Genomic DNA, 72,089 nt, shown 5'->3' with positions numbered 1-72,089 from the left:
TTTTGTTTTTGCTTGGAGCAGCCAAAAAGCCAAAGCCAGCCCTGGCCTCATGGAAGGGATGGAGTGGGGGCGGGGCCAAGGGCGGTGGGGTGGAGGTGTCAGTAAATGCGGCCCTCGGGCCAATGTACTAGTCCTCATGTGGCCCTCGTGGTCATTTGAGTTTGAGCCCCCTGGATTAGAAGATCTAGTGGTCTCCTTTAGCATTAAACAGTATGAAACTATGAATTGTCATGCTGGTAAACATATAGATAAATGATCCGGAAAAAGGCAAAGCTTGCAGACGATACAAAGCTGCTCACATAGTTAAGTCCAAAATAGACTGGAAAGAGTTACAAGGCTGGGTGACTGGGCAACACGTTGGAGATGAAATTCAATGTCGGTAAATGCAAAGTACTGCATTCTGGAAAATATAATCCCAACTACACATACAAAATGATGAGATCTAAATTATCTGTTCATATTTTACTATTCAAGAAAAGTCTTGCAGTCATCATGGAAGTTCTCTGCTGCTGCACATTGAGCGGATGTATTCAATCAAAAAGCTAACAATATTAGGAACCATTAGGAAAGGGATAGCTAAAAAGAGAGTAAAGATCATAATGCCACTATATAAATATATGGTATACCCATACCTATTGTGTGCAGCTATGGTCACCACATTTCAAAAAAAGATATATTGGAAATGGAAAGGTACAGAGAATAGTAACACAAATTTTAGGGGTATGGAACAGCTTCCATATGAGGAGAAATTAAAAAGACTGGGACTATTCAGTTTGGGAAAGAGGGAGGATATGGGAGAGGTCCATAGAATCATGAATGGTGATGAGAAAGTGAATAAGGAAATGTTATTTATCCCTTCACATAACACAAGAACCAGGGATCACCCAATGAAATTAATAGGCAGCAGATTTAAAACAAGCATAAGAGAGTAGGTTTTCACACAACGCTCTGTCAACCTGTGGAACGCCTTGTCAGGAGATGATGTGGATTATAAATGGACTAAAAAAAGAATTATAGTTCATGGAAGATAAGTCTCTCAATGGATACTAGCCAAAATGGTCAGGTATGCAACCCCATGCTCTGGGTATCCCAAGTCTCTGACTGGCAGATGCTGCAACTGGATGACAGGGGCTGAATCACTTGAGAATTGCCTTGTTCTTTTCATTTCCTCTGAAGCATCTAGCATTGGCCACTGTTGGAAGACAGGATACTGGGCTAAATGAACCATTAGTCTGATCCAGTATGGCCATTTTTTTATGTTATTATGTTAGTCTGCTATTTTGTTACTGACAGTTTCACATGCTTTAGCAGAAGTAACTAGAAATCCTGCAGTAGGCAGCTAACCCAAATTCATACAAAAAGAGAATGCAGTAACAGTGATTCTGTATGCCTTTGCTGAGCCAGTAAACCACAGTGCCTACAAATACCTAGGAAGAATGTCCTCATTACTTGTAAAGAATGTGGGCATTATCTGCATTTTAATCTTATGTGTGTTGTCTCTGGGGGTTAGGGTTACTGTGTGCCTAGGAATTAAATCCAGTCTAAGCTCTTCCCAGCTCTCCAGGAACCCAGCAGTGGCTTTAATTCAACTGCCTAGTGCTCAAATGGACAATATTGTGAATCATCTACTGAGAGACTATAGCTGCCTCTTCCCCACCCTGAGAAATGTACACACCAGTTTGGACCAAGCACAGAGTCCCAAGTATTGCTGGTTGAAAATTTTCCAAGGGAACAGTTTTCCATCAGAAAACACGCTGCTACTCAATCAAAATATTCCACAGGAGTGTCTTAATTTTGATTAACTTGTGTTTACCAAAATAAATAAATAAATAAATAAAGAGAGAGAGAGAGAGAGAAATCTAAATGATTAATTTTCAGAGGGTTGAAATATTTCATTTAGACTCCTTCATTTCAAAATGCCTTTTATGTTTTGACTTTTATTTTATTATATAAATTAGTATAGACAGGGATGGTAGTGCCACTTCTTATTGAAGACAACATAATATAATGTAACATGAAAGTCAAAATCAACACAAAACATTTCAATTTGATTGAAACAAAATGTTTCGATTGAGCCAAAACAAAATGTTTCAGAACGCACATTTTGAAATAACAGAATTTCATGCAGGATGGAAACTTTGGACTTCACTCAGGTCTAGCCCCAAATCAGAGAAAGGAATTTTGAAATCTTAAAGGGTCTTTGGAATGGACAAAAGGCAGCGTATGAGCTATGTGGGGCAGACACTATTAGAGGGAATCAAATTGAAGGGTAAAGGCTACTGGGATGCAGTCTGACTCATCTATCCCAATGCTGTCAGCCTAGCTAAAACATGCAAGGAAAGGCCAAGGTTTGGGTAAGATAATATGCATTAAGTTTTTTTTTTAATTATTTCAACCCATGTCACTCTCCTATTCCTATATTACAAAATCAAAGGGGACCACTGTCATCATCCAGTCTGACCTCTTCTGCCACACAGGCCATAGAACTTAACAAAAATAATTCCTTTTGAACTAGATTATATCTTCTAGAAAAACATCTGATCTTGATTTTAAAATAGCCAGTGATGTTGCCATGGCCCTTAGTAACTTTGTTCCAATGGTTAAATTTCCCTCCTGTTAAAATGCATACCTTATTTCCAGTCTGAATTTATCTAGCTTCAACTTCCACCCATTGAATCTTGGTATACCTTTTGTCCGCTAGATTGAAGAGCTCATTTTCACATTTTTGTTCCCCCCATGTAGATATTCATAGACTGTGATAGTCATCCCTTAACCTTCTCTTGGTTAAGCTAAACAGATTGAGCAACTTGTGATGTTCCTGGGGATGAATAAAACATAATTGTTTTGCAAAAGCTGTTGCCAAGTCATTATACCTTCATACTGGTCACAAGCTCCCACTGTGAATTCTACAGTAGGGGTCAAACCCAGGGACCTGCTAAAGGTAATACAGTTGGTAAAACGGGGTACTGTAAACCCGGTGGTCCAGTCTAAAAGTGGGGTAACCCACTGGGTTTCACCCTAAGTGAAGCGCATGCATGGTCTGTGGCTTGGAAAGGGTGCCCATGGGAGGGACTGAGAGTGGGTCCAGGTACCACACGAACCATAGCACAACCATGTTGTAAAAGTGTAAACTAGAATGAAAGCGAGAATAAAGCAATTAAAAAGTAACTAATAGAAATGAAATACCATTGTAAAATGACAAGTAAGAGTGATGTATGTTGCTAAGCATTATGGCCCTGATTTTTTAGACACCTAAACTTTGCATCCAATTTCAGCACAGGAGAAAAAATATACCAGTTCTCAGATTATTTTATTGCATAATTTTCTGCCTCATCAACCCGTATCTCAACATTTTGTACGTCAACTGTGAAAATGATAGGTGGAAAGTGTATTTTATGAGCTACTCCTGTGATACAGAGACATGGAACATGGTAATATTGTCATCTATACTGTTAATGTTTTCAATGTTAGTATCTTCTATTAATGTAATAGTTTTAAATAATTTTTCTCACTGTGATGCATGAGTTTCTATTTTTACTTATGCAAATGCTATTTCTATGAGTTTCGATTATTGCTTTGTGAGTTATGTATTATTATTTTGCTGATATATGGAAAGGTTCATAGGCATATCTGAGTAGTGTCATTTGAACTATTATTTAAGAGTTGCTCAGCGTTTCTACTTTCAAAAATGTAATTTTAGGAATGGGCAAACTAAGTGAGATAAGATAAAATAAGAATCTTTTGTCCCAGTTAACTTTCTTGGTGGGATTGTGTGGATGGATGCGTGGGAGTGCACCTCTTTGTCCAGAAGCAGAAGTGCAGGGGAAGAGACTATTTTTGTACCATAATTAACATGTCCGGAATTAGGTAGTCTCTTGTGACATATCCTAATTTCAGACATCAACTGTGATAGGTTAAAGAAAGTGTCTCTCACACTGAGATTTCACAACTCTACAGGGTATTTCAAGATAAGGCACATATCAAGAGTTTGATTAAAATTTGCAGATCTGCATTCCTAAATTTATCAGATTTTATTGTTGGTATCCAATTTTCACAATGACAGGTTAAATATTTTGCATTCTTACAAGAGAAATAATTTGGCATTGTGTGGCCATCTCTGTTAGGGGGAACCTGTTAACCAGGAAAGGTTATCGAATGAGGTAGGTACTATAGTCCCTCACTCTTGAGGGGAGGGACTAATGCCACATTCTCATTCTCATTTTTTAGTGATACATCAGGTTTCAGCAAAATCCAGCCACACCTTGGACTGCCAACAAGAACTAGAAGTACTGAAACACCAGACAAGAGTCTGTGCTCACATTATTTCTGAATCAAATTTTGATGACCAAAGAGGTTCATATATTTTGGAAGAGATTCATATCAATATGTCTAATTACAGCTAATTACCAAAATTAAACCTTCTGAGAGTTTTGCACTTCCAACCGGAGATGAAGTTCTATCTCATTCACGCATCTGTTCTTATGGCTATCATGAGCTCCCTTTGCTGAAACTGTGATCTATCTCCCTTTATTACTGTGGCTAATATAAGATCTCTTCTGGCCAATGTTAGCCCTGGTTTTGGAGGATCTCTGTGTGTGAGTGTAGAAAATGTCACATTAGAATGTTAAAATAATTCCCAAAGCAAATTGTGATGCTATTTCCCATCATCCATGATTCACAACTAATAAAAGCAATGGATTCTATTTTTAGTCCCTATGAATGCAGCTGCTCCTCTGAAATATCTTTTCTCAGTTCCATCAGCAAATGTCCACATAATGTACTGCCATTTTTGCCAATTTCTCTTCCCACCACCATTTTTGGGATACCTGGTTACTTCTCATAAGAGAGGGAGAAAGTTCCAGTAAATGGTGGGCAGCTGTGAGGCCATCCTCTGTGAATATACATATTTGTGACTATGGATGAAAATAATTTGACTTAAAGAGAGATTGATTTAAGCATTACACAAACACCTGCATTTGGGTGACCTTTTCGTCTGCTAGCTTTCCATCCCTTTTCACTGAAGCAATATGGCATTTGGCATAAATTGGTATTGGGTTTAAGGTAAGTCTACTGCAGAGGGAGAGGCAATTTAAGTAGTTGGGCATGGAAGCAAGGTCCCGGGCACTTCTGGAATCTCAGTTTTTCACTAAATAAAATGTTGAGCTCCTTTGGTGGCCAAGAGAGCTGTCAGAGTATAAACAGACACACTGCTGCTTTGATGGAGACTTTAGGAAAACAGGCTGTGGCTACAATACAAAAAGATGAGTGAACTTTCCTCAGTCACCTTCCTAGGGTCTTAACTTTGAAAACTAATTACAGTTATTTAGATTGGTGGTTCTCAAACTGTGGTCCATTCACCACTGGTGGTTTATGGAGAGGTGTCTAGTCACATAGTCACTCTCCTCCTTCGTTACCGCTACTAAAATACATTAACAGATAGGGAAGTATTTAATACATTTTTGCTAACATTACTTTGTAAGCAATTACTGTGATCATGAATGGTGGAGAGACAGTCCATGTGATTGAGTGGAATAGGAGGTTGTCTGCAGGCTTGACAATGGGGTTGGGACAATTTCTTTGTTTAGATGTGGTTGACGCTATGGAAAAGTTTGAGGGCCCCCAACTTAGATGCCAGCACTGTTAAATCAGCTAACCTATCACTGCTAAGTGACCAAGCAGATGTATTTAGCAAATATGCTTGTCCATTGTGGATGGATGCATCTGATTGACTAACATTCAGTCAGAAACTGCTGCTGGGAGACGTGCACATTCAAACAAAGGCAATTTTTTAAAAAGTGAAGACATCTGGACCCAGTTTTTGTTTGGGAAAAATATAACTTGCTAAAGATGACTAGTTTCAGTTCAGTGAACACAACTAGACAAAGCACCATCTCAGCTTTTTATTTTTTAGGTCAAAGAGACATATTATTAAAATTAATGTGCAATTTAGCCAGTTTGTATTACATGAACAACTTTTAGAAGAAGGAGAATTTTTTTCTAGAGGACAGAATTATGTATTTGTCTATATGTTAACCCTTTTGTAGCAGTTTTGGATGACTTGTACAGTTTGTCCAGAACACAAGCGATATGATGATGTGCATTAATGTCAATTTTTAAAAAAGTAGCGCTAATTGTATTTTTAGCCACAGAATTATTTGAGAAAGGTGGCTAGTAGATACTAAAGTAATGTACAGTGGTTGGTCAAATATTTCAGCTGTTTCCTAGTGCGCATTCTCCATAAATATTCCTTCAAATACAGTTATAAGGGAGCTTATTTAGTAATATTATTGTTTTAATTTAATATTTGTGTTAAGGTAGTGAGTAAGGGCTGCAACCAAGATTAGGGCCAACCTATCCATATAGTAAGAGACAATCATGGCTCCTAAAAGCTTGTTAAAAATGCGGTACTACTGCTTTTCAGAACTCTGCAGGTTGAAAGAAAACAACCATGGGTTTTGCCAATGTTTTCTGCTGAAGTTTTTTATTATTATTATTTTTAGTCACATTATATTTAGAATGTTTTTCTTTCTGTTGCCTTAAATTAATACATGTGTTTTAGATGGCTGTATCTCAGTGTTTTACAAATATATTAACAGTAGTGCTAACCAGAACTGAAAACCAATAGGAAAATCCTTGCAGATATAACATCAAAAAATTCTTTCCTCAACTACACTGGTGCAACCCAACTGAAATCTATGGCATTGTACCAGTTTCACTGAGAGTAGAATGTGGTTCATTATAAATAAAAGCTACAGAGATTTTGGCAGATCTGTGGGGGAGCAAATTCCCTGTGGATTTTTACTGTTCATAGTCAGGAGTTATATGATACTGCTCAGTATAGTCCATAACAGTTACAAAATACCCCACAGTGATTGTTTTAAATAATATCATATACTTTTACTAACAAAATGAATATCTCACAGGGTAACAGAAATAAAATAACAGTTCAGTTGTAGTTGAGACCAGCATTCTGCTTTCTTAATCACATCTGCTTTTTACAGGATAAATCAAGCAGTAAGACTAGTTAATCATCCAATAAACTGAGTACATGAAGCTATATCACAAAATCCTGAATTAGGCACTTTAACCAGGCACCCCAGGCTCTACAATAAGAAATTTGCCAAGATTCTAATTAAATTAGTTATCCACAGGCACAAAAAAAGATATTTGCATAAGAAATATCTACATCTATATATACTTATACCTATAAAATACTCAGAAAGGTTGACTCTATCTATTCTATAATAATGAAATCATGCCTCATGCTCCTCATCTGTTGTCAGGAGGATAGCACAATAGATAAGATGACAGCAACACAAATCTTATCAGAGGGTAAAATTTACTCAGAAGGAAACATTTGAAATAGTCACAAACCACAGAAGAAGTATTAATGACCAGATAGTGCCTGTTTCTTGCATTGGGAAAGGAGAAGATACAAAGAAACTTCTCTCACACCCCTTGTAAGTATCAATCTCTGTGTCTTCCTGAGCACAGGGCTGCACTCTTCTAGCACTCAGTGGGGTGCAACCTGTTCTTACAGGAGACAAGGAAGATAAAAATAATTCTAGCTCTCCTCAGCACAGTTGCCAACTTTCAGGCGGTAAATAAGCACCCCGACTTTCACAAAAAGCCAAAAATCAAGCGAATCCCATTTCAAAAGAAGGCCAAAACAAGCCAATCCCTAAAAACCCCAACATGCCATGTGACTAGATCCCCCTGGAGTGCAGTCTTGGACTATGGTGGGCCTGCTGTGCACTCTGACTTTCTCCCCCCTGCTTGCCCCTCCCTTGCCCCTGCTTGCCGGGAGCTGATCGAAAAAAAGAAACAATGAGCTACAAGCCAAAAACTAGCCAACAAGCAACTCACAAGCCAATTAAGCCAAAAACAAGCCCAATTTCTTTCTTTCTTTCCTGCAGGTTTGGCATGTCTGCTTCTCAGCTGTACAACTCAGTGTTTCACAAAGGTGCTCGTTATCTTTATCCCATTTTTACAGATGGGGAAGCTGAGGATCAGAGAGGGGAAATGGAATAGCCCACAGTTACCTAGAACACCATTAGCAGAGCTGGGACTAGATCCTCAGTTACAGTTCTGCATGCTGTCCACTAAGCTATACTGCTCCCTTATCTTTTATTTGAGATATGTTCAAATACTATGATAACAGGTGCCAATACAAATTTCTCAGAAAGACAGATAGGGAGCAGCAACCAAAAGAGGGGAGCATACCCTGGGGGCACAGCAGGGCTATTCACCTTTGTGTGCTGGGAAGCTCCAGAGGTAACTATGCCTCATTAGGTTAATCGGACTTGATCCTTCTTTCTGTTACAATGTTTTTACATTAGTATAACTCCATTTACTTCAGTGTAGTTATTTACATGTACACTGGTGTAAAGGAGAGGAAAATCAAGCCCATTGTGTCTCTGGAGCTCTCCCTGGAATGGTACAGCTCCAAACTGTCCCCAGGGTTGGGCTGTGCATTACTAGTACTGGCTTTGAACTTGAATCTCATTTTATTTCTAGTGGTTGAAGGCTTCTGTGAAGTGAATGAACACAGGGTTTAAATATGGGAAATTGATGGAACAAATTCCTTGGAGGTGTCAGAGTTGTACTAACCCCCCAAATTGCAAGGAGCATGTGTAAAAGACATGTACTAGTGTTAAAACTGTTGTGATAAGGCTCAATACTATTCTTTTAAAAACAGTTGGAGTTTTGCTGTTGATTTCAATGGGGCAAAAGAATCAGAATGTGTGTATGAATAGTGGCTCAGTAGGCGCTTTGTTGTTGTTGTAAAAATACCATGGCAACTGGCAGCCTGACTTCAACTTGTGGTCTAATGGCACACATCAGCATCTCAAATTCTGCTTGAACAGCAAATATTAGGGAATATGTGACGTGTGACCACGAGGGTTGAAAGTTTGTGCACATAGCAGGTTTTTCATGCTGCTTTTATTTCATAGTCTCTTAGATCTTAAGGAAAAATCAAGAATTTGCTACTGTATTTCAGTCTACCACACAATGAAAGAACTTGTACTATCTCAAGTGGAGAAATAAATATAGAAAAGCCAAGGAGAAGATCTCAGGTTTCCATTTTAAATCTCCAAAGCATTTTTCATAATGGTGGGTGCACAATTGTGCTCACTGTAGTTATATTTGCAGTAAAGTTTCTGAGATCATCTTCTGCTAGCTCATGCTCAGATTTTTCCAAAACAATCATCTTTTTGACTTAAATTTTTCATGCTTGGTTTTTGAAGAAAGGCAATACAGCCACCTGTATGCCTCTGGCTGAATTCTTGACTCGCTACATTTACTCCTATGGTCCAGGGGTTGCAATTTGCTCTATTTGGTGCTCCCAAAACACAAAGCCCAATGTCTTTTACTCACTTTTTAGTCTGTTTCTACTCTTATAGAAGTGACTGTCTGAGTGGCCATTACCACATTAGGTAGTGATTGTTAATGTGTTGGTTTGTTGGACAGCAACATTTTCTTTAGCTTCTGTCACTAGAACGTTATGGACTGGAAACTTTCCTTCATCTTATGGTTCACTCATTCTCTTTTGGTTTCTCCACTTTCCCCCTTACTTCTCAGTACGTTTTCTCTTTGCTTTGATTTGGTGAGGTCATATGGAAATTACTGCATGTGGGATTTTGTGGGTTGACTTTTTCTCTTGGTTTTGTATAATGGTGTTGGTTTAAGCCCCTAACCTAACTCCTGACCTCTCTCTCTCTGAGATTGTAGATATAGAAGTGCTAGTCAGTCCAGTCTGCTTTCCTGTGGATATAATTGCATATTAGTTACTTATTTATATTGGGTTTTCTAAGCTACACAAGCAAAACACTTTTCTCTTTAACAGCTCACATAAGTGGCATCGGTCTGATAGAATTCCATGTTATATTGTAGAGTATTTGGCTGAATGAGCAATATAGTGCCCTTCCCAAATTTACAATGCTGTGGATGATGAGGGAGAAGAGGATTTTGTATTTAATGTTGTCTCAGTGGAATCTTATGGCACATGTATCCACTAACCAGAGGCCAAAAAAGCAGTTGATGTTGATCACAGCCAGATCAGCTCTTTCATTTGTCTGTTGAAGATAGAATGTTCAGCATACAAACACACTTGAGGCAGCTGTTACTACTGCTGCAGTGTCTTTGGTGGATGGTTAGTTTAAAACACTGAAAAAGGACCCACATATATTAGAAACTTGAGACGGAACCAAAGAAAAGTAAATGTAATGAATATTCATTGCCATTCTTGATCTGTTGTCATTTTGGCAGGTCTCATAGTTGTGGAAGGGAGCCATCAATAAAAGTATTTTAATGAAAACTGGAAAATAGTTTATTTTTTATTTAATAGTCAATTAAAGGATCTCTGACATGCATGAATAGAGATTATAAGGGAGGTTCTCTCTTTATTATATAGTGCACATCTTATAGGGGACTCAAACAGGGAAAGTTAAACTGATATCCCCCTCTCAACCATTCTTAGAACCTTCATCTTTGATGTGTTTTTGCATAAGAGTCTAGTACAGGAAGTTAAGAAAATATAGTTCTGAAGTACCATTTCTTTGATCTGGTATGGCAATATCCATGTTCCTAACTTAACTGAACCATAACATTTCTGAGAGTCGGGAAAGTTTTTTTTTTTTTTTTAATTTGCTTTTTTTCACCTGAGACAGGAAATGGAAATAGTGGAATATAATATATAGTGTATATCTCAGCTGGCCAGCACTGGGGAGCAATGGAAATCTTACAAGAAATCTCTTGTGGCATGTCTAGGCTAATATTTATTGTCACTTCAGAAACAAAAAGGCAGAGAGCCAGAAGAAACTCTAAATCCCAGTGAAGTATTAGACAGCCCTTGAGTTGGCTCTGTGCATGGGCTGAATTTCATCCTAGGTGCAGGGGTAAGCTACTGCATTAAGCAATCTGAGAATTCATCTTTAGTGGCCCCAGAGACATGTTTATACAAAGTGGAGGCAAAGCAGCAGCCTGCCCATGAAGATGGTGACTGTAGCTTGGCTTCCATCCACAAAGGAATGCCAAATTGTTTCATGAGGTCAAATTTTAATTGTCCCACTCACACAAATGGTCCCACTAGCTTCTCTCTCTAGGGAGCTGATAAAACAAGACTCATCCAAAGTTTTCAAATTTTAAATTTAGACATAACTCTGGAGGGGAGGGGGGATTAACGGAAGTCTGACATTTGAATCATTAAAAGGTTCAATGACTAAAATAACAATGGAATCAGCACTGAGTTGTTTAACAGCATGTGCCAGCCAACTCAAACCGTATCCCACAGGTAAACTGTATGGAGAAGAGTAAATATCAAACTTCTTCCAAGAACTGTGAATAAACTGTGTGTACAGCTACTGCATGTTTGAGAACTACTTTCAACAAACCAAACAACCCACAGCGTTGTCTTTATTCCTATCAAGTGTTTCTGAAGTGGTTTGAAATATATGTGGAAAGGGCAGCTAAACAACTTTAACCTTTGCCCAGCCAGTAATGTAAAAATGTGCCAGATACTAACTGACGTGAAGATGAATGGGTTACAAAAACTGACCTGATTAGGTATTGCCCCCTGGAGTCTGATAAACAGAAATGTAACTTGACTACCACAAAATCCAATGTAATTGCATGCCTAAGGTACCGTAATGATCAGCTAGTTACATCAATACTAATTTGATGCAGATATTTTACTAATAAAATGCAAGCAGCTTTCTTAAATATTTAATATACACTTAAATCATAGCAAAAGCAGAATTTAAATTATGAAAAGTATGGCATTATTTTAACTTTAAGTATGTAAAGGCTTCCTAGTCCACAGTGCTTAAAAGAAAAAAATGGGTCTGTTTATTTTGACTGTTGCTGCCAAAATCAGAAACATATATGGATCTGTTTAATTATACTTTCACTGAAACAAATGAAAAGATCTCTGGAAAAATGATTCAAACTGCCTGCAATTCTCAAATTATTCTACACTTAGGCTTGGTCTACACTAAACCCCCAAATCGAACTAAGGTACGCAACTTCAGCTACGTGAATAACGTAGCTGAAGTCGACGTACCTTAGTTCGAACTTACCGCCGTCCAGACCCAGCAGGCAGGCTCCCCCGTCGACTCCGCGTACTCCTCGCGGCGAGCAGGATTACCGGAGTCGACGGGGAGCACTTCTGAGTTCGATTTATCCGTCCAGACTAGACGCGATAAATCGAACCCAGAAGTTCGATTGCCTGCCACCGAACCAGCGCGGTAAGTATAGACAAGCCCTTAGGTAAACTCTCCAAAATGGATCTATTTCTACTGAAAAATGTTTAAATAATCACAAACCTGATTTCAAGGGATTTAAATTCAAAACATTAATTTTCCAAGTGTTCTACAAGGCTCTGGATTAATGTCTCGCATTAGAGTAAAAAATGACCACAGCTAAAATTCCACATAGCATTTTAAGAACAGAGGGAAATATTGCAACTGTGGTCACTCAGCTCAGTGGATCCTCACCCCTGCCATATGACCTGGTATCAACCTTTTGTAACCATAATCCATGTCATATGACTGGGGCCAGGGAATACAGATCATTCTATTCCAAGCACTCATGTGTGTCACAGCCTTCTAGAAAAATAAATATCCCACTGGCAGATACATCTTCAAATTGGTCTTCAAAGTGGTTCACTCAAATAGGTGCATGCTTAAATCCTGCAATGACAAGCACCAGTTGGATGTTTAGATTTGCAAGTACCTGCATTGCATGCCTAAATACAGGTTAGCCTTTGTTAAATGCTGGCTATATTAATTCTGACTGTACAAGTTTAGATGCCTGTTAGAAATTAGCCCAAAATTATCCAAATTCACATTGTTCGGCTATACGGAAAGAAGGACAGGGACTGGAGACATTTCATATAGATTTAATCAGGCCGCAACTTTATTATTAGATGTCTGGAACTACCCAACAGATAAAAATGTACAGTGCAGGTAACCCCATGTTGATTCCATAATTACCCTGGGGACTTCTGCCAGCTCTCCCTCTTTTTCCATTCAGGTCCCCCCAGCCATCTATTGCTTGGACCTTACCATCCACCTTCCCTTGTAGGATAGTCAAGGTGGGCTATAAGAAAGGGGGGTTGACTCCCTGCTGTACCAATCACAGGAGTCCTCAACCTCCCCCTCCCCTTGTTCCATTCCTTTAACAAACACCTCCTTTTTAAGTTTATTTCCAATCCATTTATCTGGTCACTCTTACTTCAGGGGGGATTCTGCTTGACTGCGCACCTGCAGAAAACATGCCCTCTCCCACAGAATTCCTGTGCTTCCATGCAGAAAATGGCAGGGAAGCAAAGGGAAGTTATGCATGGGGAGTGATGACCATGGGTTCAGTTTTGAGGGAGGGATTGCTTGCCCCCAAACAGAGGTGAGGCATGGGGGGCACATGGGGTTACGTGCCACTGCCCCCCTCATTTCTACAAGTGCAGAGCTGCCCAGCTGAAGGAGGCTGCATCTGGCTCTGCTGATTCTGCAGCTGAACGCCACTTCCTGGGTCCTAGTGCCAGTTGGGCTCCCCTTGTGTGTGCTGGGAGCCTTCCTGTTTTCTGTGCAACAGTGAGTGTCCACAGTGGGGTTGAGTAAGGGGAATTGGGGGGAAGAGGCAGTGGGGAAGGAAGCGGCAGTGGAATAGGGGAGGGGGAGGAAAATGTGGGGGTGAGGGAGAGGGATGGAAAAGAAAAGGGGATAGAGGAATCGCGGTGGAAAGCTGGAACCTGGCATGCAGCATCCCCGTGGCAACAGCTGGGGCTCCCCCATTAACAGGGCCATTGAACCCTCACCCTGACAAGCCCTATCCCCCTACACCTGCCCCCCCGATAAGCCCCACCCCACTGATCCCCAACCAGCTGCATCTGGACCCCTTCCAGAGTCCCATTGCCCCTGCACCCAGACCCCCCTAACAAGCCCCTGTGCATCCAGATCTCCCACTGAGCTGCCTGCACCCAGATGCCCCCCCCCAGAAACCTTTCACCCTACACCTGGATCCCCACACTAAGCCCCTCCACACCTGGATCCTGCTGGGCTGAGCCTGAAGTGCACACCCATACAGTTGCACTGTGTCAGGTAAAGCCTCACTGCTGAGTCCCTGTACCAGGGGAGGTGGGGGCTTCAGGGTGATCTCCCACCTCAATGCAGCCAGTGGCCTGTGCTCCCCACTGCCAGGCTGGAGCCACATTTAGTTGACAAAATTTGCAGAATTCCCTCAGTAGTATCACTCCATACCTCCCCTATGGAGTACCTGCACCAGACATCCACCACATGCTTACATAATGAGTTGCAACTAGGGTGACCAGATCACCCAAGTCAAATATCGGGACGCAGGGGGAGGGGGGGAGGGTGACGCGGGGGGGAGAGGGGCGTGGCGGGGGGACGTGGCAAAAAAAAAAAACCACCCTTCCTCCACAAGCGCTGGAGGGAGGCCCGGGAGACGCAGGGGAAGCGCGGCGCCAGGGTGAGTAAGAGTCCGGCCTGGCCCCGAGCAGGCAGGACTCAGCTGGGCGGTAGGGAGAGTAGGGGGGCGGCCCGCGGGGCCAGGCGGTGGCTGTTCCCCCCCCCCATGGGCAGCGGGACTCGGGAGCAGCCGCTGCTGCAGCTCCCACTGCTGCGGGGGTAGGAAGCGGCCGATGGCCTAGCTCAGCAGCTGCGGCTCTGGCACCCGCGAACCCCCCGAGCCCGGGCCTGCTGCGGGGACCCAGCAGCGCGCACGCTGCGCCCAGCCCCTGGCCAGTCATGTCTGGGCTGCTGCCCAGCTGGTGCTATCCCGCGGCGGCCCCGGAGTGGGGGGCAGCAGGCCCCAGCCCCCACGTCCCGCTCGGGTCCCGCAGGGGAACGAACGGGGCTGGGCTGCCGATGCCTCCGCCCCGTGGCCGCCGCGGGATTGCACCAGCTGGGCAGCAGCCCAGACGCGACTGGCAAGGGGCTGGGCGCAGCGTGTGCGCTGCTGGGTCCCCGCAGCAGGCCCCGGCTCAGGGGGTTCGGGGGCGCCAGAGCCACAGCCGCCAAGCACCATGGCCGCTTCCTCCCCCCGCGGCAGTGGGAGCTGCAGCAGTGGCTGCTCCCGAGTCCCGCTGCCCAGGGGGGGGGAACAGCTGCTGCCTGGCCCCGCGGGCCGCCCCCCTCCTCTCCCTACTACCCAACTGAGTCCTGCCTGCTCGGGGCCAGGCTGGACTCTTACTCACCCCCGCCCCGCGCTTCCTCTGAGTCTCCTGGGCCTCCCTCCAGTGCTTGCGGAGGGAGGAGGAATGGTGAGCCTGGGGAAGAGGCGGGGATTCGGGGAGGGAGCCAATCGGGGGAGGAGGGGGTGGAGTCGGGGCGGGGGGGGGGGGATGCGAGCACTTCCGGGCTCCAGGCTCCAGGGCATTTCCTTGTTTGTCCAGTGTCCCGACCGCACGTCAGTGGGGAAGCGGGACAAACAAGGAAATATCGGGACAGTCCCGATAAAATTGGGACGTCTGGTCACCCTAGTTGCAACATACAGCCTATTGCCCTTCATGTCATGCATGAACAGAGCCCTTGATGAAGCCACTGTGGGGAAGGCAAAAAAAAAAAAAAAAAAAACAGCTTCACCTAGGCCAATCTGGTGGCAAGAGAAAAATTCCTGCCCAGCCCCCCAGTCCCCTGGCCCCAAACAAGGGGTGACTAGCGCAATGCCCACAGCAGGTATTGACCAAACCTGGTATTTCACCACCTAAAGGGGACAGAGGGTGGGTGCTGCCTCAGCGTGCTCTATGTAAAAGGGGGCTTCACACACAGAGCGCCCCTTTTAAGTCCTTCCGCCCATCCGGTTCCCTGGGGATGAGTCAGTGCTGCCCGGCTGACCCCCTTGTCCCCTTTTGCAGCAGTTTTCCTCTCTCCCTGCCCCTAGCCAAAAAACGTTGTTTCCATTATTTGACCAGCAAGACAAATTCCCCCCCACTTAAAGGTGTGGTGCGGTCAGTCTGTGAGAGTAGTCCACAGGCTTTTTACTTCAGCATTTCATATGTTTGGCCCCAAGAAGGGGAAAGAAGCAGTGGGTAAGAGACATGGATTTTAATTTGGAATACTCTCTCTGCACATGTGCAGAGTACAGGTCAGGGCAATTCAATGGGAAGGACTCAAATATCCAGAAAGTAGAGAGTGGTAGTTATTAGACATGCTCAGAAAATGGGAATTTTTCATTGTGGGTCAGGCATCTTGCAAGTCCCGCACGTATTCCCCAGTTAAGAACTGATCCAAACAGAACTCTCACAGGTTTGGTGAGGAAGTTTATAAATACAGGACTTAAATATAGCTCTGTGGTCTCAATGGTTGATTGACATAGACCAAGAGATGGGACTGCTATGAGGGGTACCTCTTTGGCTACAGGCAAGGGTTAGGCCAGCTATACTTATTAGAGAAGCCTTTCCAATTAGGATAACATCTGGTCCATCCCAGTGCGTTTTATGGACCTAGAGGGAGATATGGAAGTGGAACATCTTTCACCCTTAGAGGCTACACTTTACATTTACATTTAGCTATTAGCTATCTGCTTTAAACTAGGATTTTATCTCAGTTAAAGAGAGACCAAGGGCAGAGCTGAATGAAGTTCAGGGTTTGTACATTCTTAACTGATTTAGCTGGGTTTATGCTGTGGGGATATATAGTGCCTGTAGCATGAGATTCTTATGGATCCATGGAATGTATATTTTTATATGTTGATCCCAGTACCTGTATCACTTTCGATACAGGCTACAGCTTTCTGTTGCACCGGCAACTAAGGAGACCATGTTTCATTTCAGAAACATTATGTGATTGTATTTCCAAATTGAATTATTTTGGAATTACCAGTTTGCAGGTGATTTTGGAAAAGTTTCAGCCAGCTCTACAAGGGCTACCAGATTTTCTGCCCAACTGCTCTTGTTTAAAAGTTATTCACAGTGTTACAAATACTATTTACAAAGTTGTATACTATGTACAAAGCATTTGTGTGCTTTCTGTATTTGTTTATTAAACTGTATGGTTTTCTCTCTTTCTCTCTGAAGTTGACTGGGAACTATTAGCACCTAGTGAGGTTTAATATTGTGTAATGCTTTCTGAAAAGTCCTGAAAAGACAGAACTCTGGCCCATGCTTTGGCAAACAGTTGATCTGAGGTGCAGGAAGAAGGGAGTGTAATATAATTATATATAATATTGCTGTGATGTTATTGACATGAACTGTGACCGTATAGATCATTGTTGCAACTAAGGTCCTAGAGTTGCACCAAATCTTATACAAAGGAGGTCAAGTAAAATGTCTATGGAAAGGTTGTAATTTGCTAGTTATGATTATGCTGTCTGTATGTGTGTATCATTTTTGTATTTGAAGTTATGAATATTGGCTATGTACTTATATCTCAATGTGTTTAATTCTAAGTAACATCACTGAAGCATTTGTTCAGCTTCTTGAGAAAGGACTATTCTGAATAAGTGCCCAATCAAGAAACACTTAACTGACAATGGACTTTTGGCAACGCCAATCCACATCTGAGATTTCCTGTGAACTAATGTGAACAATGGTGTTGGCGTGCAAAAAGCTGAATCATTCATGGACATGTGACTTGCCCAGGTGGCTGCAAACTCCATCTTGTTGCTGTGATTTTGCACAGAGGAATAAAGGGGTTTCTGCCCACAAGAGAGAATATAAAAGGCCTCTCCATTTTGTCTTCAGCTGGCTCAAGAGATGGCCTCTCCACCCCAAAGAGATGCCTGAAAGAAACTGGAACAAAGGACTGTAACTACGGGGGTGTGAGTGATTGCTGGACCCAGGCCATAAGCCACAACGTTGGTCTGAAAAGGATTGGACCCAGACTAGGAAGGAGTCTAGTCTGTGAAAGAAGCTTATTGGGACATCTCTGAGGGTGAGATTTCATCTGTATTCAGTTTCCTACTGTATTAGGCTTAGACGTGCGTGTTTTGTTTTATTTTGCTTGATAACTTACCTTGTTCTGTCTGTTATTACTTGGAACCACTTAAATCCTACTTTTGATATTTAATAAAATCACTTTTGCTTATTAATTAACTCAGAGTAAGTAATTAATATCTTGGGGGAGCAAACAGCTGTGCATAGAGGGCAGACAATTTATGAGTTTACACTGTATAAGCTTTATACAGAGTAAAATGGATTTATTTGGGGTTTAGGCTCCTAGAAAGACTGAATACTGGGTGCTGGCAAAGTCCCTGTTAACTGAGAAACCCATGGGCTAAGTGACTCTTAGTTTCTATGCACTGCAGGGGGGCGTGGCCCAACCTCTTGGTCTGTGCTGTAGCTGACTGGAGCGTCCAACTCAGCAAGACGGGAGTGGAGGGAAGCCACTGGCAGGGGAGTTTGCTCTCAATGGTGTCGCAGCACATCTAGTGATAGTCTTAAGGGAGTTTCTGTGACCCAACCCATCACAATTTCCTCACCATTCCCCCTTACAGTAGCAGGCTGATGATATCACAGCCAAGTTAAATCCCCCATAGAACATGAATATGTCATAACCAGCCTCCATCTCAGATCACCCCACTGATATTTTTATAATAGTAATAAGCTACATCAGGGTAAACATTCTTGGACCACTGGCACACTTCTTGGGTGGTTGACGACTGTGGGCAGCATAACTAATGTGTGGCCAGGAATTCATACCCTAATGTAGATTGATTAATTTTTCTGCTTCAATTTGATTTTGCTTTGCCACAGATATAGGTATTATGGATATTCATGCATTGTCTCTTCAATGGCAGGTATAAAGTAAGCAAATTCATTAAAAATAGTTCCCTGTGGAAGATATGTGTATTGATCTTTATATCAGGAAGTCAGGCAGAAGGGAATAGGGAAGCTACTAGGCAGAATATCTTTAGACAAATGGAGCGTGACTTTATTAATACTGTTTTCTTTATCAAATATATTTTTTTTATTCACTGTTTGATGAAAAGACATTTCTGTGATCTTCACCATTGTCACAGGAGAGCGCCTGCATGGTCCATCCATATTTACCTCCTGAGAAGCCCCTAACACACCACAATTGTTGAAGAGCCTTCTGGTTTGCCATAGTTTCCCTGCCAGCTGTCCTTTATGCTGGGAGCTGTTTCGGAGTTCCCTATTGATTGTCCTGCCACTTGCTGGTGACATGCCTCAACTATTCACCCCTGCTGCCTCTTCTGCAGCAGAATCCCACAGCAAGACGAGATGGGGCAAGCCTCCCATGCAGGTCAGGAGAAAAGGGTTGGGGCCTAGCAAAGAGGACAGGGGTTTAAACATCATTTGCTCCATCTAGCAATACAAACCTGACCTTTCCTTCACTGTACAGTTGCCCCTTTATTCCCCACCAGTGTCTCTGAAAATTTGCCTGTCCTGAAGGTGTAAAATACCTTATGACTGTTACATTATGAGTTAAAGCCTTTAAAAAGACTTTTAAAAGAACAGCTGCTGTTATGAAAAATTGATATTCAAACTTTGTACCCAATCAATCTCATCAACATCTCAGTCACAGTAAGCCAGTTCCTCAGAGCCATCTTCTTTGGGAGGTAGCAGAGCCAGCTAGACTGAAAGCTTTTGCCCATAACTTTCATGTCAGGAGTCTGGGTGATCTGAGCAGAGATTAGAGGAAACAGTAAAAAGTCTGTTCTCCACTCTGTTAAACAGTTTTACACCTTATGGCACCATACATGTTAATGGAATTAAGCTGGTATAAAATTGGAGTACTGCCATGGACAATCAAGCTATTTAACTTTAGTATACTGCCTAATTTTGGTCCAAATGAAGTGTAAAGTATATCACAGCAGCATTTACCACCTGTAGGGTCTATACACTGGAATGTGTGAGCTTCACCTTGATCTGGCAATGGCTGAGGAGGAAGGATACCAACCAAGGAGCAGAGAAACCTGACCTACTGTTTAAATAGAACATCTTCTTAAGATCAACAAACAAAAAATGTAGGGTGTATTATTCTCTTGACATGAAGAAGTTAACATTATTGATATTAATGGGAGCTATATGCATTCTCTGAAGTGAAATTAGATCCCTTATTTCCAGTGGATTTTTTCCAAAAATAGTAATGAAAATATGTTTTGTTACTTCTCCTCTTAGTTGAGAGCAACTTCAGCATAAAATTTAAGGATTAAGATAATTGTCTTCAGTCATTAGAAAAACATATTTTTCTTGCATAATGCTGAGTTTAAATTCTGCCTGTTCCATCAATCCCATGCCTTCTAGAAAATACCAAGGATTAAAAATAATGGTTAAACTACATCCTCAAATGTGTTGATTTTTAGTTAGTCATTTTAATGCTAAAGTAAAGGTAGTTTCAGCACAGACTTCAGACTGGGTGTCGACTGATTACTGAATGAGTCTGGAAGACTCCCTATGCTTTCCACACTCTGCCTGATTCAAAACCCATTGAAGTGCACAGAAAGCCTCCCATTGACTCCAGCATCCATATGGGTCAGATCCATATGATATTGCAGAAAGGGGACTGAAGTGACAGAAATTACCTCTTTCTGAAGAATCAGATATTGGCGACTATAGAAATAGGATAGCAAGGTTGATGGACAAGTGACTGATACAGCAAGTCCTCTGATCCTATGACATTTTTTATATCTATATTTTATAGATAGAATAACCTAGAGTGTGTGATTGTTGTGAGATAATCAATGAGGCCTTTTAGGCGCTTGGAGGCTCTGCACCTTTGATCTCATTGTACAGCTGACTGCATGCCAAAGACATGCAGCTCTCTCTCAGCAACTGCTTCTCCTGCCAAATGTTATTCCTCAACTATATGGTATAATCAAGGAGGCGGAGGGGAAAAAAGCCAGAAATTGTTGCTCTTATCCCCTGAGATTTACAGATATGAACAGGAATTGAAAAAGCTGCTCTTTGATTTGTAGCAATTGGTAACGCATACTTGAACTAAAAACTCAAAAAACATATTGCTTAAGTGAGAGCAAATGTATCTGAGGTTACAAGGGGGGAAAGCTTTTAGTTGCAAGCTACTCCTTTGCAAATAACTTTCTGGTCATTAAAGCTGCAGGGAATATGTACAGTCTGCCATATGAGTCATGACAAGAAATTTCTTAACTGAAATGATAGAAAAAGTACTGCTTCCCAAAGAGTAAATGTGAAACTTTGACTAATTTCCATCAGTTAGAATAAGCAGAATAAGGTATAAAGTAACCTACAGCTGTCTGGAATTGAACAAATCCCATTAGAGATCTTTTTATGTATCTTTAGGGCTCTAACCCTGAAATGTATTAATCTCTGCATCTTTCTAATAGGCGTTTCAATTATTTTCTGCACATTTAATGTGTAAACTTACTTCAAGTATTTCAGATTGCTCACTAGATCTGAGTCACACAATTCTGTTCTTCTTAGAATATAACTTCTCATTAATTGGCAGTGTGATTCACTGTTATTTCAGCTCAGATTAGTGGCCTTCATACAGTTCTATGTAAGGCCATTCTTTAAGATGTAATATCAGAGACATACTTAAGAGAATTATCATGTTGTATTGATAACCTGTCCATAAAGCAATGGAATGTCTTTCTGGTTATAAGGAAAGTGTCCAAAAGGGCCTTTTTTAAAATCAATTTTTAAAGTTTCAACTTCAGATTTATCAATTTCAAAGCAGAGGTTAGGACTTTGAAATTGGTTAGAAATATTTCTAGTATTCTTTCTTAGCATTTTAGTTTAGGTACTCTGTACATCTGTATTGCTATACAATTCATATATTGTTAAGCATGTGCATAATTGCCTTTACCATAGCAGTAAACAAAGAATATTCATTATTCTTTCTAACACTGCATAGGATATATGTACCCTTACACAAGTCTTGCACAGCCTGCTCCCTGCTCTTTTCCTGGTTTAAAGCTTGTCTTTCCAGGCAGCCTTGATCCCAGAAGTTTTCGTACCCCAGGTGCTCAGTGGAGTTCATCAGTTGAGAAGAGTCCTCTTTCCATGAATGCCTCCCAATGGTTGAACATACAAAACTTTCCTGGTAGCACCAATCCTTGAGTAATCTGTTGATTTTCATTATCTTGTTAGGCCTTCACTCTCCTTCTCTATGGAATGGAAGAATTCCACTCGAGCCTCCACTTCTTTAAGCATCTTCCGCAGCCTGGTGCAATCATCTGTGAACTGTGCCAGCAGGAAACTAGCAATGTTATTTGTCCTGACATGAAGAACCATCAGTGGATTTTTTCCCCAAATCCCATCAGGATCCTTTTCAGCCTCAGGTCCACACCTTGTAACCTTCCTACTAGCAGACAACCCATGGCTCAGTTTTCTGGATCCATTCTGGTGACAGGCCTGTCAATACTTCTCAGTAAGGAATCTCCAATCACATAAACTTGTTTCTTTCTGATACTGGTGTAAATCTCAGGTTCCCTCCCACCGTTTCCTGCCTTCTTTCTGTTCTCTCTTTCAGTCCCCAGTATATCACCCTCATTCTTCATAGGGATCCAATTCCTGTCTATGTCTATCATTTCTTCCTTTCTTGTCCTGGGAATAGCTTCCCTTTTCTTCTTCCTTGCCATCCATCTTGTGCCTGCTTCTCCTCCTTGTTTTCCATTGCAGTAAACCTGTTCCTCAACTCTATTTCTCCTCTACTAACCAGGCTCTTCTTTTGCCTTGTCCTTGTGGTCATGTTCTTCTTTCTTCTGTTTATAAGCATAATGAGATTATCATGATGACAAACTGCTCTGCTCTGTAAGCCTATGTATATGCTTTTCTTTATGTACTTTACAGTTACAGTAACTGGCAGAATTGAACTATTATGAATATCAATGCCTATTTTAATAAATTACTAATATATCATATTGTTGTGACAAAATGTTGGTAATTATACCAGTAAAGTAAATATATTTCTCTGTATCAGAGGGGTAGCCGTGTTAGTCTGTATCTGTAAATAGCAACAGAGGTCCTGCGCCACTTTTAAGACTAACAGATGTCATTATATGCGTCTGACGAAATGGGCATTCACCCACGAAAGCTGATGCTTCAATATGTCTGTTAGTCTTAAAGGTGCCACAGGACTCTCTGTTGTATTTCTCTGGTTAACTGTGCCTCAAGCTATTGGCTGAATAATCCAAGAAGCAACCAAGTGACATGGGGCAAACATCAAGGGGATTGGAACAGAGATCTGTGCCTCCCACCATATTATTGTTTTATAGCAGTGCCTTTCCTGGGTTAATTACACGGTGTTCAAAAAAGTATTTCAATGTATCAGTTTTGAATTTGCCTTTCAGTTTCACTAAATGCTCCCTTGTTCTTTTATTATAAGAAAAAGTAAACAGGAGCATTTGTGGTTAGAATTGAACATAGCAGTCACATTATTGGTCTAAACGAATAGACTATAGGCGTCTTCAAGGAATGCTAAAGAGAATTTGCTTTTGTATGGAATTTGCATTTAAGGGCCTACCCAGATGGACATTTTAACTTAAAAAGCCTGTCTTAAAGAGAAGTAATACTTAATAATAATACTTAATAATAATAACAATTTTAGTTACAAGATGGGGACGCATTGGTTAGAAGTAACGGAAGAGGAGAAGGACCTAGGGGTCCTTGTAGACCACAGGATGACTATGAGTCGACAATGTGACGTAGCGGTGAAAAAAGCCAATGCGGTCTTGGGATGCATTAGGAGAGGTATATCTAGTAGGGATAAGGAGGTCCTGCTTCCGTTGTACAAGGCGCTGGTGAGACCTCATTTGGAGTACTGTGTGCAGTTCTGGTCTCCCATGTTTAAAAAAGATGAACTCAAACTGGAACGGGTGCAGAGAAGGGCCACTAGGATGATCAGAGGAATGGAAAACCTGTCGTATGAAAGGAGACTAGAGGAGCTTGAGTTGTTTAGTCTGACAAAGCGAAGGCTGAGAGGGGATATGATTGCTATCTTTAAATATATTAGAGGGATTAACACAAGGGAGGGAGAAGAATTATTCCAGCTTAGTACTAACGTGGATACGAGAACGAATGGATATAAACTTGCCGTGGGGAAGTTCAGGCTAGAAATTAGACGAAGGTTTCTGACCGTCAGAGGGGTGAAATATTGGAACGGCCTTCCGAGGGAAACGGTGGGGGAGAGGGACCTGTCTGGTTTTAAGATTAAGTTAGATAAGTTTATGGAGGGAATGGTTTAATGGTAAAACATAGTAGTCAAGGAAAACCAAGCAATGGTAGGTAAATAGCATAATGGCTAAAAGGAGTCAGGATGGAGACTCTTGCCTATATGCTCGGGGTCTTACTGATCGCCATATTTGGGGTCGGGAAGGAATTTTCCTCCAGGGCAGATTGGCTGAGCCTCTGGAGGTTTTTCGCCTTCCTCCGCAGCATGGGGCAGGGATCTCTAGCAGGAGGGTCTCTGCCGATTGAAGTCACTAATAACAGGATTGGGGACTTCAGCTAGGGTTACCATATTTTGTGCCTCCAAATGGAGGACACTCCACAGCCCCCGGCCCCGCCCCCAGCCCCGCCCCAACCCCGCCCCCTCCCCAAAGTCTCCGCCCCCTCCCCTGCTTCCCGCGAATATTTGATTCGCGGGAAGCCTGAAGCAGGTAAGGGAGGGTGTGGGGGGAGGAGGCGCGGCCCAGGCTGGCCCCCCGGCGTTTCCAGCCTGGGTCGGCTCGGGCCCTGGGGTTCCGGTGCGCTACACCGGCCGACCACCCCCGGCCTGCCCAGCACTGCCAGCCCCCGGCAGCCCGGCGCACCCCCCCGGCTCCCGGCTCCCCGGCTGGCTCCCCGGCCCCGCGGGCTCGGCTCCCCGGCTCCCCGCCCCGCTCCCGGCTCCCCGGCTCACCGCCCCGCGGGCTCGGCTCCCGGCCCGGCTCCCGGCTCCCCGCGGGCTCTGCTCCCCGGCTCACCACCCCGCGGGCTCGGCTCCCCGGCTCCCCGCCCCGCTCCCGGCTCACCGCCCCGCGGGCTCAGCTCCCGGCCCGGCTCCCGGCCTCGGCTCCCCGGCTCCCCGCCCCGCTCCCGGCTCCCCGGCTCACCGCCCCGTGGGCTCGGCTCCCGGCCCGGCTCCCCGGCTCCCCGCGGGCTCTGCTCCCCGGCTCCCCGACCCGCTCCCGGCTCCCCGCCCCGCGGGCTCGGCTCCCCGGCTCCCCGCCCCGCTCCCGGCTCACCGCCCCGCGGGCTCGGCTCCCGGCCCGGCTCCCGGCTCCCCGCCCCGCGGGCTCGGCTCCCGGCCCGGCTCCCGGCTCCCCGCCCCACGGGCTCGGCTTCCCGGCTCCCCGCCCCGCGGGCTCGGCTCCCCGCGGGCCCGGCTCCCCGGCTGACCGGCTCCCCGGACCCCGCGCCCGGCCCGGCACTGTGACCCTGGCCCGGCACTGCCCCACTGGTTCCCGGCCCGGCACCATGCCCCCGGCCCCGCACCGGCGCCGGCCCCGGCCGAGCACCACCGAGCCCTCCTGATTTTCCCGGACATGCCCGGCTTTTGGGGATTCCCCCCCGGACGGGGATTTGAGCCCCCAAAAGCCGGACATGTCCGGGAAAATCCGGACGTATGGTAACCCTACTTCAGCAGCAGAGTCCAGGGAAGGGGTGGGGACGGTTTTATGGCCTGCAGCATGCAGGGGGTCAGACCAGATGATCATAATGGTCCCTTCTGACCTTAAAGTCTATGAGCCTATGAGTCTATAAACTGTGTTTATTTAAAAAGCCATCCACTCTTTTTACTTGAGGCATTGTGCCTGCCTTTTCCACTGTAAATCCTGTGCCCTTCAAGAGCTTCAGAAATCTGGAGTGAAGTACCAGAACCATATATGAAAATGCATTTTTAAAATGTCATACTTATGAAATGTGAAGTTGCATTGCAGTTGGTTAGAATTTCTGAGAAAGTTTGGCTTAGTCAGTCTGCAAACCTAAGTAAAACCAGTCACTACTGCCTTCTTTTCTTTCCTTCTTCTTTACTCTAAAACTCCTGGGCCAGATCCTTTACTGCAGTAAATCAGAGTAGTTCCATTGACTTGATGATCTGGCCCTGTATTGTAAATTAGAATGGAGTTCTCATTAAATTTGTACAAATGGTAGCTATTCTCTATACATTAGAGACAAGATCTACAAATCCATTTTTATTTCCCTACTTTAATACATTCCAACTTAGCTAAAAAGATGTAATTTCAAGTTAAAGGCCTACATCTGTGATTATTTTACATAGAACCTGATTGTATTAGACCCTGTGTCTCTATGGATTATTGACTTTGTCACAGGTTTGAAGGTGACATTGTTTCACCCAGAATTGTTAGTCATGTCATTGATGTCAGTCATTCTGCTAGCCTTTCAACTAGTGCATCAAAGACAGGGCCCATAATAGCTTCAGTGTTACAAAATACTTCTCTAAACAGATTCCATGAACTGCAACATAAGGAGATGTTACTCTGTTATTTTTGAACTTTTTTATTCAGAAAAGGATGCACAGAAATTGATTTTCAAAGATTTATTGGCAGTTTCTGAATAAAACAATTTTAACTCAATAATATTAAATTCCAATCTGTGTTGCCTAATCAATATTGTGACTACCATGTGCAAACATTTTAAACTCCATTCTGTTGACAGTAATACATACAGTGTTTCAAGCTGACCAGAGCTGGTCATAATAAAATGGGGATTGTCAAGAGTGTTAGTAAGTAATAGATTTCAGTTAGAAGCTTCTCACAGGGAATAAAGCAGTAATATAATTTTAGATGCTTTGACAGTATCCTACCAAAAGGCAATAATATTCTGCAGTTTGATTATATCTATAATAGCTCTGTCATGCTTATGGAATGGGTGGCTGCAGTTCTTCACACATCTGGAAATGATACATGTGGAGCCTCATCTTGTGAGGTCAGGGTGGGAGGGGCACTCTCAACTTGTTGCAGATTCAGGCTAATGGCCTCCACTGATGTGCGGATCTCTGGCCAGAAAAACAGCAAATTAAATTCTACAACAACATGTTTAAATATCAAAAGCATCAAATCAAACAAATAAATGAAAAAATAAAAAACAACAAGTATATGTTTGTTCTTGGTCATTTGCTTCTGAATCAGCCTACTGCTCCTAGGAGAGCATCCCATTCTATCCTCCTATAATGCAGTTTGTATTTTAAAAATATGGGGGTTGAGTTTTCTACATTAGCATATAATTTGATATTTGTGTTTTGCCCTTTGAGGACTAAAACACAAAACAAAAAAAGTCCCACAAAGTTCAGAGCCATTAAATGAAATATCTTTCTTAGAATTGTAGAACTGGAGGAGACCTTGAGAGGTCATCTAGTCCAGTCCCCTGCACTCAAGTCAGGACTAAGTATTATCTAGACCATTCCTGACAGGTGTTTGTCTAACCTGCTCTTAAAAATCTCCAGTGATGGAGATTCCACAAGCTTCCTCGGCAATTTATTCCAGTGCTTAAACACCCTGACAGTTAGGGAGCTTTTCCTAATGTCTAACCTAAACTGCTCTTGCTGCAATTTAAGCCTATTGCTTTTTGTCCCATCCTCAGAGGTTAGAAAGAACAATTTTTCTCACTCCTTTTTGTAACAACCTTTATGTACTTGAAAACTGTTATCATGTCCCCTCTCAGTCTTCTCTTTTCCACACTAAACAAACTGAATTTTTTCTATCTTTCCTCACAGGTCATGCTTTCTAGACCTTTAATCATCACTTCCACATCCATTAATGTCGTATAGCCTATGACTGAGCAGCAGTCTTTCTTCTCCAACTATCTAATCTATATATTTAAGGTTTTAGATATTTTGTAATTAATTTGGAATGAAATTCACCTTATTACAAAGCACAAAAACAGGGGAAAGAACACCATTCAGTTCAGTGCTGAAATACTTACCTCAATATTCTTCAGTCTTTATACCAACAAAACTCTGTAAAGGGTGTGGAAATGGCCTCTGACAAGTATCTTGTGCATCAGGGGCTCCCTTGCTGGTGTACACTTAAGCTGGAGAAATGCCAAGCTGCAGTAGCTCCCAGCAGCCTCTCCTCTGTGTGCACTAAACATTTGTGATTCTAAAATGAGATCTTACAAGATATTAGAGTTTGCCAGTACACTTTTCCTCATACAAAAATGTAGAAACATTTCTTCTATACATAGAAACATTTTTGTAATACTTCAGACAGTTGCCCTTGAATGATTACACATGCCTTCCAATCATACAGAGCAGTTTCATTCTGTTAGTGAACACAACAAGCTGTTCATAATGACTAGCCAATGACAACATGCTTTCTGAGAGACAGTGTAAAAGGAAGCAAACACTGAGTTCTATAATGCAAGGAATGACTGATACAGATGCAAAACAAACTATTTATGGGTCAGTGAATACTCTGATTCTGTCAATACCTGAATGACTCCTGTTTTCATGGTATTTGCTAACTGCTTATTAATACTATCTACAATTTCTATAGCATTTTCAATGCAAAGGTCACAAAGCACTTTCCAAACATTAATTAATTAAAACCTTACAATATCCACTATACTAGGTAAGTATTATTATCCTTGTTTTATAGATGGGTGTGACAGGATGCTTGGGGTGTAACCTGGAACTGTGGGACCACTGTGCCCCTTTAACTCACTAATCTGGGTTGTCTCTCACAATGCCTTACTGGTGACAAGCAGCAAACCCCTTCAGGTGCTGTTACCACACAGTACAATTGCATGTGGAGCCCCACACCCAGTTAGATTGCATGAATGCTCCCATGAATCACACAGAGAAAAGCACCAGCCCAATACCCCCAGCTGCCAGCCTTGTACCTTAGAAATATGCCATGTTACACTGCTCAAGACCCTTTCTTGAGTAATGCAAGTTTATTCGTTGGTTCACCACTTCATCAATGGAAAGTGGACATGTACCAGCCTTTGTGACTTGAGTAGATTTACCAAACACTTCAGGCAAACTTGCTGCTAAAGATAAACAGTAAAACAAGTTTATTGATTACAAAAAATGGATTTTATGTGATTATAAGTAATAGGCAAAAAGTCAGAGTGATTACCAAAATAAAATAAAATATAAGCACATAGTCTAAACTCTCAACCTATAGACTGGGCAACATCTAGATTAAGCAATGTATCTCACCCCTTTGGATATTGCAGATTGGTCACAGTCTTTCATACATAAGCTTTCCCTCTTAGCCTCAGGACCAGTCTGTTCAGTTCCAGTGTTCTCTTTGTCTTCAGTGTAAATAAGGGAGAAGAGAAAGAACGAAGCATGGGACCACTGTGTTTTGTTTTATACTCTTGTTCCATGTGCTTGGAGAACATAAGTCCAGGCAATGAGTCACCAGGCAAGCTTGAGCAATTCCCCTGATGTGGCCTTGTCCAAGTGAGTCATTGAATTGTAACTCCCTTGCTGGACAATGGCTGTTGATGGTTATTCAACAACCAGCTGCACATTGGTTAGGTCTCTGGGATCTAATATCTGAATGATTCCCCAACTCACAGCATATTTTAGTGGTAACCATACAGCACAATCTCATAACTTCATGTGCACTAATGATATATATATTTAGATAGAACAATGGCTTTCAACAGATCATAACCTTTCCCATGATACCTTATATGGCATGTGTGACACTACACCTCACGTTCTTCATTGAGATATGATTATGGCATAACTAAGATGTACTTATGGGTCATGTAAGATATAATTGAAAAGGTTATGATTCACTGAATATGATTGTCCTACTTATATGCATGTATCATTCTGGTATCTGAAGTTAGAAATATTGCCTATGTATCTATTACAAATGTATTTACACCTGGGGAATGCCCACTGGACAGAAGATAGTCAGTTTATATGGCTGGCTGGGAAGGGCCATTAGGGAGAACAATAGGGCTTAGAAGAAGCTAATCTCCCACCAAGGAGCCTTCCTGAGGACGCTACAAACAGCCTCAAAGTCATGGCTGCTGTGGCCCTACTGGGGCATGTGACCAGATCACTTGGTACTGGACTCCATCTTGGAATACCAGTGTTTTTCCACTGAAAGGTTTAGGGAAACAATGAGATCCAATGGTTGGAAGCTGATGCTAAACAAATTCATACTAGAAATAATGTGCATGTTTTAGTGAGGGTAATTAACCACTTGAAAGGACATGGTGGCTACTCTATCATTTGACATCTTTAAAACAAGACTGGCTGTCTTTCTAAAAAATATGTTATAGCTCAAACAGGAGTGATGGGCTTAACATGGAAAATACTGGATGAGGTTCTATGGCCTTAAAAAAAAAGATCTATGAATGAGAAGCCTTCCCGCCCCCCATACATTAGTCACCATTATACGCGTAGCAGATTACTTCTCCCACAGAGCAAAGGGGCTGCCAGGAAAAGAATTGTGATTCTCAGAATAAAAATTCCCTCCTCAGGCTGCTCCTGGGGCAGCAGATTATAAAGATAAAATGTAGCCTATGAGATTTGTTAAATATAAGTATGTGCTGAACTCCCTGAAGATAATGTATGATTAGTGCTGCATGAGACAGGCCACCACATCTCGTATTTTATGGCTATCTTGCTGACAAGACATTACATTTAGTGCTACTTCCTACTGTAGCTGTCATTTCAGCATTTCAGAAATCTGTGGTGTATTGTAAACACAATAGATTTTGTAACCCTTTGTTCCCATGAGGGTATAGCCTTCCATTACTCCTCCTTTGGTAACCACTGTTCACTTCCATAACATTACAGCTAATACTGATAAACTGGAAAGCTTTGTATACTGTACATACCTCTATTGAGAGAGATTATGTTGATTTTACCATTCTGTGATTTGCCAAATGAATCCTCTTACTCTGAAATGTAAAGTCTCTCCTGCTATCTGTCTCTCTTCCTCATATGCAGAGCTAAATATCAGACACAAAGGCAAAGATCTTTATGTAACATTTGAGCAGTGGGTGGAGACAATCACAATAGTCTATAATTGGTTGTTTTCAAACTGGGGGCATAATCATGCCCTTTGAAGTACAAATGCATGGAAAAGACGCTCCAAAATTTACTCCAAAGTAAATGTTAACTGTGCTCTTTCATTTCATCAACTCCACGTAAATTTACAACATGACCAGCAACTATTGGATTTGGTTCTCCAGACAGTTGTGTTCCAGCAATAAACAGTATTGCCCAGGCCTTCAAGAAATCTTGAAATCAGCTTACAAATTATGAAATCATGAATTAAAAAAAAAAAAACAATAAATGGCGGGGGGGGGAGTAATTCTTTTCGTTTGAGCCTTTGGGTCACATCTTCAAATTTTTCTTTGCAATCATGAGCACTGTAAACTTATTTTAAAAAGAAAAAAAAATGAAAGTTGAGATTCTCATTTTACCCTTGACTTCAGGACTTGGGACTTTAAATAAAAAACAAAACAAAACAAACACACCCCAAGTATTATGATACTCATAATAAAATTGTGAGTTGGTACCACGGTATAAAGTAGAGGCATTGTGTAACAAAAGCATACCCATTTACGATCCCTGTACGTTGACCATAACTATAAAAATAGCCTCAGATGTGCAATCTGTGCTATGTATAGCATAGAGGTAGTGGGAACTGATGGCATCAGTAGAAGCAAGTATAGCTAAGTGAACAATGGAAATGCAGTCCATCATCCCAGGAGAAATAACCCATAACAACTGAGATATGTCGGAGGTATATTATAAGAAACACCTGCCTGTGCCTACACTATCAGTTCTATTATAGGAGTGCATGCCTGTCAGCTTTGGGATGTATTTTTCATTGCAACACATGTTCACACTGTAGCATGTGGTTACATTACCCTGTCACTGCCTTTAGCAGGGGAGGGTTTTAGTACAGCAGGGAAGGAGAGAAGCCTAAAACACGTGTGGCAGGAAGGGGAGGGGGCTGCTGCTCCCTCCCTCGCTCCATATGATTCTCTGATTAGCCATTGGATGGACAAAGGGTTATATTACCAGCTGAATGACTGCTGTGTGCCCCCTCCCCTTGCCCCACCTTCCCTATTTAAACTAAGACTGGGCTTTTCAGAAGCCTCTAAGGGAACAAAGAAACATCTATAGTTGGCCTGTGGCAGTTGAGTCAGGCTGCAGGGCTATAAAATTGCAGTGTAACATTAAGGATCTGGTTGGAGCCCAGGAACTGGGACCCTCCAAGTCCCCCCACCCCAGCCCAAAAATATCTATGCTGCAAGTTTGTAGCCCCACAATCCGAGCTAAGCTAGTCATGGGTGTTTTATTGCAATACCGACCTACCCTTATTTTCCAGTTAGCTGCAAGGAACCAGTGCTGCTTAACCATGCCTGGATCAGAGAAAAACATGGGGAATGTTGGACGAGGCATGGGAACAGAATCACACAGGGTGGGAAAGTAGGAATAAGGGATGGGCATCTTTTTACATTCTGGGAATATCATCATTCCCCCACTCAACTGTGGACTCTGTTTGGTAGGGTTTTTTTTCCTGGTGCAAGGTCTTGGATCTCAGATTGGGAGAGACTTCCTCTCCTCAGCCCCCAGAACAATGGTGGCAGTGGCAGATTTCTTGCTCCAGGGGCTGGACAAGGAGACAGGACATCTCTATGCCTGGGAATATCAGCATTCCCTCCTCCCCTCGCCGCTCCCGTGCTGCTGTTCTGAGTGGATCTGTAATAGCTACCATACAATTCCAGGATGGACTGGCAGAGTTAATGTCTACAGCCTCAGAAACAACCCTGACATCATAATAAAAAAGGCTGACAAAGGAGGTGCTGTCGTCATCATGAATAAATTGGAATATGACCAAGAGGCTGCTAGACAGCTCTCTAACACCACATTCTACAGGCCATTATCCTCTGATCCCACTGAGGATTACCTAAAGAAACTACACCATCTGCTAAAAACCTCCCTGACAAAGCACAGGAACAAATCTGTACAGACACATGCCTAGAACCCCGACCAGAGGTATTCTATTTGATACCCAAGACCCATAAACCTGGAAATCCTGGATGCCCCATCATCTCAGGCATTGGCACCCTAACATCAGGCTTGTCTGGTTATGTGGACTCTCTCCTCAGACCCTACGCTACCAGCACTCCCGGCTATCTTCGAGACACCACTGACTTCCTGAGGAAACTACAATCCATTGGTGATCTTCCAGAAAACACCATCCTGGCCGCTATGGACGTAGACGCCCTCTACACCAATATTCCACACAAAGATGGACTACAAGCTATCAGGAACAGTATCCCTGATAATGTCACAGCTAACCTGGTTTCATTTAAACTTCATGAAACCTAATGGAATGTTACTTGTTTTGCTTTCACTTATCTGTTTCGGTTATAATATAATACCAAACATTTACATTGTAAACATTCCTGTAACTAAATACATCCCTCTACACCAATATTCCGCACAAAGATGGACTACAAGCTATCAGGAACAGTATCCCCGAAAATGTCACAGCTAACCTGGTGGCTGAACTTTGTGATTTTGTCCTCACCCACAACTATTTCACATTTGGGGACAATATATACCTTCAAATCAGCGGCACTGCTATGGGTACCCGCATGGCCCCACAATATGCCAACATTTTTATGGCTGACTTAGAACAACGCTTCCTTAGCTCTCGTCCCCTAACGCCCCTACTCTACTTGTGCTACATTGATGACATCTTCATCATCTGGACCCATGGAAAAGAAGCCCTTGAGGAATTTCACCATGATTTCAATAATTTCCATCCCACCATCAACCTCAGCCTAGATCAATCCACACAAGCGATCCATTTCCTGGACACTACTGTGCTAATAAGCGATGGTCACATAAATACCACCCTATACCGGAAACCTACTGACTGCTACACTTACCTCCAGCTTCCATCCAGGACACACCACACGATCCATTGTCTACAGCCAAGCTCTAAGATATAACCGCATTTGCTCCAATCCCTCAGATAGAGACAAGCACCTACAAGATCTCTATCAAGCATTCTTAAAACTACAATACCCACCTGCTGAAGTGAAAAAACAGATTGACAGAGCCAGACGAGTACCCAGAAGTCACCTCCTACAAGACAGGCCCAACAAAGAAAATAACAGAACACCACTAGCTGTCACCTTCAGCCCCCAACTAAAACCTCTCCAGCGCATCATCAGAGATCTACAACCTATCCTGAAAGATGATCCTTTACTCTCACAGATCTTGGGAGACAGACCTGTCCTCACTTACAGACAACCCCCCAACCTAAAGCAAATACTCACCAGCAACCACACATCACTGAACAAAACCACTGACCCAGGAACCTATCCTTGTAACAAAGCCCGATGCCAACTCTGTCCACATATCTATTCAAGTGACATCATCATAGGACCTAATCACATCAGCCATACCATCAGGGGCTCGTTCACCTGCATATCTACCAATGTGATATATGCCATCATGTGCCAGCAATGCCCCTCTTCCATGTACATTGGCCAAACCGGACAGTCTCTACGCAAAAGAATTAATGGACACAAATCTGACATCAGGAATCATAATACTCAAAAACCAGTGGGAGAACACTTTAACCTGTCTGGTCATTCAATGACAGACCTGCGGGTGGCTATATTACAACAGAAAAACTTCAAAAACAGACTCCAACGAGAGACTGCTGAGCTGGAATTGATATGCAAACTAGACACAATCAACAAAGGATTGAATAAGGACTGGGAATGACTGAGCCATTACAAACATTGAATCTATCTCCCCTTGTAAGTATTCTCACACTTCTTATCAAACTGTCTGTACTGGGCTATCTTGATTATCACTTCAAAAGTTTTTTTTTCTCTTACTTAATTGGCCTCTCAGAGTTGGTAAGACAACTCCCACCTGTTTATGCTCTCTGTATGTGTGTATATATATCTCCTCAATATTTATTCCACTCTGTATGCATCCGAAGAAGTGGGCTGTAGTCCACGAAAGCTTATGCTCTAATAAATTTGTTAGTCTCTAAGGTGCCACAAGTACTCCTGTTCTTTTGGCAGAGTTAACTGACTCTCTCATTCCTCTCATGGCTGAAAGGCTATGGATCAGGTATTTCCCCCATCAGAGGCCAGAGCACTTTTAACATGATTTTGAAGTAAAGACAACATTCCATAGCAGACCCCAGAAGCACCAGGTGGACCAGCATATAGTGATTCCACCAGCCGCAGATAGTAATGCCCAGTCATAGGTGACGAGTCACTGGGGGTGCATTTGTCAAAGGGGATTAAAGAAAAGATTTGGAAAGGAGGATACATTAACCTTTTCACCCTCCCATTTAGAGATGACAACAAGCATGATGATGAGAAAAAGAATGCTAAAGAAAAAGTGAAAGCTGTTTTAATCTATAGATAATTGCACGCTGGCTTTTCTCATATTCACAAGTGTGATATGCAAATGGAGCCTAGAGCAATGCATTCCCCTTCTCAAATACATGGACCTTTTAGCACATGACGATGCCTTGTATGTGGGCTTGTCATTGCTGAGATATAAGGAATGTAGAAAGAGCAGCAGATGATGAGATTGGTTTGTGGGGTAGGAAGGACCAGGATTTATGGCTTGAATTTAAGACCCCATTGTGTCTAACCCCATAGGTTTTTTTTAATAGATGGTGGGTAATCAGTCCTGAAACTTCAACTAACGAGGGGATGTTAAGTCTAATATATGGTTTGATTTTAATTAAGGAAAATGTTTTCACTCTTATTGTAGAGATGAGCCTGCACATAGGATGTTTGGGGCAGGCAACAAAGTACCACTTGTTACAAAACAAAGAATAAATCAGAGGAAGGAGAGGTGGTCACTAGGGGACTGATGGCTTCAGCTGGAGCAGCAGGTAGAAGTGGAAATGTAGACAGAAGCACTATTTCCAATTAAATTAGAAGTATCAACGGCCATGTTGTTGCACTAGTCTAACAAAAAAGATGAGGATTATATCTGAAATGGTATTTAGCCAATTCTTCAGAGCCCATATGAAGGACAGCAATTTCATATACAGGCAAAGTATTTAAAATCCATTGAAGGTTTTGAACAAATAGAGTGAGTGAGTGTGAGTGTGAGTGTGAGTGTGAAAGAAAGAAAGAACAGCTAAAAGGGTGGCTGGCCCCTTGAGGAGTTAATCAATACTGGACCTGTAGCTTTCACCCCTGGTTTGATTCCTAAAAAAGGTTGAAGAAGAGTACAGAATTATGCACCATTTGCTATACCCACAGGGCTCCTCTGTTAATGACAATATTGATCCTAATCTCTGTTCAGTTCAGCATTCCTAATTTGATACAGCAGTAGTCATGATTAAGAGATGTGGCAAAGGAGTGCAGTTATCAAAATGTGACATTAAGTCTGCATTTCAGTTGCTATCTATCCCAAAGATTAAGTTTTGAAATTTGAAATGTATTACTATGTCAGTCTTGCCAGTTGGCTGTTCTACTTCCTGCTAAGCTTTTGAAAAGTTTAATATGACACTAGAATGGGTGGCTGTGAGGGAAACTGTCTTAGAAAAGGTGGTTCATTAACTTCATGATCTCCTCTTTGAAGGACAATTGGGGACAATTAAATGTGCCCACCTATTAAGTGCTTTTCAGAGGTTGGCCAGGCACTTAGGTGTTTCGTTGGCCTTTGGAAAGAGAAGGGCCAACACTGAAGTTGATATATTTGCCGATTGAGTTATACACAATGCAGGGTATATCAGAACTATCCTGGGAGAAGCTGGATAATCTTCTAAGGGCATTGGTACAGGCAATTCAGGGTCATAGGGAAACCACATTCAAGCAGTCCCAGGTGATCTCCAGGTGCCTGAATTTTGCTTGTAGGTGGTTGCTTCAGGTAGGACCTTTTGTGCCTGGCATGTATCCTCCACCACCAGGGTCAGGGAGCCTCCTCACTTTATCAGAAGAACATGAAGAAATGAAAGCTATTTGAGAGTATGGGAGACATCCCTTAATCAATTTCATGGGGCATCTATCTGGCGAGCCAATTGGACAATGAGAACAGAGGTTCTGGTACAAGCTGATGCTTCCACATGAAATTGGTTTTGGAGTATATTTCCAAGGGAAATGGGGTGAGCAGAAGTGGCCAGCAGCTTGGACAGCATGGGATAGAACAAAGGATAATACTTATCTGGGTTTTTTTCCCTTCTATTGGTGATAGTGATTATCAGGGTGAGGAATTCAGAAATAAGCAGGTTTTGTTTCTGATCTGAGAACCAGGCAGTGATTCATATCAGTCAGCATGGGTAATGAAGATGGTGAGGGCATTTGTTTCACATTGCCTTTCATCTACCATCCTTTTCTGTGCAGTTCATGTTCCAAGCGTAGATAATCACATTGCCAATTCTGTCTTGATTTCAGGAGAACAGATTCTGGGAGCTCATGCTGTTTGCTAGCCATGATCCACAGGCAATGGCTCACCATTTGTGGAGCCTCAGTTTATGACTGCTTTAGTATTGGCAAAAAAAACCCAGCCTCCCCCATTCCATGGCTCCCCTGACTTTTTGGTTTAATAGCTGGTGTAGTAAAAATGTACAGAATTTAGAGTTCAAGAAGGACTTCAGTGCATGTGGTCCATCCATCCCTGAGCATCAGCGGTGTGGTATGCAGAGTCCCTGCTGCACCATGTATTGGTTTCATCCATGATCCGGGGGTGCCTCATAGGGTTAACTTTAGGCTTAACTGTAGCAGGCTAGTGGGCATTCCCAGCTTTGGCCATTACTAGGCACACCTGAGTTTGCACTAACCTTGGCATTTACAACTTCAGGAGACATTGGGAGGAAGGTTGATATCTGGATTTTCAGGCATTCTGCTGTGAATTGGGTCCACAAGTGTGTGGCCAGGTCACCAGGCAGTCGCACCTGAGCTTCAAAGGTAAAGCCATTTACCTTGAAAAGGATGGCAGATGACTACTCCACAGACACCATCATTTCCTGCAATCCTACATGCACAATGGAAAAGATCCATGTTGAAGCAGGCTCAGGGAGTTTAACTTGTTCTTTGTGCTCCCTTTAGTATATAGTTTTTAGAGGGGAGAACAGTAAGAAATTTGGCACTGACTCAACCTCTTGCATAGAACGCCACATTCATTCTTCCAACAGAGTGCACAAAAACGTGCAAGTCATTTGCACAACATTCTGTTCCTTGCTCATGCTGTAAGGATGGGGAATAAACTTTTTTGACATAATTTGCATTCTGTTTCTTATGCAGAAAACAGGCTGAAGAGATTCAGTTATCATTAGGTTATCGTTTACCCATACTTCTGTTAGTATCATCTGAATAGCAGTACATTTAATAGAATCTATGCACATGCATGCAGACTTGTCAAATGTCTCGTCAGTATTAGGCACTATTGTAGTTGTTAAAGTCAGTCTAGCAGGATTCTGTGACTGACTTTAGTGGAATCTGGTTGTAAGGGATACCCAGCAATACTTACTTGAGAGATACAAGATTGAAGATTATGTTCTGACCAGAATGCAAATCTACTAAGTTTCCAAAGGACAACAAATTACCTCTTATCAAACTTCTTAGCTATATTAGTAAAACCCTGGCAGACAATATCATAACTCTTGGCTTCTTTGCTAAAACTTCTCTGGCAATTACAACATCAATAGGCCAAAAAGAAGATGAATGATTCTATAAAGAACTCTTCCCTTTGGTAATCAAGCAGTCCCTGTTCTGAAGATATTCATATTAGGGTTTCTCACAGCTTAATCTAGTACTTCCCAGGTGTTAGTTGTAATTAAAGGCTTAGATGCCTATTTCATTAACAGTTGCATGTGATTTTAACTCCATTTTTTTCTTGCATTTGTGGAGGGAATTTATGAGTGACTGAATTAAGGGCAAAGGTCCTAATTCTTCCTCCAGTGAGAAGTGCGTGAAAGGGAGAGAGTGTGTGACTTGTTTAACCTTTGATTGAACATCCACAGTGAGCTTCCACTGCCCTGTGTATTAACACACTTTTTGTTAACTTACAGTCTGTCACCAGCTTTGATCTGTCATGAAGATGATCTATAGCGTACTTGCAGAAAAACCATTGCTAAATGCAGAATATCCCTCTAGGAGATTGATTACTATAGGTTTTTAATGGTTTTACTGTGGGCATGCCCTCAGTTGTGTGCTTATCCTGGTTACACAGGAGGATGGGTCATGCCACTAAAACAACTTTGTTGCTCATATAATCGGCATTATATATATTCATATAAAATGGAAACTGCACAACATGAAGAAGCAGCCAAATTTTACAGTGACATCTACTTCCTGAGCAAATGCAAGAAACTGAACATCATCCCCAGAGGACTCACCATCTGTAACCCTCTGACCATTACACACAACTCCAAATATGCTGTTCAGCTCTGCAGAAGGACTTCAAAAAAAACCTGCACCTCACATGCTTCAGATGGGACCACCTTTAACAAGAAATCATCACATGCTCCCACACACTGGGAGAAAAATATCAGGAAACCTATCTGGAGAGCTTGCAGGTGTGATTTATTGTGTGATGTTATGATTAACTAACATTTTATGTCATATGTAATCATTGAATGCTAAATAGAGTTAAATTGTAGGATTACAGATGTATAAGACTGATCACTAGTTAGAAAGGATAATTATGTATTAGGTATCTAAGTAAGGAGGACTGAAACACAAGGCTTACAGGCTGAGGCCTTTAAGATTTTAGCTTAGCCATAGTAGGCCATAGGTTTAAGAAATGCTTGACATAAGAAGTGACCAAAGAATGACCCTATGCCACAAGATTATAGGAGAAGATGTACCAATGGGTGATATTGTGAAAAATTAACAGTAAGAGTAATATTTTGCTTACAAGATACCCGATAGTCACATTTTTCTAACATGACCTAACCGCAGGGTGTACTATGTGCATAAATGCTAATGAGGTATAGTCAGAATCACATTATAAAAGGAGGGTGCCCAGACTAGGAAAATTGAGTTTCCTATGGGAAACTCCAGCAGGAGCCATCCCTCTACTGATGATCAATCCATAAGAGATCCACCAGAATGAAACACTATCTAGGAGGATGTGAGTATAACCATATTTGTAACTTCTGCATCGGTCTGTATAGAACCAGGTTATCTGTACTCTCCAAGTGAATGAACTTCTGCTCACCTCAAGGAATGCTTTCATAACAAAGATAACACCACCCACAACTACCACATCCCCACAGACAGTCATAATTAAAAAAGAATAATTAGCAGCAAACAAACCACACACTGGATCATTACATCAATTGCTTCACTCAGGAAAAAAAATCCTGTGAAATCCTTAAACTTTACATCCACCACATCTTTCTACCATCAAGAGGATAGCTATACAGTCCCTGAAATCAAACCACCAAATAGCGATCCAATCAGCAGACAAAAGGGACACCATCACAGGCTTCAATAGTGATGAATACACCAACAGGGCTAACTGACAATGCTCTGATACCACCTAATATGAAGAACTCAAAGTAGATTCCACTCCATAGTTCACACAGGAATTTAAGTATATGATTAAATCCTTCCCCAAACAACTCCAAGAGAATTTCTATAATCTCACCCCGCATAAACCACTCCAGGAACCTTCTAAATGCCTCCCACAATACGCAAACAAGACCCATCATATCTGGCCCTGGCACTCTTATTGAAGGTATACCAGGACTCTTAGAAACCATCCTTAAACCACTCAGCACACAAAAAGCCACTTTTCTCCAGCAAGCTCCCAACAGACCAGGACACACCAACCCCAATGGCACCAGACCCTGCCATAACAGATCCAAAACCCGTAGACATCTTTACTGAAATGATCAACAGCCCTACTTACAAACACACCTTTCTCCATGGCTCCTACACATGCCTATCACAACATGTAGTATACCTGGTCCAGTACATCAACTACCTCAACAACTATATGGATGAAACCAGATAATCGCTATGCGCTAAGATGAACTCACACAGAAAAGTGATAAAGACAAAAACACCAGATCACCTGTGCCAGTCGCACCAGCTGCTGCTGGGGCAGTCTTGGGCCACTGCCCCGCCCCCAAGCAGCAGAGTTTGGGTGTGGGAGGAGGCAGCGGGTTGGAGAACAGGACAGGGTGAGGCAGGTTTTGGGTGGCTCCCCAGAAGCAGCGACATCCCCCCCTCACTCAGCTCCCAGGTGGAGGCGTGGCCTGGCAGTTCTGTGTGCTGCTTCAGCCTGCAGGCACCGCCCCCGCAGCTCCCATTGGCTTCAGTTCCCCTAGAAAGTGCATCCCAAGCTTCAGAGACTTCCCAGTTGAAATCCTGGAGGATTCCCCACTTGTAACACCGATAGACCCCGGTGGTCGGCGGATGGGATCGAACCTGGGACCTCTGGAGCTAAATACGTGAGCCTCTACTGCATGAGCTAAAAGCCATATGGCTGTTCAGCAGACTCATTAATCTCGCTCTCTATGTGGTCTCGGTGCCACTAAATGGGACAGAACACTACACCCAGGAGGTGTGTGGGTTGCAAGTGCAGCTGCAGCAGTAGAGCTGTGCTGCTGTAAGGTCTATAGTCCAAACCAGGGGTCGGCAACCTTTCAGAAGTTTCACGTGCCGGTAATACATTTTAATGTTTTTTAGAAGGTCTCTCTCTATAAGTTTATATATTATATAACTAAACTATTGTTGTATTGTAAAATAAACAAGGTTTTCAAAATGTTTAAGAAGCTTCATTTAAAATTAAATTAAAATATTGATCTTACGCCACCGGCCTGCTCAGCCCGCTGCTGGTCTGGGGTTCCGTTCACCTAGGCCAGCAGTGGCCGGGACCCCAAACCGGCAGTGGGCTGAGCGGCTCAGCTCGCTACCACTCAGGGGTTCCATCCGCCGGCTCCTGCCAGCCAGGATCCCGGCTGTCAGACCCACTCAGCCTGCTGCCGGTCTGGGGTCCCGGCCCTGCCCACATACAGTGGGTACCTACCTTCTCCCTGGTTCTGGCCCATTCTCTTCCTCTCTCTCTGCACTCAGCTGAGGGTGGGAGTGCACTGAGCACAGGGCTGGGGGTGAAGGAGCAGGCTGGGGGTTGGGGTGTAGGGTCTGGCCAGGAGCTAGAATGAGGGCAGGGGCTCACGGTTGGGGCAGGAGCTCTTACCTGAGCAGCTCCCATTTGGTGCAAAGGGTGCAGGTGGGAATGTGGGGAGGGGGGGAGTGCAGGAGCTCCCATTTGGTGCTCAGGGTGGGGGTGGGGATGTGGGGGGGGGTTCATGGGGTGTTGGGGGGCTGGGTATGTGGGGGGTGCAAGAGTCAGGGCAGAGGGCTGGGGGCATGTGAGGGGGTGCAGATGTCAGGGCATGGGATGTGAGGGGCCTGGGTATGTGTGGGGGTGCCAGAGTCAGGTCTGGGGTCATGGGGGGGGGCGGGTGAAGGAGTCAAACAGAGGGCTGGGTGTGTGTGAGGGGGGTACAGGGCTCAGGGCAGAGGCCTGGGGTGTGTGCAGGGCTGCAGGGCTCAGGGCTGGATGTGTGTGAGGGGGGTACAGGGCTCAGGGCAGGGGACTGGGAGGGGTGTGGGGCTCAGGGCAGAGGGCTGGGTGTGTGTGAGGGGGGTAAAGGGCTCAGGGCAGGGGCCTGGGGTGTGTGCGGGGCTGCAGGGCTCAGGGAAGAGGGCTGGATGTGTGTGAGTGGTGGTCAGGGCAGAGGGCTGGGTGTGTGTGATGGGGGTACAGGGCTCAGGGCAGGGGCCTGGGGTGTGTGCAGGGCTGCAGGGCTTAGGGCAGAGGGCTGGGTGTGTGTGAGGGGGGGGGTCAGGGCAGAGGGCTGGGGGTGTGGGCTGGAGTCGTGGGGTGCTCACAGCAGAGGGCTGGAGGGGATCTGCCCTGATTCCACTCCCTCTTCCCCAAGGCCCTGCCTCTGCTTCTTCTCTGCCTCCGCCGGGAGCAGTGAGCACACTGACTCCATTCCTCCCTCGCAAGGGCCATCAGTTGATTGGCCGGCAGGGAGGGAGGGATGGAGAGGAAGAGGAGGAGGAGGAGGGGCAGATACCAAGCACACTGCGGGAAGAAGCAGGGGAGCCGGCAGGACCAAGCTTCCGTCCCCTGCTCCTTGCCTTCTGCCCCCGCGGGAGGGAGCGGGGGGCGGAGAAGAGCGGGCTGGGCTGGACAGGATTTTTAATGGCACACTGCGCAGGCAGCAGCATGCCATTAAAAATCGGCTCGTGTGCCGTCTTTGGCACACGTGCCATAGGTTGCCGACCCCTGGTCCAAACAGTCAAAGATGAAGGATTTTTCTTTGAATCCATATCTATAGTATCTTCTCACAGAAAGCAAGCTGACAGTGTCTCTACCCGCGTGACCTATTTCTTTTATGATGATGAGTGAGGCATGCACTTTGAGTCTCTGACCTCAGGTCATCACCACAATGGCCATTTGCTTTGGAATTAGCACCTTTTCTGATAAAGTCCTTCATTAGCATTCTAAAAGGCTTCTTTGATGGTAGATGAGTTATTTAGTTACAGGGATGTTTACAATGTAAATGTTTGGTATTATATTATAACCGAAACAGATAAGTGAAAGCAATACAAGTAACATTCCATTAGGTTTCATGAAGTTTAAATGAAACCAGGTTAGCTGTGACATTATCGGGGATACTGTTCCTGATAGCTTGTAGTCCATCTTTGTGTGGAATATTGGTGTAGAGGGCGTCTACGTCCATAGTGGCCAGGATGGTGTTTTCTGGAAGATCACCGATGGATTGTAGTTTCCTCAGGAAGTCAGTGGTGTCTCAAAGATAGCCGGGAGTGCTGGTAGCATAGGGTCTGAGGAGAGAGTCCACATAACCAGACAAGCCTGATGTTAGGGTGCCAATGCCTGAGATGATGGGGCGTCCAGGATTTCCAGGTTTATGGATCTTAGGTAGCAAATAGAATACCCCTGGTCGGGGTTCTAGGCATGTGTCTGTACAGATTTGTTCCTGTGCTTTGTCAGGGAGTTTTTTTAGCAGATGGTGTAGTTTCTTTAGGTAATCCTCAGTGGGATCAGAGGATAATGGCCTGTAGAATGTGGTGTTAGAGAGCTGTCTAGCAGCCTCTTGGTCATATTCCAATTTATTCATGATGACGACAGCACCTCCTTTGTCAGCCTTTTTGATTATGATGTCAGGGTTGTTTCTGAGCCTGTAGATGGCGTTGTGTTCAGCATGGCTGAGGTTATGGGGCAAGTGATGTTGCTTTTCCACAATTTCAGCCTTTGCACATTGACGGAAGCAATCTATGTAGAAATCCAGTCTGTTGTTTCGACTGTCCGGAGGAGTCCACGCAGAATCCTTTTTTTTGTAGTGCTGGTAGGGGGGATTCTGTGGGTTAGTATGATGTTCAGAGGTATGTTGGACATATTCTTTGAGTCGGAGACGTTGAAAGTAGGATTCTAGGTCACCGCAGAACTGCATCATGTTTGTGGGTCTGGAGGGACAAAAGGAGAGGCCCCGAGATAGGACAGACTCTTCTGCCGAGCTAAGAGTATAGCTGGAAAGATTAACAATATTGCTGGGTGGGTTAAGGGAACTACTGTTGTGGTTCTTTGTGGCATGTAGCAGTTCAGATAGTTTAGTGTCCTTTTTCCTTTGTAGAGAGGCAAAGTTTGCCTTGTAAATGGCTTGTCTAGTTTTTGTAAAGTCTATCCATGAGGCAGTTTGTGTGGAAGGTTGGCTACGGAAAAGAATTAATGGACACAAATCTGACATCAGGAATCATAATACTCAAAAACCAGTGGGAGAACACTTTAACCTGTCTGGCCATTCAATGACAGACCTGCGGGTAGCTATCTTACAACAGAAAAACTTCAAAAACAGACTCCAACGAGAGACTGCTGAGCTGGAATTGATATGCAAACTAGATACAATCAACTCAGGATTGAATAAGGATTGGGAATGGTTGAGCCATTACAAACATTGAATCTATCTCCCCTTGTAAGTATTCTCACACTTCTTATCAAACTGTCTGTACTGGGCTATCTTGATTATCACTTCAAAAGTTTTTTTCTCTTACTTAATTGGCCTCTCAGAGTTGGTAAGACAACTCCCACCTGTTCATGCTCTTTGTATGTGTGTATATATATCTCCTCAATATATGTTCCACTCTAGATGCATCCGAAGAAGTGGGCTGTAGTCCACGAAAGCTTATGCTCTAATAAATTTGTTAGTCTCTAAGGTGCCACAAGTACTCCTGTTCTTTTTACTAACACATCAGTGAGTTGGCCTGGGGTTATAACCTGAACTGGCACCTGGTTTGCCAGCGTCCCACCCCTTTCCTCTGGACATGCTAGACAAATCCTTCCTCTTGGTCTAAATCTCTTTCTATCCCTTGTCCCAGGGAGAGTGTCTGCAATCCTATCTCTGCTACCAGCTCCCCAGTGATGAAGTGGGCTGTAGCTCATGAAAGCTTATGCTCAAATAAATTTGTTAGTCTCTAAGGTGCCACAAGAACTCCTGTTCTTCTTCAAGTTTTATAGAAGTCCTGCCTGTTCATGCACAGGTGAGCTTCCTTGAATTAGAGTTCTCTTCTCAATCTAAATATCCCCTCCCCCCTGATTGCACCCTAATAGGTTAATTGGCCCATCTGGTCTACATTAACCACTTTCAGAGCAGGTGTGGGGTGCACAGCTTTTCACAGGCTCATTACAACAACTTTAACACATCTTATTGCCTACTAACCCTTCATTGTCTTATGATTGCAGAGGTGTTAATTGCCCTCTTCATTTTAAGTGGTCTTCTACAATGTGTGAAACTCTTATACCTAACAATCTGTCCTACCTTGTATTTAACTGTACTGTCCCATTTCCTTTTCCTGACCTGAAGAAGAGCTCTGTGAAACTTGAAATCTTAGTCCCAATAAAAGATATTACCTCACCACCCTGTATTTATAATATGGTGTTTCCTTTTTACGTTTGACTTTCTTTGTTGTGTGCAGAGTTGTAGCTGTGTCAGTCCCAGGGTATTAGAGAGACAAGGTGGATGAGGTAGTATCTTCTATTGGTCCAATTTCTTTTGGTCAGACACGCAAGCTTGCAAGCTACACAGAGCTCTTCTTCAGGTCTGGGAAAGGTACTAAGGCCATGTCTACACTACCAATTTTTGTCAACAAAAGTGATGTCAACATCCAGAAGTCAACATACTAAAAATCAGATTTTCATGTTCACACTTGCTCCTTCTGTCAGCAGATTGCATCCACAGTCGGGGCACTATCACGGACAGTGTGAGCAATGCACTGTGGGTACCTATCCCATAGTCCAGCTCGACACTGTCTGTCGCTAGGTGTTTTGGGAAGGTGGAGTGGATTGCAGCACATCTTGGAAATGGGCTAATTGTCCTGTGATGTGTTGCGTTCTGTCCCAGCACTCCATGGGCTTCTGGCTTTCTTGTGTGGCATTTTTGCCATAGCCCTTCTTTGCTGTGCACCCTAGCATCTTTATGAGATGGGATGGATTCCGCACTGCTCTCCTAAGCTCTGTTAACTATCATGAAGACATTGGGGTGGCAGTTTAGTTAATCATGAAGTTCCTAACTCAAGAAGACTCTCAGGCGCCCGACATTCTGCATGATATGGATAGGAGCAACTTTAGATTGCTTTTGACATTTACAGAACAGCTGCATAGGGTAGACTGTTGCTTTTAGGCTTGGGAAACAAGCACTGAATGGTGGGATTGTATCGTCATGCAGGTGTAGGATGAAAAACAGTGACTACAGAATTTTTGGATGCAGAAAGCCACCTTCCTGGAACTGTGTGCAGAGCTCATTCCAGACCTGCAGTGCAAGGACATCACAATGAGCGTTGCCCTCTCGGTAGAGAAGTGTGTGGTAATCACTGTGTGGAAGTTGGAGACTCCAGACTGCTACCTATCGGTCATGAATCAATTTGGAGTCGGGAAGGTGACCATCAAGGCTGCATTAATACAAGGTGCAGGGCATTAAATCACAGCCTGCTACGAAGGACTGACTCTGGGAAATGTGCATGAAATAGTTGATGGCTTTGTAGAAATGGGTTTCCCTAACTGCGGAGGGGTGATAAATGGCACACATTGCAATTTTGACACCGGACCACCTTGCGACGGAGTACATCAATAGGAAGTGGTACTTCATGGTTTTGAAGGCCCTTTTGGATCACTGTGTGCGTTTCACTGACATCAATGTGGGGTGGTCTGGGAAGGTGCATGATGCCCGCATCTTCAGGAACACTGCCTGTACAGAAAGCTGCAAGCGGGGATTTTCTTTCCAAACCAGACGATTACAGAGGGAGATGTGGAAATACCCATAGTGGTCCTGGGAGACCCAACATACCCCTTACAGCTGTGGCTCATGAAACCTTACATGGGACACCTGGACAGCAGTAAGGAGCAGTTCAACAACAGGCTGAGTAGGTGCCAGATGACAGTTGAATGTGCCTTTGGCAGGTTAAATGCTCACTGGCAATGACTTTATGGCAGGTTAGACCTTAATGAGTATAATATTCCCATGGTCATAGCCACGTGCTGTATGTTGCATAATCTCTGTGAAGCTAAGGGTGAAAGGTTTGCTCAAGGGTGGAGTCCTGAGGCAGACCACTTGGCTGCTGATTTTGAGCAGCCAGATACCAGAGCTGTCAGAGGAGCTCAGAGGGAGGCAATTCAAATCAGGGAGGCTTCGAGGCATCACTTTGAAACTGAACACCAGCAATGTATCTCTCTGTTAGAGGTGCTTCAATGTTACATTACATGTAGTTTTCCTAGGAAGCAATGGTGACATTTGAGGCCTTATATTCCAGTAAGAAAATAATTAAATTGCCTGTGTATGTATTGGTAGTGCCTGCTATCTCAATTTGTAGAAAAAAGATGATTTACCATTATAAAACTTTGCTTTATTGAACAGCACACACAAATACAGTTGCTTGGTGGGAAAGGAGGAGCCAGGGAAGGTCAGACTCTCACAACTGTGTGTAGGTCCAGCTATCATTGTGAAAGTTGTCCGAGGGGGTGGAGTGAAGGGGAAACTGAGAATTCTCGGAAAGTGAAAAGGAATGGGGGGGGTCACAAAAAAGAGTTCTGAATGTGCTGCAGTGGAGGTTGAGCACGGATCTGCTCAGTCTGCAGCATTATAAAGGACTTCAGCATCTGTGTTTGCTCCGCCATGACTTTAATCATCCGCTCAGTAGCGTCCTTAACAAAAGCGTGATTCTCTTTTCTGTCCTGCCATTCGGCTTCCCAGCACTCCTTGCATTCCCATTTTTTCCCCTGCATTGGAGCACTGCAATACCTCCACGGAACACGTCTTCTTTGCTGTGTCTTGGGTGCTTTCTTATCTGGCAGAAAGAAGAACAGGAGTACTTGTGGCACCTTAGAGACTAACAAATTTATTAGAGCGTAAGCTTTCGTGGACTACAGCCCATATATGCATATATGCATCCGAAGAAGTGGGCTGTAGTCCACGAAAGCTTATGCTCTAATAAATTTGTTAGTCTCTAAGGTGCCACAAGTACTCCTGTTCTTCTTTTTGCGGATACAGACTAACACGGCTGCTACTCTGAAACCTGTTATCTGGCAGAGATGCTCGGCCAGGGTGCATGGGGTATTCTTGAAGTATACATCTGGTGAAGCACAGGGGACAATGCACAGAAGCGGAATTGTTAAATTCATGCACAGCATTGAAACGTTTCAGTTAAATACACCTTTTGCAACATAACAATCACTTTTATCACTGACCCTAGCTAGGCACATATCTCTACGAACACACAAAGAATGGTGAGTGTTGGCGGAGGCAGGAGGGCCCTCCACATGGGGAAAAGAGAACACACTTTTTGCAAGGGTTGTGGTGCAGCATTCTAGGGGAAAAATTCTAAAATTCTCCCAGTTTTCCATAGGTGGGGATCATTCTAGCAGACACATCTCACTGCTAAGGGTAAGCAGGGAAATGAGGGTACATCTACTCCATGCTTGTGGCTTCCACCCTGCTCTCTATGCTGCTTGCCTATGTGCCGCTTTGGTCCCTGCACAAGCGATTGATGAATGGCGCCGGAAAGTTTCCTACAATGGTGGAAGGAACAAAGGTTGCCATGGAACCTTCGGCAAAGTATTATCTAGTTCCTCCAGGAAACTTTCCTGGAGATCTCTGGAGGATTCCCATGAGATCTCAGCATGCATCAACACCCTGTTCCGCCACACAAATTAGCTACACAAATGTCCAGCTCGCAGAAACACAGCCAGCCTCCCACATTTCTATATCCTGAACCCCCCTCTGCACTACTCAAGCCACTGCCACTTGCCAGGTGTCTAATCTCCTGCTTCTTGCTTCCCAGAGAGCAACTGCTGAGACTGGCTAAACACCTTTGGAGCGGAGAACAGTTCCTGGCTGCCTGCCCCACCAGGCGACCCCGCCGGGAGCTGCACATTGTCATCTAACTCCACCTCTTCATCAATAACTTTGTCCTCTGTTATGTCCTCTTTCTGCTGCCTCCAGGCCCAGCAAAGTGTCCATGGGGTTCTTGGTGGTGGAGGTGGGGTCACCACCAAGGACAGCATCCAGCTCCTTATAGAACTGACAGGTCTTAGATGAAGCACTGGAGTGACAGTTTGCCTCCCTTGCCTTATGGTACACCTGCCTCAGCTCCTTTATCTTTCTTCTGCACTGCAGCATGTCCCGATCATAGCCCTTTTCACACAAGCCTCGAGAAATATGCCTGTCAGTATTCCAATTCCTATGGCTCAAGCACAGCTGGGACTGCACAGCCTCCTCTCCCCATATACTGATCAGCTCTAACAGCTCAGCAGTGGTCCAAGCAGGAGAGCATCTGATGTGTTAATCCACCATGGTCACCTGGGAAGATGCGATGAGACCTCTCCATGCTGAGCCAACAGGAAATGGAATTTTAAAAATTCCTATGGCTTCTAAGGGGGAGGGGCGGATGGTTGTTTATTTGGCTGCAGGTGAGTGGAGTTCAAACTGCGGACCAGAGTGGTATGGGCATTTTTCGGACACCTCCTGGAGGCCAATTAAAGCAATGAAGTCAAGCTTGATGTCTACACTGGCACTTTGTCGAGAAAAATGTAGAGGAAAAAGAGGTAAGTCTCATCAGGGAGGATGTATTTAATCGCCAACACCAGGCATTTTTCCCGACAAAAATCACACTCACTGTTTGCTCGACAAAAGACAGTTTTTGGCAACAAAACTTTGACAGTGTAGACAAGGCCTAAAAGTGTGACAGCTAAATTCAAGATCAAACACATAGTTTAGCATAAGTAGTTAGCACATATTCTAAGAGACCATTCGAGGTGAAGTGGGTGAAACCAGACAGTCACTACACTCTTCAATGAACTCAAAGGAAAATGATAAGACAAAACAAAAAACCATAGCACCTGAGAGTGAAAACTTTTCACAAAGCGATCACTATTTATCAGTCCTAATCCTCAAAGGAAACCTGCACAACACTTTCAAAGGATGCGCCTGGGAGGTTAAATTCATAACCTTGCTAGACACTACAGGGATGTTAAGAGGCCACTTCACCTTGAATGGTCCCTTAGGGCTTGACTACACTTGCAAGTTAGAATGCATTAAATCAGCCCCAGGCGCCCTAACTCCTGAACTGTCTACACTGGCAAGGCACTTAGAGCACCTGGACTCTGCAGCTGGAGCGCTCCTGGTAATCCACCTCCATGAGAAGCATAAAGCTTGCTGCGCCCCGGCTGAAACACCCGGACGTCAGTGTGGATGATGTGTTGCATTACTGCACTGTGATTGGCCTCCAGAAACATCCCATAATCCCCTGAAGTCAAGTGGCCACTATTGTCATTTGTTTTGACCTCGGCTGCAGGCATGCAGATATCCCCTTTCAAAGCTCCATTTCTGACAGCTGGCATGCTTATCTGCTCTGGGACAAAGCAAACCATTAGTGTGGAATGCTGCTTGCTGTGAGTGTGTTTGAGAGAGAGAGGCGGGGGGGGGGGGTCTGCTGCGGTCTGAACTGACAAGACAGCATGCTGACACACTCTCTGCCCCCCAAAACACACTGTCTCTCCCCCACATACACACAACACACTTCCTGTCACCCTCCACACACACACCCCCACTTGAAAAGCACGCTGCAGCCACTTGCACACTGGGATAGCTACTACAAGCACTGCTCTTTGTGGCGTTGCAAGAGCTGCTAATGTGGCCATGCCAGTGCGCTTGCAGCTGACAGTGTAAACACACGTCTCCGAAAGCTGGTTTAACTCCCAGCACTCTACATCTGCAAGTGTAGCAAAGCTCTTAGTTTAGCACAGTGGTTCTCAACCAGGGTACATGTATCCCGGGAGTACACAGAGGTCTTTCATCTATCTATCTCATTAGATATTTGCCTAGCCTTACAACAGACTACAGAAAAAGCACTTGCAAAGTCAGTACAAACTAAAATGTCATACAATCACTTGTTTATACTGCTCTATATAATATACACTGAAATGTAAGTACAGTATTTATATTCCAATTGATTTTAGTTTTTAAATGAGGTGAAACTTGGGGTACACAAGGCAAATCAGACTCCTGAAAGAGGTAAAGTCATCTGGAAAGGTTGAGAGCAACTGGTTTAGCATAAGTAATTAGCAACTATTCTATCTGTTTGATCTTGTGTTTAACTGTGCCACAAGTACTCCTGTTCTTGTTCCACTTAGTACCTTTCCCAGCCTAGAAAAACTCTGTGTAGCTAAAAAGCTTGTCTCTCTCACCAACAAAACTTGGTCCTATAAAAGATATTACCACCTAGTTTCTGACTTCCTTTGGGCATCCCTCCTCCCCCCTCCCCCCCATGATCAATTTCCACATAGGGATAGGAAATTATATGGGTGTTCACACAGTTTCCTCCATATCACTATGATGCATTTTGTTGGATTAGTCCCATTGTTGGAATAGTCAGAAGATACATTCTCCTACACTGTGCATCCCTGGAGATCCAGAAAAATCAGGGGTACCCATATACAGAGCCCAATACCTCTGCACTGCTTCCCAGTTTTTCAGGGAATCACCTTCCCATACAGAAGCCTGCTGATGCCCCTGAACCCTGTCTGGGGCAGTTCCCTTGGCAGAAGAATTCACCATGTTAGATAAGATTGACAGGTCTGGTACATCTTACACAGAGAATCCTCACATAACTGTGAGGAGCTGCTGCTGCTACACAGAGTTGCCATTCCCAAGTTTTCCAGTCTTAGTGTTTCAGAAGTGCTTTTGTAGGACTGGGCAAAGACAGGATAATTCTATACATACCAGCACTTTCCACTTCCCTGAATTCTTGCAGAAGCAGAGGGATTGATCAAGCCCCCAACTTCAATAATATCTTGAAACTTCTTAATTAGTTCCTTGCCTTGCCTAAATTGTTGCCTGCTGTCTTTCAGCTACTATTTTTCTTCCCTCTTGGCTGAAAACTATTTGTTGAAAGGCAGATCAGATCTGTATACTGTGTATAAATATCATGAGCATGACCAATGCAAAATGTGAAGAGAGCTTATCACAAAAAGAGAATTTCTGCAATAGGCTTCTTGGCCAAAAATGGTTCATTGCTGCTAGCACCAGTTCAGCTCCATTAATGGTAGCAATGGTGGGAGTCCTAGTGTAAATAGCCAGGTGGCTATTATTTGAAGTACCATGTTGTCTAACCTTGCTTCGAGTAGGTCTACATAACAGAGAATTTAAAATATCAACAACTGCCCTTAACTTGTCTATAAGAGAACTCCTATTGTTACCCTCAGTGCGAGCTGCTGGGTGCTCTCACTTCGGGAACTCTGGCTATTCACTCAGATGCTGAAGTATAGGGTTAAGTCTAACCTTAGGCTCCTTTTTTTTTTTTAATTGCCATACTGGTGACGAGGCCCCCGCAGCAGTGGAGAAATTTTAAGAAAGCCATTTCTATAAGTGTATTAAATTAAACCAGGATAATTACAAATATTTTTTGTAAAGCTAATATTACACCATGCTCAGAGATTGATTGTGCAGATTTTCCCTCAGTTAAATTGTTTCACTCAAATTTGTGCCCTATGATCTTGAGTAAAGTTCAAGAGTGAAGAAAATTACAAGGATATTAGCAGGGAATATCAGAGACAGGGAGCTTAATGAAAGGAGGGTAAACACAAAAGTACGTGAGAAGTGAGCTGTTGTGCATATTGTAAAACCCAGAAAGTCTCATGGCCCATGAATCACATCTGAAAGAGCTGCATATAGAAAACAAAGAGTTCAGATAACACCTGATATTTTAATTCAAAATCTTACAGTAAAAATGTGTGAGGCACTGTAAAATAAACTTGTAGGTTAAAAATTATCCATTTAATGTTTTGGAATTAATATGGATAAAGAGAGATTTTTGTTAGTACTGTCTGCTTTTTAATAGATGCATCTCACTTTGAGTCACTGATGTAGCCATAAAGTTAGCTCCACTCTTCCACAGATGATACATTGTAGCAGTGGTGTAAGTGCTACAAGCACAGATGAGCAACTGTGGCAATGGAAATAGTGGTGTGAATAGGGGTTGAGATCCCATGGTAGTTTAAGACATAGCAGAATGAGACACTACACCTGAAAAGGTATCTAATCAGGAAGCCCTCTTACTGATATTTGTTTTGTTAAAATACCTTTAGGAGAAACTTTTCAGTAGTTTTATTTACAGGGACTGTCTGTACTGTTTTTATGGCTAGCTATCTTGTCTAATTACAAGCACCGTCCCAGCTATATTGACTTCTAGGAATTATGTCAAAGTGTGTCACCCCTTGGAGAGGTATGTATATGATTAGGTCAATGGAATTTCAGGTCCAATCCATTTCTGCACTGCACCTCTCAAAAGCTGGTATATAGTCCCACAATGCCAAGCCATCTATTCCACCCACGACTCATACATTTAATCCTTGCGTGTCCCTAAAGATCCTGGTTTTTTAAACATACACAAAACTCTGTAGCTGTCAAAACGAATGCTGCATATCGCACAAGGGTAGAATATGTACTTTAACATTCTGCTGGAATGACACAAGTCCAGCAGATGACAACTTAATGTCAGTAGCACTCTGGATTACATCACAGTATGCTCTAAATAGAATATAGTTGAAAATCAGAGGCTCTTCACACACACATCTCATTCCCAAAGGGATTAAGTCTGAAAGTTTGGGTGTCTACTAAAATTAATATGCTTCAAATTAAAGACACAGTTTTAGAATCTCTGCAGGGAATAGGTTCTATTGTACATTCTTCGGACAAACTGAGATTAAGAAGATTATGAGGCTTTAACACATTTTTCTATTTTATAATCTATTAAAATAAAAAAAATGTAGACCTTAAGGACCTGAAGGTGCATTTTGGTTTCTAACATGGTGTCTTTTTTTTTTTTTTTATCAGATGCCTATAGTATGCTCAGCTGGATACATTTCTAGACACACTGTGCTGAACCCACTCTAGGCAGTTGATGCATCCATTCTCCACTTACAGTGCTGAGCAGCAACATTTTCTCTTCATATACTGTTCATTTCCCTGCGGATTTGAACACAGCCATGCTGTTGCCGCCATAATGTTACCTGATAAATTCAGAACTCATTAATTGAACCTGAATTGCTGAGAAGGAAATATATATATTATAGGCAAGGCTGGTAATGCCTTCTATTATTAAGGTTGCCCAACAATTTCCATTGTAAGATCCTGGGTTCAGTTGCATATATTTAACCATTGAACTTTTCCAATTTGGTGTTTGCTTGAGGCAAAAAAAAAAAAAAATTGAAAGGGTCAGCCAAAATAGTTGTCATTTCTGAGAATGAAGCTAGGGAGAAATATATGGTTTTACCCATGTTAAACTACTGGCAGTCTTTTCCTTGAAATGCACTACTTGAAATTTAGCAGGTGGGTGGCTTTTGTATTAGAGATGTGGCTTTTGCTATCCCTGTGAAAATCCACTCAGATTTGGTTGTTATAAGCCTTTGAAAAATTGAAATTTGCACATGGTAAGTAGAGAATTCTTAGTTTTTCATAGCTAAAATCTCTGAAGAGGCCAGTCTCCCTGAGTATGCTCAAGCCATATCTTAATGCATACACAGAAGAGAGATGAATTAAGGTCACAAAGGCAACTGTATTCTGGAATTATCTAACTTCTGAGTGCTTGATTTTGCACCCTTCATAATTTTTAATGTATTTTGTGTGTAGTGTGTGTGGATATAGATATAATCCAAATGCTTAGCTAGTGTAAATTGGCATAACTCCATTGACTTCAATTGAACTTTGCTCATTTACCCCACCTGTAGATCTGGCTTGTGTTTTGTTTATGTTGTAATTGTGATAATTAGGTGATTTAAAACACTGATATTTAGCCCTTTTCTTCAACCTCAATCTTAATTATTTGTGTGGCCTAAATGCTAGTACAAGGTTGCTCTGTTTCAGTGCTGTAAAGTTTTTGTTTCAGGAGCCAGCATTCCTTTGCCATGCTGATCACATGCACCTCTCCTATCTCCATATATCTGCTTTGGCTTCTCCTCATCATTGCATTAAATTCAGTAATTAGTCTATTAGCACTTTGGTCCTTTTCATTTTTAACTAGCTGCATAAATATATCTAATGAATATTCATGATCTACTTCCTCACTGTAAAAGTCTGTGCCAACATCTCTTCCCTTATCTGACCTACACCTTCTTCTGCTCCTTGCATTCTACCCAAACTGTGGACTGCTCACTTGTTTCCTCAATAATTTCCATCCTGGTGCCATTTTTTCATGCTGCTTCATGTGTTTGACCAAGCTTTAAATGCCAAAAGCTTTCCCACTCTTTCTGAAAATCATTGATGAGATTCCAGATATTCTATGAAGCATTCTATGTGGAGCTCCATGTTTGGTCCATGTGGAGAATGAGAGTTCTGTTTGATATTATCCTTAAATCAAAGGATGCAGTCAGGGAGCAAGCCAACAAGAAACAAAACAATGGTGAAGATAAGAAAATGCCAGGGGTCTTTAACAAATCAATGGGTGAGCTATGAACTAGGGAATGCCCCTGCCTGACTCCAACCAGACAGGCAAGATTTACTCTTCCCATTGTTGAGCCAAGTATCAGAGGGCATACAAAATCATAAGACAATGGGCATAGAAAAGGAAGAGGGCTGCTCAGGAAGTGCTGAAGAGTACTGAGAGAGTTGCAAGGAGACATAGAGAGTCACAGAGGGCATACTGCAGCAGGGCACGCTGCTTCAGCCAGCCCAGAGTTGGAGGCTGAATGGAACTTACAAGACTTGCAAGGAGAGATTAAGCTGTAGGAGAGACCCTCCACCTATAGGCCTCTTTTGTTTTATTCTTTTACTCTGTGTGCTTCATGCCTTTGGGGGGTAAATGAATAAATAATGCTTTGCTTTGAAGAAGATGGTTGAGTCACTTTAATCAGCAGCTGCCACAGGCTCCCAAGAACAAGGACTTACACATGCCAAACACATTTCAGCCTGGATGTTAATGTGGTTGGTAAACGGCAGGGCTACAGCCCACAGATCCAGGCTAAGAATGGTGGGACCGTGTGGTCCAGAGGGATAGATAGCAAACTTTGTCCCCACTGGGGTACACTCCAAAAGAACTAAAAGGGATCTAAAGCAAAGCTTACCATGTAACTGACAGGCTATGGATAGCCACTTGTTTTTTTACCCACATAAGCTCTTTGGGAAAAGTCACCTATTTAGCAATTTGTGTATTGTAAAGCACTATGTATACTCACAGTGCTACAGATAGGATCAAAACAGCAGTAACAGTGCACGTGAATTAATGGAGAAACATAAGACAGGTTAACCTACTGCCACTCAGATAATAAATGGAGTAAAACTGTCTGCACTGCCAAGAAATGACTCTCTACCTGTACTAGATATTAGTCATGCACCTGTACCTTTTATGTATAGGACCTTGAAGTGAAGTATATGTGAGGGTTTTTATTATTTAACACTGGAAAGAGAGTTAAACACTAACTTGAAATAAGGACAATATTCCCTATGGTAATGCAAGCCTTCAAAGTTTTGTACCCTTTTTTCACCCTCAGACACTTGACTGACAATTTAAAGTGTAGAAACTACAGAGGTAGGACAGCTTTTCTTAAATAGAAGCTTTATTGGGATTTTAAGATATAACAATAGAAACAACACTGATCTAAACAAAATTCCATATGATTCATTGCAATTGTAAAGAGATATTAGAGGAGTGCAATTGATAATGTAACTGCCACAGCAAACAAGAAAGAGAATATACAAGTACAGAAGAAAAGTTCAAGGGTCATGGTGTTAGAAGAAGAGATGGAGTGACAGTTTTCCAGGTGTTATATCGGCACTGTATTCTTGAAATCTGGCCACCTCCTTCTGTGTTTTTGCAAATTTTCATATGTTTTAATTTTAAAAATATGTTTCCTTTTCCTGTTGCTGTTCCCAAACTCAGTGCAGGGGAAAGGAGTCTCACAGATTATAAACAAAGTGCTGTCAAATGCACAAAGGTAAACAAACTGAAAAAATAATCACTTTCCTCAAATCTTTTTCATTTATAGTGATCTTATGTGTTTCTTGTAAAACTAGTAGGCAAAAGAATTTGAGGCAGAAGTGAGATTTTTAAGTTGGTGGGCCTGTAAATCCAATGAGCTGTTGTGGATATCTCAACATTTTACATGTTGCCACAGAAAGAGCCCCCATTGTATATAATGGAAGTCTATTGTCTGATATATTGAACCAAAAGTTTGCTGTGGATTATTATTTTCTTCATTTACGTCTGACCTGTCACCACCGAAGTAAATGGGAGTAAGATTGAGTCCTTGGTAACTTTGATTAATATATAATGATCCTTTGACATTTGAACTGAGAGAAAGAAGGCAGGTAGGCAGTGACATACAAAGCTGTGACAGTCATACAATGACAGTCAAGGCTGTTGCTGCTGCAATTCATTAGTATACAAAATCAAGTTTCCCCAAAATGTGTTTTGTTGTTTCCAAATGGTGGACATAAGATTGAATTCAGGTAGGCAAGAGGAGAATGTTGCCTCGTGTCTCAGAGAAAACTATAGCTAGTGATCTACATAAGAACGGTCATACTGGGTCAGACCAAAGGTCCATCTAGCTCAATATCCTGTCTTCCAACAGTGACCAATGCCAGGTGCCACAGAGGGAATGAACAGAACAGGTAATCATCAAGTGATCCATTCCTTATCACCCATTCCCAGCTTCTGGCAAACAGAGGCTATGGACATCATACCTGCCCATCCTGGCTAATAGCCATTGATAGACCTATCCTCCATGAATGTATCTAGTCCTTTTTTTTTTAACCTTGTCACAACATCCTCAGGCAAAGAGTTCCACAGGTTGACTGTGTGTTGTGTTATGAGAAGGAGTAAATAACACTTCCTTATTTACTTTCTCCACACCAATCATTATTTTATAGATCTCTGTCATATCCCCTCTTAGTTGTCTCTTTTCCAAGCTGAAAAGTCCCAATCTTATTACTCTCTCCTCATAAGGAAGCTGTTCCATACCCCTAATCAATTTTGTTGCCTAGATTGTAGCTTGAGAGAAAAAATGTTTACTCTCTCAAAAGGGAAAAGTATCTAAGCTTTCCCCATACCAAACACATCTATAGCTACTGTTTCCCCAGGAAGCCTTTAAAGGTATGACAATCTGGGACCAAAAGTTTTAATGTCAAAGGACATTCCAATAAATAGTGGAACAGAGATGCCATTTGTTTCAGTTGTGTGGGATAAGAAGCTTCTAAATCTTTCCAAAATGTTACTTGGAATGGAAGGTAATGCATTTTGTGTGTGATAAAACATTGTATTTGAATACATTTGTTCCAGATAAACAAATTGTGCATTTTATTTATTGCTTGATGCCAAACTGTTGAGGCATGTCAAACCCCATATTTCTACTCAAAGCTAGATTCAATACTTGACATTTTAGTATCTAAGCAATTTGGAGTGTATTATAAAATACAAAGATAAAATGCTGAGTTTTTAGTTTGTGGTACTAATTAATTGCTTCTCTTTATCTGCATCTGTGTGACTCAAATTAAGTAAAATAATGCTTTGGTTATTGAGTCCCTTAATTGAAAAGATGTATAAAATTCTCTCTTCACCAATCCAGATATGTGTATGTGTGTCATAACTATAAAGGGAAGGGTAACAGCTGTCCTGTGTACAGTACTATAAAATCCCTCCTGGCCAGAGACTCCAAAATCCTTTTCCCTGTAAAGGGTTAAGAAGCTCAGGTAACCTGGCTGGCATCTGACCTAAAGGACCAATAAGGGGATAAGATACTTTCAAATCTTGGGGGGGGGGGGCGGGGAAGGCTTTTGTTTGTGTTCTTTGTTTGTGAGTGTGTTCGCTCTCGGGACTGAGAGGGACCAGACATCAATCCAGGTTCTCCACATCTTTCTAAACAAGTCTCTCCTATTTCAAACTTGTAAGTAAATAGCCAAGCAAGGCGTGTTAGTTTTCCTTTGTTTTCTCAACTTGTAAATGTACCTTTTACTAGAGTGTTTATCTTTGTTTGCTGTACTTTGAACCTGAGACTAGAGGGGAGTCCTCTGAGCTCTTTAAGTTTGATTACCCTGTAAGGTTAATTTCCATACTGATTTTACAGAGATGATTTTTACCTTTTTCTTTAATTAAAAGCCTTCTTTTTAAGAACCTGATTGATTTTTTCCTTGTTTTAAGATCCAAGGGGTCTGGATCTTGATTCACCAGGAGCTGGTGAGAGGAAGGAGGGGAATGGTTACTTTCTCCTTGTTTTAGATCCAAGGGGGTTGGATCTGTATTCACCAGGAGTTGGTGGGGGGAAGGAGGGGGAATGGTTAATTTCTCCTTGTTTTAGATCCCAGGGGGGTTGGAACTGTATTCACCAGGAGTTGGTGGGAGGAAGGAGGGGAATGGTTAATTTCTCCTTGTTTTAAGATCCAAGGGGTTTGGATCTGTATTCACCAGGGAATTGGTGAAGGTTTTTCAAGGCTTCCCAGGAAGGGAATCCATTGAAATGGTGGCAGCGGGACCAAAGCTAAGCTGGTAGTTAAGCTTAGAAGTTTTCATGCAGGCCCCTACATTTGTACCCTAAAGTTCAAAGTGGGGATACAGCCTTGACAATGTGTATTTGAAAACAATCAAATAAACTTTAGACCTTTGCTTTGCCAAATTGGACAATGTTGTTCAGACTAGCTTGGAATTTGGTTAACCCTGCCTTTGTAGCTAGGATAACAATTCTGTGAGTTATGTTTGATAGTCTATGCATTTTAAATGGTCAATGGGACTACTATTCATGTCAGTAAATTTAGTCATGAGAATAAATGTTTGCAGGACTAAGCCCTTAGTTTGAGCTACAAGGGGAATTTCCTTTTTTGGATACATCAGTGATCCTGTGCATCTTGTATGGTGCTATACTGAGAAAATCCACAGTAATCTCCAGTTGCATGAGTACTTTTGACACAATGGGTGGGAGTGTCCAAAGGAGTACAAGAATTAGGAGTACAAGTATCGTGCAGAATGGGACTTCTCCTCCTAAATTTCTAAGGCACTATTGAAAATCTCACCCCACTGTTTAGTGTAAAACACTCATAACTGTGTCATACAAAATTCTCACATCTTGTTGTACTGGCTGAGCAAAAAAAAAAAAAAAAAGCACTACTCCTTCCCATAAGTGGGCTGTACTATTATTTACTATCCATGGCCCTGCTCCTGAAAATACTTGTACAAGAACTTTAAGCATATGTAGTTTCAGGATCCAGACCTGAGGGTTGCAGTTTATTATTTAATAATGTTTTCTGTATATTCTTACACTTATTCAATAAAAAAGTCTAAACCACAGCTTTGGGGCTTGTTGAAGTGTTAACAATGCAATCATAACTATTTACTTTGAACTACAAAGCCTCAAAGACGTGGCTTAGACTTTCACTAAGAATGTTATAGCAGTTTAAAGCTTTCTTAACATAAGAAGAATTTTGATTTTGAAGACAAAAACTTTCCAGTGACTAACCTCCAACCCTACAAAGATATAACCACATGCTTAATTTTACTTATGGAATGATCCAGTTGGCTTTGTTGGGGCTATTCTCATAGAGAAAATTAAATGTATGCATAATTATTTGGAGCAGGAGGGCTTATGTCTGAAATACTATTCATGTAAAGTTTTTAATGCACAACATAATCCTTGCCTTTAATAAGAATCTTTTTCTAATTACACACTAGATAGCAATGTGCAAGACCATGACAGCACAAACGAGGACTAGCAGTGTCACATAGACTTCATGCAAGCCCTTTGTATTGGTTTACTATGGGTCAGTGTATACAACATAGTAAATATGCACAGATCAGTCCTCCAACAAATCACTTTGTTAGGTCTGCAGAGAGCACAGAGATATATGGTGCATGTAACATTGGCTTTTGGAGGAGGCTGCAGATTTTCCTTGTTAGGTTTAAAGCTATTCTCATGATAAACTCAGAAAATATTTCAATGCCCTTCAATGCTGATTTCAAATAGCACATTATGCAACTCCTGCAAGTGATAACTTAGTATTTTGGGATGCTGAGAAGGACTAGAATGTGTGCTTGATATTAAAATCCATCACTTCTTTAACATGATTACACTTCTGAAAGAGCTCATCTGACTGTTACAGATATAGTTATGTTGTGTAAGAAATGCAGTATATGCAAGCATATTCTGCTCAAAAGCTGAGAGAACTTATATTAACAAATACATACACATTTATATTTATAAAATGCTCCCTGAGGAAGCTCCTTTAAAAAGTCCTTGATTTCTCTGTTTTACTTCATTTTTAGTTTTCTCCTTCCTTTGTCATTGTTTTTCCTTCCTCTGTCTATCAATTTATCACTGCCTGTGCTTCCCAATGGCCCCTCTCCTCTTCAGTTTCTCCCAGTCTCTCCACAATCTATTTCTTTACAGCTTTTCTGTTCTTGCCTTCTTTATTCCCCTCTGTTCAGCCCTGTGTTTTTGCTGCTTTTGGAGAGCAGTGATTTTTCCATTGAAATTGCGCTATCAAGTGCTATTCTCACAGGATGCCCACACACTCTGAGACCCAGGAAACACCAATTGGTTATTAAAATGCAGAAGCTCAGTGGGAGCTGCTAAATAGCACAAGAAAGAAATTGACTCCAGAATGCAAAAGTTGACATCCAGTACAGGTCTTTTTTCAGTTGACTATTCAAGTTTCTGATATTAATGTGGTGACATCACCCAATTTTGATATACATACCTTTAGAATGGTATTTGTTTAAATGTTTTCTATGGCGTTTATTGGGACTGTTGGTTTATTAGTATGTGCTCCTGCACAACTGGAAGCTCTAGAGGAACAGGGCTTGTCTTCTCTCTTCCGCCCCGCAGGACAAAGACAACACAGCCCAAGATATGTTTTTCTCCAACTCCCTCCCTCCTCAGGACTGGCTTTTATTCATCTGCCTCAGTGATTTATCTCAAAAACAGTAAAACCTTGCTACAGCTCAACATTGCTTTAGCCCATAGAGACCTCCTGAGCTAACTCACCCAAATACTTTTCCTTGAAGAACTTCTTGTTCCTCCTTGAAGCTCTGTCTTATCTTAGAGAGCTGCTCAGCTGTTTGTATTGCTGAGATGGAGATAAAGGTTATTCCTCTGTTTGGGTGATTTGTTCAGTCAGCAGATTAACTCTTCTGCCTCCACAGAGGGACCTAAGACAGAAATCCTGTCACAGAAGCTAACTTGACCTCTTATTCCCCATATTAATCAAGTTCAGAGGATTTTTGTTTGCTTGTTTTTAAGTGATGCTGGAAATAATTTCTCCACCCACACAGAACCTAACTATGGTTACTTCCTCCTAAAGCATCACCTGCTGGTATTAGTCTTATTAGAATTGCCCTTGTTCTCTGAAGAGCTGAGTGGTCTTGCTACATGCTAGAGATATGTCTACACTGCAGGTGGGAGTGAGCCTCTCAGCCCAGGTTCATGAACTCGTGCTGGCGGGGCTCGAACTAGCACACTAAAAATAGCAGTGTGGACATTGTGGCTCAGGCTCTCAAGCCTAAGGAGTCAGGTCAGCTTTCTCACTTTCTTTGTCCCTAATAGTATTTAATTATTCACTACAAAGTGGAACAGCTTTCAACAAGAGCGCTCCACCTCAGAAAACCCCATCATCTGCTGGTTAGAGCTCTCACCTGAGAGGTTGGAAACCTCTGTTCAAATCATTTCTCCTCATCAAGCTGACAGGGAAATTGAGCCAGGGTCTCCCTGTGACAAAGTTCCTCCTCTACCTTGGTGGGTCCTGCGCTTATTGCGGGATTTGTTCGCTTCACAGATTCACCCCATGGGTCAGGAAACAGTCCAGAGACCTTCCCCTCTGGTAGAAGCTATAGTCTAGGTCAATTCCTCCTGTGTTTGATCAGGAGTTGGAAGGTATGGGGGGAACCCAGGCCTGCCCTCTACTCCAGGTTCCAGCCCAGGGCCCTGTGGACTGCAGCTGTTTAGAGTGCCTCCTGGTACAGTTGCACAACACCTACAACTCCCTGGGCTACTTCCCCATGGCCTCCTCCCAACACCTTCTTTGTCCTCACCACCGGACCTTCCTCCTGATGTCGGATAACACTTGTACTTCTCAATCCTCCAGCAGTACGCCTACTCACTCTCAGCTTCTTGCACACCTCTTGCTTCCAGTTCCTCACACACACTTGCTCCCCCTGGCTTGACTGGAGTGAGCCCTTTTATAGCATCAGAGGGGCCTTAATTAGAGTCATGTGCTTAACTGCCTCACCTGACTCTTAGCAGGTTAATTGGAGTCTGGTGGTCTATTAGCCTGGAGCAGCCCCTGCTCTGGTCACTCAGAGAACAGAAAACTACTTATCCAGTGGCCAGTATATCTCCCTTCTGCTACTCTGCTGTTCCCAACTGGTCTGGGTCTATCACACCCATATTCCAGTGAGTACCCTAATGTCTAGGCTAAATGTTTCAGGTATTTTCCTATCTTTACCTGATTTGAGGATTGCCCTTGTGATTAGATGTGGGCTAGATACTCCGATGCCTGCTTGGGGCTGCAGTGAGCATGACCACAGGCAAAAATATCGGTACCTAAGGAACTTTACAGTGGAAATTTAGGCTGTATGTGAGTTTAAGCACCTATATCGTTAGGCAGCAGCTGAGCAGGGGTGGATCTGAGGCTAAACTTTTCACTATCCCCTGACAATTTATTTTTCTGCATCAAGAAAGCTGGGTGAATGATACTATAAGCCCAATGCCAGTTCACCTCAGCCCCCTCACTATGCCGTCAAACCTAAACAGGACAAATGAGAAGCTTAAACCGGAGTCCTTAGAAGGTATCCTCAATCTGTTAGCTCAGATTTGTGACTAATTTGGGCATCATCCTACTAATCCATAGTCCTCAAGGCAAAGGATTCCCATAGGAATTAAGATGTTGTCTGACATGGCAAAGAAGTCTTAGGTTTATGACCTGTGGAATTTTTCCAAACACTAAATTGTTTCATAAATTCAAGATTGCCTCACTCAACTCCATAACTAGGGCCCTACCAAATTCATGGTCCATTTCAGTCAATTTCATGGTCATAGGATTATTAAAAATAGTAAATTTCATGATTTCAGCTATTTAAATCTGAAATTTCAAAGTGTTGTAATTGTAGAGGTCCTGATGCAAAAAGGAGTTGCGGGGGGGGGGGGGGGGGGAGTCACAAGATTATTATTGTGGGGGTTGCAGTACTGCTACCCTTACTTCTGTGTTGCTGCTGCTGGCAACAGTGCTGCCTTCAGTGTTGGGCAGCTGGAGAGTGGCACCTGCTGGCTGGGAGCCTAGCTCTGAAGGCATTGCCGCTGCCAGCAGCAATGCAGAAGTATGGATGGTATGGTATGGTATTACTACCCTTACTTCTGCGCTGCTGTCTGTGGAGCTGGGCGCTCAGTCAGCAGCCACCACTCTCCAGCTGCCAAGCTCTGAAGGCAGCAATGCAGAAGTAAGGGTGGCATGGTATAGTATTGCCACCCTTACTTCTGTGCTGCTGCTGGTGGGACGCTGCTTTCAGAGTTGGGTACCTGGCCAACAGCCTCCTCTCTTTGGCTGCCCAGCTCTGCAGACAGCTGCACAGAAGTAAGGGTGGCAATACCATGATCCCCCTGCAACTCCCTTTTAGGTCAGGACCCCCAATTTGCGAAACGCTGATCTCCCCTGTGAAATAGGTATAGTATAGGGTAAGAGCACATAAAAGGCCAGATTTCACGGAGTGGAAGGGAGGCCAGATTTCACAGTCCATGATGTGTTTTTCATGGCTGTTAAATTGGGTAGGGCCCTACCCATAACTCAGAACTTCATGTGAAGATCTACTATTTTATCAGTCGCATTTGTGATAGCCTCTTGGGACCCCAGGAACAACTAACTAAGCACAAGACCACATAAGATGCCCTTTCCAAAAATTCACCTGTGTGGATCTGATTGCAGAACTGGGGCTTTAGATGCTAAGTGGCACTTCAATGGTGTGTATTCCTTGTGTTGGTCTTCTGCAGAGGGTGACTTTCACCCTAAATGCACTAACGGCAAAAAGGGAAGATGCTTATCATTCAACCCTTAGGTATATTACCAATCAGTCTCAGTCAAGATGTTGTCTGGGCCAGACTAAATATACATACACATTTTTTTCTGCACCACAAGAAGAGACATTTAAAGAGACCATTTAAAACTTACTTTAAAAAATATGAAAATGGGATTTCTTTCTTCTGCCATTCACACCTCACCAGATTATTGCTTCTAGTGAGAAAGGGAACAGTACAATCAGATGTAATTAAAATTTGTGGTAAAACTGTCTCATAGAATGAAATAATATGAACTTAATTCAGGAAATGATGTGAAGCAGAAATTCCATCTAGAATTGCAAGGTATAGCACAGTATGATGACCAACAAGCTTAGACAAAAGGAACAACCACGGATAATGCTAAAACTTTCAATTGATTTACCAGAGTATATTCTCTAGATTCCATCTTGGGATTTGTTTGTTTGTTTCTTGGCAGACAGAGAAAGCTAGCAATTTTCTGGTTTCTTATTTCCTGGAGTATGAAAGATACTTTTGTAAAGCAGTATGTGTCTACTTTGCAGAGGGCAAGACTGACAGAAAAATCAATCAGGGTTTCAAAAGTTATCAATGAAAAGGACATTGGTTTGTGAGTCTGAGAATATCAAGCGGCATAAATTTACCACTTCCAGGATACTTGTGAAGTCCTGTACCAAAGCTAAAGATAGAGTTTTGATGAACAGTAAGATGATCATTACTGTTGCCGGAATTCTTTCATCTTCACATGTGTGATACTCCAGGTAACTATAGTGCATAGCCTAACAAGTTTCATTTCAGGTGTGTTACATTGCTGATGTCTGGAATGCCTCATTAATATCCAGCACTCCCTATAATCATAGGAAATTCAGTTCCTGATATAAGAGAAGCCTTTGATCCATTGACAGAGAATACAAACATTATTTATATGAAGATTACAGTTCAGGAAGCAGTCAAGTTGATTTATCTGCAGTGCACTGGGCAAATTAGAATGACTAAGAATGACACATTTTCAATAGAAGAAAACAGTAGGGACTCAGTAAAAGAATGCAGTCTCCTCACAATACTTCTTTCTAACTATGAAAAAAACATGAGATCTATATTTCAGAGCTGCCTAAAGATATTCATATGGAAAAGAGAAAGGAGAGCTACTGCTGGAACCTGTAAATAGTGACTTTTTAAACACGTTTTACAAAAAAAATCATCATAATTCAGTTTAAATGAAAAATCTTGGGAAAATGAATGAGCTTGATGTTCAGTTAAGTGCATTTTACTGTCCTTTTGTTATGTTCAAGAATATTATAGCGAATGAAGGAATCCGTAAACTCTTTTAGCATAGGAATCAGGGTAGCAGCCGTGTTAGTCTGTATCCTCAAAAAGAACAGGAGTACTTGTGGCACCTTAGAGACTAACAAATTTATTAGAGCATAAGCTTCCGTGGGCTACCGCCCACTTCTTCGGATGCATATAGAGTGAAACATATATTGAGGAGATATACAGTACTCCTGTTCTTTTAGCATAGTGATTTTGTTAGTTTACTGCTGGATATGAAGGTATCATTGCATCCTCATGCCAATGCTATTAATAACAAAGAAATTATGGCTCAGAATGTGAGGTAGATTTTTTAATAGACCATAAGCAAAGTAAAATATAATGGAGAAAAATGAGAATTAAGGCCCTGATCATGCAATGAGGTTTGCTCATTTCAGCATCAGGCATAGATTACTAAATTATAGGTCTGATCTTCCAAACTCACTGTATACAACACTCCCTTTGAATCAATCAGCCAATATAAGAAAGTGTCCCTATACAGCAGTAGCACTTAAAATTAAACATGCTGAAATTGCTTTCCTGAATAGCAATGGATTTGAGCACATGCTTAATTACTTTTCTGAATGGTTGCCAAAGAGGCAAAGATAAAATTACAGGAGGACACTGGAAGAACTACTGTAGTTATCCCAGATGAGGTTTCAAACAAAATCATTTTTAACCATTTATCTAAATAAAAAAAGTGTCATTTGTCATTTAAAAAATAATAATAATGAATGATTGTTAAGGCTGTATCTTTTCATTAATAATCCCGTGTTGTGTTGTCATGCATCTATCGCTCATCTATAAAAAATTGCTTTTGGCAAAAGCATGCAGTGTGGAAGTTAATTAGTTTTATTTTGTTTGGTTCATGAGTACAAATATTGAACAAAATTGCTTTAGATATTAAATGATGCAACTCAGATTCTAAATGATCAAGGTACTTAAGCTTGCATAACTTCAAGCATACAAGGAGTCCTGATGAAGTTATTGAAGTCAGTGGAGCTGCTCAGTCGCTTAAAGTTAGGTATGTACTTATGTAGCTTGAGCCCCATATACTTTTATTGTTTAAAAAGTATGATTTATTTATGTGCTGACAATCTGAATACATTACCTTTATTCTGCATTTGTACAGTGCCTAGCACAGTTAGGTCCTGCTGCATTTGGGTATGCTATAGTAATACAAACAACCACCACCAACATCTGTATCAGAAAGACAAATAATCCCAGCACAGGCCAACATAAAATTATCTGTGGAAAAAGTCTTGAAGTCAGTGGGACTACTGAGCGCCTTGGAGGAGCTAGTCCTCAAAATCCAAGTTAGGTGGCTAAATGGCTTTGAAAATTCTGGCCTTCATTTTCAACGTAGCACACAGGGATTTAGCTACATCACTTCCATGAACATTATTGGAAGCAGAGTGGCTGTATTCCTGTGCAAAGCTTTATAGATTTAAAAGGAAGAGGTAAATTTTATTTTGTTTCTCTTTAATCATAGACTCATAGGACTGGAAGGGACCTTGAGAGGTCATCTAGTCCAGTTCCCTGCACTCAAGGCAGGACTAAATATTATCTAGACGGTGTTTGTCTAACCTGCTCTTAAAAATCTCCAATGATGGAGATACCGCAACTCCCTAGGCAATTTATTCTAGTGCTTAACCACCCTGACAGGAAGGTTTTCCTAATGTCCAACCTAAACCTCCTTTGCTGCAATTTAAGCCCATTGCTTCTTGTCCTATCCTCAGGGGTTAAGAAGAACAATTCTTCTCCCTCCTCCTTGTAACAATCTTTTATGTACTTGAAAACTGTGATCATGTTCCCTTCTCTTTTCCAGACTAAACAAACCCAATTTTTTTCAATCTTCCATCATAGGTCTTGTTTTTTAGATCTTTAATCATTTTTGTTGCTCTTCCCTGGACTATCTCCAGTTTGTCCAAATCTTTCCTGAAATGTGGCCCCCAGAACTGGAAACAATACTCCAGTTGAGGCCTAATCAGCGTGGAGTAGAGTGGAAGAATTACTTCTCGTGTCTTGCTTACAACACTCCTGCTAATACATACCAGAATGATGTTAGCTTTTTTTTGCAACAGTGTTACATTGTTGACTCATATTAAGCTTATGCTCCACTATGATGCCCAGATCCCTTTCCGCAGTACTCCTTCCTAGGCAGTCATTTCCCATTTTGTATGTGTGCAGGTGATTGCTCCTTCTAAAATGAAGTACTTTGCATTTATTAAATTTCATCTTATTTACTTCAGACGATTTCTCCAGTCTGTCCAGTTCATTTTGAATTTTAATCCTATCCTCCAAAGCACTTGCAATCCCCCACAGCTTGGTATCATCCGTAAACTTTATAAGTGTACTCTCTATTCCATTATCTAAATCATTGATGAAGATACTGAATAGAACCAGACCCAGAACTGATCCCCGCGGGACCCCACTCATTATGCCCTTCCAGCATGACTGTGAACCACTGATAACACTGGTCTACAATTTTTGAGAAGTCGTCTGCTTCAGACATAAAATGTGCTATTTATTATGTATTTTGATGTGCTGAATTCAAATATGATAATTAAAACAACTGATTGGCTACTGTTTCTAAGATATTTAAGTTTTTACATTTTATGTCTATGTATATTATGTAGATAGTAGACTTTTAATCATAAATTGTAAACCTAGGTCTTTTCATGTGTTTATGGTTGCTTTACATGATAATATTTTACCTGTCCTGTTTATGTAACACTTTAAAAATCAGCAAAAGGGTTATATAAATAAAATTTATAACGAAACAAAGGGCAAAAAACTATTCTGTACATAGTTTAGTCCTATTCAGTGTCTACTCGGCGCTTCTTGGCTTGTCTCTTGTATTCATTAAATGGAGCATCTCTTGTCACTGTCCAGCAATAGTCTGCAAGCATTGATGGGCTCCATTTGCCCTGATAGCGTTTCTCCATTGTTGCAATGTCCTGGTGAAATCGCTCGCCGTGCTCGTCGCTCACTGCTCCGCAGTTAGGTGGAAAAAAATCTAGATGAGAGTGCAAAAAAATGTATCTTTAGTGACATGTTGCAACCAAGGCTTTTGTATGCCTTGAGGAGGTTTTCCACCAACAACCTGTAGTTGTCTGCCTTGTTGTTTCTGAGAAATTTTCTTGCCACTAACTGGAAGGCTTTCCATGCCGTCTTTTCCTTGCCACGCAGTGCATGGTCAAATACATCATCTCGAAGAAGTTCATGAATCTGAGGACCAACAAAGACACCTTCCTTTATCTTCACTTAACCTTGGAAATTTTCCACGGAGGTACTTGAAAGCTGCTTGTGTTTTGTCAATGGCCTTGACAAAGTTCTTCATCAGACCCAGCTTGATGTGTAAGGGTGGTAACAAAATCTTCCTTGATTCAACACGTGGTGGATGCTGAACACTTTTCCTCCCAGGCTCCAATGACTGTCGGAGTGGCCAATTTTTCTTGATGTAGTGGGAATCTCTTGCACGACTATCCCATTTGCAGCGAAAACAGCAGTACTTTGTGTATCCAGTCTGCAGACCAAGCAAGAGAGCAACAACCTTCAAATCGCCACAAAGCTGCCACTGATGTTGGTCATAGTTTATGCACCTTAAAAGTTGTTTCATGTTGTCATAGGTTTCCCTCATATGGAGTACATGACCAACTGGAATTGATGGCAAAACATTGCCATTATGCAGTAAAACAGCTTTAAGACTCGTCTTCGATGAATCAATGAACAGTCTCCACTCATCTAGATCGTGAACGATGTTGAGGGCTGCCATCACACCATCGATGTTGTTGCAGGCTACAAGATAACCTTCCATGAAGAAGAATGGGACAAGATCCTTATGACGGTCACGGAACATGGAAACCCTAACATCACCTGCCAGGAGATTCCACTGCTGTAGTCTGGAGCCCAACAGCTCTGCCTTACTCTTGGGTAGTTCCAAATCCCTGACAAGGTCATTCAGTTCACCTTGTGTTATGAGGTGTGGTTCAGAGGAGGAGGATGGGAGAAAATGTGGGTCCTGTGACATTGATGGTTCAGGACCAGAAGTTTCATCCTCTTCCTCTTCCTCATCTGACTCAAGTGAGAATGATTCTGGTGCATCAGGAACCAGCAGTCCTTCTCCGTACTGGGCGTATAGCTGATGGAATGTTTGGATAATGCACAGTCTGCTTTTTCTTCTTTGACACACCTTTCCCAACTGGAGGCACCATGCAGAAGTAACAATTGCTGGTATGATCTGTTGGCTCTCTCCAAATCATTGGCACTGCAAAAGGCATAGATTTCCTTTGCCTGTTCAACCACTGGCGAAGATTTGTTGCACAAGTGTTGCAGCATATGTGTGGGGCCCACCTCTTGTCCTGATTTCCAATTTTGCAGCCAAAATAAAGGTGATAGGCTTTCTTAACCATAGTGCTTATACTGCGCTTTTGTGATGCAAAAGTCACTTCACCACACAGAAGTTATCTGCACTGTTCACACAAGTATGAGGCATCTCTGCTCACTTTGGCTAAACAGAAATGTGTCCCTTTGCAAAATCAAACACTGACAAAGAGAGCATGACACTGTATGATTTCTAGAGCTGATATAGGGCAATTTGTTCAGCAGAGTGATGTAAGCTTCGTTCTGATTGCATCATCCATGACTTCTAGGAATAACATGATGCAATTCATATCATGTATGACGCAATACCAGCTTCAGATTGCATCATTCATTGTTTTGCCTAAAAAGCAAGTACTGTCCAAATCCAGTCATAGATTTATTCATAGATCCAGTCAAAGATGTATTTTAGTCATTTCTGGTTTAAATTGAGATCCCTTCCCTTTATAACTCACTTATCCTCTGCCATTCCCAAGTCAAGGGTCGTATATACTGACCCAATAGCATATCTTGAAAACTAGAGCCAATCAACAATTTTAAGCATCATTTTCGTTCTCAGTGACCCAGAATTAGTAAAGTTTGACTACATTTATTTCAGAAGCATTTTGGCTGTAGAGCAGTGTAACTACTCTCTGGGAACAGTTTTACAACCAGTTTTGCATCCACCTTATAGTAGCTCTATCTAAGTTTCATTTCCCTAGTTTGTTTATGAGAAGGTCATGTAGGATAGTATCAAAAGCTTTACTAAAGTCAAGATACACCACGTCTACCACATCTAATGATACTTCAGTGATTACTGAAGATCACTTGTAGAGATATTATAGTAACACATCCAGTGCTGAGGAGCTGTTAGAACAATAGACACTTTTCATTAACTGTACTATACACTTTAGGAGCCTGTATTACTTTCCAACTGGGGACATGTTGCAGCCATTTTCATACTCTACAGCTGTGAATTCACTGCAGGAAAATACTGAT

General features: G+C 42.5%; 1 long non-coding RNA gene across 1 annotated transcript; it reads right to left on the bottom strand.

Moving 5' to 3' along the window:
• Positions 1 to 26,491: 26,491 nt before the first annotated feature.
• Positions 26,492 to 63,539, bottom strand: LOC135984120 (uncharacterized). Its single transcript, XR_010602029.1, has 5 exons — positions 63,497 to 63,539; positions 30,710 to 30,823; positions 29,064 to 29,158; positions 27,824 to 27,999; positions 26,492 to 26,897 (listed from the first exon to the last, which is right to left on the bottom strand). It is a non-coding gene; the product is annotated as an uncharacterized LOC135984120 (long non-coding RNA).
• Between the last annotated feature and the right edge of the window lie 8,550 nt (positions 63,540 to 72,089).

This window comes from Chrysemys picta, chromosome 5 (genome assembly GCF_011386835.1).
Source record: "Chrysemys picta bellii isolate R12L10 chromosome 5, ASM1138683v2, whole genome shotgun sequence".
Classification (NCBI taxonomy): Eukaryota; Metazoa; Chordata; order Testudines; family Emydidae; genus Chrysemys; species Chrysemys picta.
Note: the sequence above shows the minus strand (reverse complement) of the source record. Positions and strands in the feature narration are given on the sequence as shown.